The 54149-nt window shown below is 53.2% G+C and overlaps 5 protein-coding genes and 1 long non-coding RNA gene across 11 annotated transcripts in view; 4 read left to right on the top strand and 2 right to left on the bottom strand.

Moving 5' to 3' along the window:
• Positions 1 to 4465: 4465 nt before the first annotated feature.
• Positions 4466 to 6010, bottom strand: PROCR (protein C receptor). Its single transcript, XM_068692961.1, has 4 exons — positions 5850 to 6010; positions 5505 to 5741; positions 5114 to 5380; positions 4466 to 4996 (listed from the first exon to the last, which is right to left on the bottom strand). Exons 1-4 carry the CDS (start codon positions 5902 to 5904, stop codon positions 4884 to 4886), a joined length of 672 nt encoding a protein of 223 aa, XP_068549062.1. The 5' UTR covers positions 5905 to 6010; the 3' UTR covers positions 4466 to 4883.
• Positions 6011 to 7251: 1241 nt separating this feature from the next.
• PFKL (phosphofructokinase, liver type) lies at positions 7252 to 13484 on the top strand. Its single transcript, XM_068692954.1, has 22 exons — positions 7252 to 7413; positions 8350 to 8423; positions 8525 to 8602; positions 8714 to 8903; positions 9007 to 9172; positions 9269 to 9313; positions 9399 to 9507; positions 9635 to 9730; positions 9813 to 9905; positions 10283 to 10408; positions 10552 to 10616; positions 10718 to 10781; positions 10893 to 11039; positions 11131 to 11201; positions 11290 to 11377; positions 11526 to 11678; positions 11764 to 11928; positions 12072 to 12133; positions 12224 to 12335; positions 12414 to 12513; positions 12607 to 12712; positions 12811 to 13484. The coding sequence occupies exons 1-22, from the start codon at positions 7329 to 7331 to the stop codon at positions 12956 to 12958; spliced, it is 2343 nt and encodes a 780-aa protein (XP_068549055.1). The 5' UTR covers positions 7252 to 7328; the 3' UTR covers positions 12959 to 13484.
• Positions 13485 to 15302: 1818 nt separating this feature from the next.
• On the bottom strand, positions 15303 to 21169 carry CFAP410 (cilia and flagella associated protein 410). 3 transcript variants are annotated; one of them, XM_068692958.1, is made up of 7 exons: positions 21033 to 21169; positions 20278 to 20296; positions 19871 to 19917; positions 18953 to 19182; positions 18159 to 18330; positions 17478 to 17571; positions 15303 to 16364 (listed from the first exon to the last, which is right to left on the bottom strand). In XM_068692958.1, the coding sequence occupies exons 1-7, from the start codon at positions 21107 to 21109 to the stop codon at positions 16239 to 16241; spliced, it is 765 nt and encodes a 254-aa protein (XP_068549059.1). In that variant the 5' UTR covers positions 21110 to 21169; the 3' UTR covers positions 15303 to 16238. The 3 variants fall into 3 exon arrangements, with proteins under 3 accessions (XP_068549059.1, XP_068549061.1, XP_068549060.1); XM_068692960.1 differs by having other exon boundaries at positions 21053 to 21114; XM_068692959.1 differs by lacking the exon at positions 21033 to 21169 and adding an exon at positions 20438 to 20490.
• LOC137861482 (uncharacterized) lies at positions 20015 to 23192 on the top strand. Its single transcript, XR_011099620.1, has 3 exons — positions 20015 to 20269; positions 22262 to 22380; positions 22745 to 23192. It is a non-coding gene; the product is annotated as an uncharacterized lncRNA (long non-coding RNA).
• An 804-nt stretch (positions 23193 to 23996) lies between these two features.
• Positions 23997 to 44606, top strand: TRA2B (transformer 2 beta homolog). 4 transcript variants are annotated; one of them, XM_068691506.1, is made up of 10 exons: positions 23997 to 24170; positions 30844 to 30977; positions 32915 to 32980; positions 34885 to 35047; positions 35817 to 36005; positions 37448 to 37563; positions 38810 to 38893; positions 42492 to 42554; positions 43277 to 43350; positions 44206 to 44606. In XM_068691506.1, exons 1-10 carry the CDS (start codon positions 24135 to 24137, stop codon positions 44214 to 44216), a joined length of 936 nt encoding a protein of 311 aa, XP_068547607.1. In that variant the 5' UTR covers positions 23997 to 24134; the 3' UTR covers positions 44217 to 44606. The 4 variants fall into 4 exon arrangements, with proteins under 4 accessions (XP_068547607.1, XP_068547608.1, XP_068547609.1 ...); XM_068691508.1 differs by lacking the exon at positions 32915 to 32980 and adding an exon at positions 30310 to 30588 and having other exon boundaries at positions 24009 to 24170; XM_068691507.1 differs by lacking the exon at positions 32915 to 32980.
• A 7014-nt stretch (positions 44607 to 51620) lies between these two features.
• IGF2BP2 (insulin like growth factor 2 mRNA binding protein 2) overlaps positions 51621 to 54149 on the top strand; it is a 19965-nt gene continuing 17436 nt past the window's right edge. Inside the window, exons 1-2 of the mRNA XM_068692333.1 lie at positions 51621 to 51967; positions 52428 to 52488. Coding sequence (XP_068548434.1) covers positions 51778 to 51967; positions 52428 to 52488 — 251 coding nt within the window. The 5' untranslated portion in view covers positions 51621 to 51777. The remainder of the gene's footprint in view (positions 51968 to 52427; positions 52489 to 54149) is intronic.

The following is a 54149-nucleotide window of genomic DNA, read 5'->3' as shown; positions in this document are numbered from 1 at the left end:
GTGCCTGCGTCAGTCAGCCTCGTGCTGCTGTGCTGTGACGGGGAGGTAGGAGCGGAGTGAGTCAGCTGCTGCAGGACGGAGCTCTGCTCCTTTAGCCCGTGCTCCTGCCGCATCCCCTGAGCTGGGAAACGGACGGGATCTGCCTCTTCCACGTGGAAATGCTTGCCAGGGGAAAAGCAGCAGGAGGCACAAGGTTGCTTTTGGGGGTTTTCCTTTTGTTTTCAAGGTGGAGCAGCACAGGTCTGAGCTTGGTGGGGAGGTGGGGAGCAGTGGCCCAGCCATTGTGTGCCGCAGTGGTCCAGCCGCGTCCCACCCAGCCATTGAAGTCCAGCAGCAGGAGCTGACGCAGCGGAAGCAGCAGCACTGGGAAGGTTTCCTGTTGGATCCTTTGTGCGTTTGCTTTGGCAGAGCAAAACTGGGGCTTCGGGAACAGCCGGGAGAGGGGCGAGGTGAGCCCCAGGTTGCCAGACCCTTGGTTTCAGTGCTCATCTTCCTCGAAACCCTCACTCGAGCCTAAGGCATTCATCCTGGCTGGGGCTGCTAGAAGAGCATCAGCCCCTTGGGCCAGCTGTTTCCAGGTCTCTGTAGGCGGCTCCGTGCCCCGCTTCCCCACTCTGATTATGTTTTGAAACCTCTGACTGCACAGAAATGCACCTGATGGCCCTGCGCATGGGGCTGCTTCGTGCTGTCAGCCCTGCAAGGGTCCATTTGCTGACTGCTCCATGGCCCTTCCTACCCTACCAACATGCCCCACACTGCCAGCACAGCAATAAAGCCAAAAACCTTACAGCAAACTCGGCTTCTGCAGGAGATTTTTGGCTGCGACATGACCCTTCCTAGCCCTGCCCCCAGCAGCAGACAACATGCTTATTCCGAGCACAAGTACTTGTGCTTGCCGCTGCTTTTCCTTTCCAAGCTAGTTCTTTTCCTTCCTGTAGTCTTTTTTTTTCCTTTCTATTGTGGATCTGTGCTGCTCTGAGGGGCCCGTGCTGTGCTGAGCAGCAACAGGAGCTGCCAAGCCACAGTTTTACCAGGGCGAGAGCGAGACACAAGGCAGCAGCTGCGGGTCGGTGGCGTTGATGTCCCGTGCCCTCTGCTTTGGTGAAGCTTTGCCAGCACGGGTGAGTCCTGGCACGTGGGGACTCCGCTATCTCAGAGCCAAGAATTGCTGACCCGTCAGACACAGGCGCCTTGCTCCACTCCTTCAGCAGGATGCCTGACCTCGAAATGTGTTTCTAGAAGTTCTCGCCCCTTTGAGAAGGGCTTGTAAAATAAGCAAATGGCTACTGCCTGGCTGACACGGGATCCCGCTTCACAGTGATCATTTCTGATCATCTCCTGAAGGTCTTTCTTCCACGTCGCACGCTGCGCTGTCAGCACGTTGTTGCCCTCCTTTGGCTGGATCCCTGCTGCCTCTGGATGGGGTGAGGACCCCCCAGCCATGTCAGACCCCATTTTCCTGGCCATCACCTGGGAGGGGATGCTCCAGGTGAGGCCAGGAGCAGGTAACTGCATCTCTTCTCGCCAAGCAAGCGAGCACGTGCCTCTGGCCTGCTGTTTTCCATGAGATAACTGGGCAAAGGGTCCCTTCGGTTCTTTGTAGGACAAATAGCCCACACACAGTACTTGCATGGGGAGGGAGAGGCGGCTTCCCAGTAACTGCTGCATGACGTCTAAGCCTCGTCAGGGTCTGACCCTCTATGTTCTGGGCTTGCTGCCTGCAAAGCCACATCGCCTGTGCCGGAGCAGCTGTTGTGGTTTGGAGACCGCACGCAGGAGCAGCAGCGTTGGGTGCATGGATCCCAAGGAGCCGCCTGGCCCGAGGGGGGTGTTTCCAATGCCCTCAGCCCCACGGAGCTGCTGCTCCCCTATTTCTCCCCCCAACGAGCCGAACTGCTTGCCCGGAGCATTCCCGAGTCCGGGCAGGGGCTGAAAGCGTTCCCAAACAGCAGTTTGTCCTCCATGGAAACTTCTGGAAGCGCGGTGTCGGCTGGCCTGTTTTTTCCTAAGAGCTTGTTATTCTAAAGCACTTATCTGTTCCTAAACTCGAGTATATCTGAGAGACGGGCGGCGATAGGAGGGGAGTGACCGCTGCCAGGAGCGAATTGCTGTCCTGAAGGCGCAGACCTGCGGTGATCCCCGCGTGCAGCTGTTCAAACAGGGCTGGAGCCCTCAGGAAGGTGAAGCAACAGCTCCTTGCCCGCATCTCTTACACCATTTTAGGTGGTTTTTAGGTGATCGGCATCAGGCTGAGCTGCTCGCTGCCGTCGGGCAGGGGCTGGCTCGCTCAGACCGGAGCTTTCCCTGGCGTGGGGACAGCAGCAGGGATGTCAGCGCTGCTCGTGCTGCTCCTGCCCCAAAAACCTCCGCTTGCCCGCCTGCCACATCACCGCCTGCTGTTGACTGTGGCCGGGGTCCAGCTTTCCCCTCCTGTTTCCGCAGGCTGGGTCAGGCACACTGACCTGGGAGGCGAGAGGAAAGGGAAGAGGGCAGTGGTGGGTCCTGGGCGCCCCTGTGCCCTGCGGGGGGACGCGTCGGCTCTGCCCCTTATCACTGAAGCTTTCCGTGGGTGCTGCCCGCTCTCCCCTGGGACCCAAACTTCTTGGTAACCCAAACGAGGCAAAAATACGTTACCAAAAAAATAAATAATAAAACAACAAACCGGCAAACCACCCTCTCCCTGGGGGCACTGGCTAATAGCAAACATGCTCGCCCTGGTGCAAGAGCAGGGTTAAGAGGGATGGCTGAAAACTGGAAACTCCGCGCACGAAAGCAGCCGGGGCTGTCGCAGGGTGACCTTTGAGGACAGCTCAGAGCACGGAGCTCGCTGGGGCCGGAGCGACGCTGATGACACCAGCGCAGGCTCTGCGTGCGTGGGGGTGTTTATGAGGCTAAAGCCCTTCTTCCTGCCCCGCTGACGAGCAGAAGGTGCCGCAGCTTCAGCTGGGGCGAAGGGGACCTGAATTTGGGGATGGGGTGGGGAGAGGGACACGGTGTGCAGGGGGAATCCCCGCACCCCCCTGATAGACCCTGGGTCAAGGGGAGATGTGCACCCATGGGGTGAGCGTGGAGGCGAAGGGGAAACCTGCCCCTACCCCGTGGGCATCGCCTTATTCCCTGCAACACCACGTGGAGCTCGAGGCTGGGCGCCTTATCTCCACCCGAGCAGCGATAGCAGCCTGAGTGATGGAAACCACGCGGCACACAAAGCGAGAACCCTCGTGGGGAGGGGGGGACCAGCAGGGTTTGCTTTTAGTGTTTGCTTTCACAAGACACCGCACAAGGGGCTGGGGAAAGCCTCTGGGGGGCTGTGGGGAAAATAAATCAAGGAGCAAACTGCGCTCGCCCCTTGGATGCGTGCGGCGAAGCGCTGGCACCCGTCCCGCGAGGGGAGCACGGCCAGATTTTAGAAAGGACGGGCCCTGGATGCGGCCACCAGCTCCCAGAGCGATGGTAAATATTTAAGCAGTGTCTGGGAGCTGGCTGCAGCCAGCCCTTCCCCGCCTGTGACCCGGCATGCCACACGTCCCCGGCGTGCTGGTGCAGGGGCAAGCGGCGGTGACCCCGTGATGAGGCAGTTTGGGGGTGGAAAGAGGAATTTTGGGGCTGGGAGGGACGCGGATGCTGCTGCGATAACCTTTCCCTCCGCTCTGTGTCATGCGTTGGGCGTGGGTGCTGGTCACTGCCGGGGAGGTGGCTCTGGGACAGGGGGGTGCTGGCTTTGGGTGCCCGGGGACGGCCAGGAGCCATCCTGGGGACATGGACACGGCCCTCATACCCCGCTGGAGGCTGTTCTCCGAATGCTGACACTTGCCTGCTGTGGTGTCAGCACTTTGGAGGCTCGGGCCTCTCGTGCTCTGGCCGAGGAGCCCCCTGAAGGGTGGGGAGCAGCGGGGCGGCCGAGCACGCCGCTCGGGGTGGAGGGCGGCCAGGGCCACCTGGCAGCTCCAGCGGGTCAGATGAGGTTTTTGGAGCCCTCCTCCTTCAGCCCTTGCTGTGGACACCGCCGGGTCATCTCCCCATCCCGTTCCCGTTTCGTTTTCCATCTCCCCCTTTCCCTGCCTGACTCCCTGCTCCCGCGAGGGGCTTTGTGTTTGCAGCTCTGCTTTTACACAAGGATGTGCTTCACCAACAATCCTTTTCTTTATCCCCCCCAAAGCCCCTTCTATCCCCAGTCCCCATCCCTGGGCAGCCGGTGTCTGTAGGTGACAGCAGTGAAGGCTTCAGCCTGCCCAGGAAAACTGCCCGCGTCCCTCCAGTCCCCCTTGGCGTGCCAGAGGGAGATAAGTGAAAGAAAAACAAATTGAGCCGGCTGGCCCCGGGGAAAAATCCCTGCTGCAGTGAAAACAAAGCGGCGCGGGGATCACGACGAGTTCAGGCAGCGCAAGCCCCACGAGCCTCCCCCGAGGCCGAGCGAACTCAGGACGCACGGTCCGGCCCCAAAGCAAGGCGAGGTGGCACAGGGTGGTGGGCAGAAGGGGTTTTATTGCACCAAAACCGAAGCAGGGCTGTCGTGCGTGGAAGTGGATGGCCACCGGTGGGTCCTCGCCCAGGTGTGCCACCTTTCCTTCCCCCATTCCATCCCTACCGGAATGGGGACGCGTGATGGTTTGAGCGCCAGCCTTTGAACGCTTTCTTGGCTTTCTTCTCTGATTTTTCACCGCTCCCCTTCCCCGTTTTTTCCATCCCGGCCAAGCGTGGTGTTGCGTTAAGCCTCGGCACTCAGCGTGGGGACTGTCCCCAAGGCAGCGGAGGGACATCCCAGCCGGGGGACCCACCAGCGAAGGGCTTGTGGCACACAGGATCTGTTCCCTGCCTCCGTGGGGTGACGCTGGGTCGGTCCCCTGCCTCCGTGGGGTGACGTGGGACGGCCGTGGCCACCGCTAGCAGCTGCCACCCGTGCACAAGAAGATGCCCCCGGCCATGCCCAGCACCGCCAAGACCCCCACGCTCAGACCCAGCGCCAGCGGGGCGTGCGACCGGCTGCTCTGCTTGCCTGCAAGAGGGGAGAGGAGGTGACAAGGGCAGGTCACCCCGACCCCCTGCTCTCAAGGGACGAGCCCCCGGGAGCAGGGGACGATCCCCGGCCACCCCCATCGTCCCCGGCACGGACCTGTCTCGGGGCTCTGAGCCCGCAGGATGTCCACGCAGGTGGTGTTGAGGAAATACTGCAGGTCCCGGGTGGTCTGCGGGTACTTCATCAGCTCCCGCTGGGCGAAGGAGGCCACCGCGTCCTTGCCGGGCCAGCGGCGCTCCCAGGTGGCGGTGGGGACGTGGAAGGTGAGGAAGGCCGTCCCATTGAGGGTGATCTCGTAGAAGCTGCGGGCCGTGCCGTTGGGGAAGAGGCAGCAGCCCAGGCGGCAGCACAGGCTCTGCGTGTCTGCAGGGAGGCCGTGAGGACGGGCGGGGGACCAGAACCACCCTCAGCACCCCCAGCACCCCCAACACCTCCACGCACCGAGTCAGCACGGCCCCGTACGCACCCCCCTTGCCCCAGCACTCACAGTTGATGGGCCTCTCCTTGTTGAAGAGCCACACCAGCTCGCCGAAGTAGGTCAGGTAGTTGCCCACCGCCTCCTGCCGCTGCTCCCAGGCGGCCGGGGGCTCCAGCGGCAGCACCTGGGTGACGTTGTGGCCCTCCAGGAGGTGGCTGAGCCGCCCGCCCAGCGTGGCGTTGCCCCAGAAGTCGGAGCTGCCCTTGGACACCCGCGTCCACTGCAGCATGGTGAAGGCGAGCGGGGCTGCCGGGAGACATCGGGGTCACCACAGCCGGCGGTGGCAGCGTGACCCCAAGCCCACCGCTCGCCCACCAACCCGGCGGTGCCCCACATAGCCCCGAGCGGCCTTACCTGTGCCCTGCGCCCCGCAGCCCAGGGCCCCACAGAGCAGCAGCAGCAGCAGCATGACAAGACGGGACGGGACGGGACGGGACGGGAGGGATGGGATGTGTGGGGACGGGCGGCAGCGGGGGAATTTAGCGGGGCCGGGGAGGTGGAGCTGGAGCTGGAGGAGGAGGACGATGGTGGGAGTCCAGCCAAGGCGCTCCCATTTCCTTAGCCCGGGACAGCCGCACCCCTTCCCTGCCGGGCGCCACGGGGGGCCTGCGAGGGGGTTGGAGGGACTGGGAGGGACTGGGAGGGAATGGGGGGAACTGGGAAGGACTGGGGGGCACGGGTGCTTCTTGAAACAGCTGCAGAGTGGCCCGGTACGGGCATGGGGACTGCACGGCGGGCTGGTGTTGGCAAGGCACGGCTCGGCTCGGCTCGGCTCTGTACGGCTCGGTACGACACAGTATGGCCCGGCACAGCTCGGCACGGCTCGACACGGCTCGGCACGGCACAGTATGGCCCGGCTCGGCCCGGCACGGTTTGGCACGGCTCGGCTCGGCACGGCACGGCACGGCACGGTTTGGCATGGCTCGGCTCGGCTCGGCTCGGCACGGTTCGGCTCGGCACGGCTCGGCACGGTTTGGCACGGCTCGGCACAGCTCGGCTCGGCTCGGCACGGCACGGCTCGGCACGGCTTGGCTCGGCACGGTTTGGCTCGGCACGGCTCGGCTCGGCTCGGCACGGCACGGCACGGCACGGCTCGGCACGGCTCGGCACGGTTTGGCACGGCTCGGCTCGGCACGGCTCGGCTCGGCACGGCTCGGCTCGGCTCGGCACGGCACGGCTCGGCACGGTTTGGCTCGGCACGGCTCGGCACGGCTCGGCACGGTTTGGCACGGCTCGGCACGGCTCGGCACGGCTCGGCTCGGCTCGGCACGGCACGGCTCGGCACGGCTCGGCTCGGCACGGTTTGGCACGGCTCGGCACGGCTCGGCTCGGCACGGCTCGGCTCGGCACGGCTCGGCACGGTTTGGCACGGCTCGGCACGGCTCGGCTCGGCACGGCTCGGCACGGCACGGCTCGGCACGGCTCGGCTCGGCACGGCTCGGCTCGGCACGGCTCGGCACGGTTTGGCACGGTTTGGCACGGCTCGGCACGGCTCGGCTCGGCTCGGCTCGGCACGGCTCGGCACGGCTCGGTACGGCACAGTATGACACGGCACGGCTCGGTACGGCTCAGCACGGCTCGGTACGACATGGCTCGGTTTGGCACGGCTCGGCACGACACGGCCCGGTACGACACGGCCAGGTACGGCTCGGCTCAGCTCGGCTCAACCCAACCCGGCCCCCGACGCCGTGCCGAGCCGGGCCGGGCCGGACCGGGGGCGTGGCCACCGGGAGGAGGGGGCGTGGTCACCGGTAGGGGGCGTGGTCACCCGTGGGCGTGGCCTCGCGGGGGCGGGGCGGCGGCGGCGGCGGCGCCGGTGCCGGGAGCGCAGCGATGGCGGCGGCGGAGCTGGAGCGGCTGCGGATGGCGGGGGCCGGCATGGCCATCGCCGTGCTCACCAGCGGCGGCGACGCGCAAGGTGGGGAGGAAGGGAAGGGGGGAGAGGCCGGGGGCCGCTGCCGAGCCCCCCCCCGGCCGCGGGGATGCGGCGGGTGCGGAGTCCTCGGTGCCGCGGGGGCCTCTGGGACGCGCCACGGGGACACGGGACGTGGGGACACGGGGTGGGGGCACGGGGCGGGGGGGGCAAGGGATACGGGGACTTGGGACGTGGGGGACACGGGATTCGGGGACTTGGGACATGAGATATGGGGACATGGGACACAGGGTACAAGGGATATGGGGACATGGGACATGGGGGACATGGGATTTGGGGACATGGGACATGGGGGACAAGGGATTTGGGGACATGGGACATGGGGGACAAGTGGTATGGGGACATGGGGGATACAAGATATGGGGACATGGGACATGGGAGACACGGGATGTGGGGACTTGGGACATGGGGTACAACAGATATGGGGACATGGGACATGGGGGACAAGGGATATGGGGACATGGGACATGTGGGACATGGGATTTGGGGACTTGGGACATGATATATGGGGACATGGGACACAAGGTACAAGGGATATGGGGACATGGGACATGGGAGACACGGGATTTGGGGACATGGGACATGGGGGACACGGGATTTGGGGACATGGGACACAAGGTACAAGGGATATGGGAGACACGGGGACATGGGGGACACGGGGCATGGGATACAGAGGACACAGGATACAGGAGACGTGGGGACATGGGATATAGGGGCACAGGGTATGGGGGACACAGGATATGAGGACATGGGACACGTGGGATATGGCACACACAGAACATGGGAACACGAGGGACACAGGACACGTGGGGACAGCCATGCCCCAGCACGATGGAAGTGTCGGGGGTCCCCTCCTGGCTGGAGGGGGTCTCCCCGTGGAGCCCCCCCCGTGCCACTCGCTGTCACATCTCCTCTCGGCAGGCATGAACGCCGCCGTCCGCGCCGTCACCCGCATGGGCATCTACGTGGGAGCCAAGGTCTTCCTCATCTACGAGGTTTGTCCACCCCCTGCTCCCCCAAAAAGCCCCTCGGCCCTATTTCCATTCATTCACCCGTTCGTCCTGCGCTCGGGGACCTCACCTCTGCGTCCCCGCAGGGCTACGAGGGGCTGGTGGAAGGCGGTGACAACATCAAGCAAGCCACCTGGCTCAGCGTCTCCAACATCATCCAGCTGGTAAGCCTCGCCCGGCGCCCCTCACCCTAACCCTAAACCCACCAGAGGAGCCGGGGACCGTCACCCCCCCACCTCCCGTGTCCCCTGTGTCCCTCCCCACATCCCCGGCAGGGCGGCACGGTCATCGGCAGCGCCCGCTGCAAGGCTTTCACCACCCGGGAGGGCCGGCTGCGTGCCGCCCGCAACCTGGTGGAGCACGGCATCACCAACCTCTGCGTCATCGGCGGCGACGGCAGCCTGACGGGGGCCGATATTTTCCGCGCCGAGTGGGGCGGGCTGCTGGACGAGCTGCTGCGGGACGGTGCGTGGGGGCGAGGGGGGCGAATGTGGGGGTCCCCTGGAGACGGGAGGTGGGAAGGGGTCCGGAGCTCAAAGCCCGGTGTGGCGGGGAATCGGGGGAGCAGGGCAGATCAGCGAGGAGGTGGCGAAGGCGAACGGGCGGCTGAACATCGTGGGGCTGGTGGGCTCCATCGACAACGACTTCTGCGGCACCGACATGACCATCGGCACCGACTCGGCGCTGCACCGCATCATGGAGGTGATCGACGCCATCACCACCACGGCGCAGAGGTGAGCGGCACGGGCTGCCCCTCGGCCCCGGCACCCGTGGGCGCACGCCCAGCCTCCCTTCTCCTCCTCCTCTTCCTCCTTTTCCTCTCCTTGCAGCCACCAGCGGACGTTCGTGCTGGAGGTGATGGGCCGGCACTGCGGGTGAGGAGCACAGCGGGGGGCAGCGCCGCCACTGCTGCGTTTTGGGACCCTGGGGACACGCGGGTGCCAACGCCACTCCCCGCAGGTACCTGGCGCTGGTGTCCGGGCTGGCCTCGGGGGCCGACTGGCTCTTCATCCCCGAATCCCCTCCGGAGGACGGCTGGGAGGACATGATGTGCGAGAGGCTCGGGGAGGTGAGAGGGGACCCGTCCCCTGCGACCCCCACCGGGTACCTCAGGAATGGTGCTGGGTGCAGGGACGGACCCAAATAACGCTGATTTTGCCGACGTGTTTTTTTTTCCTTCCCCCTCCCCACGCCAGACGCGCAGCCGAGGGTCGCGGCTCAACATCATCATCATCGCCGAGGGCGCCATCGACCGCAACGGCAAGCCCATCACCTCCAACTACGTGAAGGACGTAAGGCCCCCCCCTGCACCTCCACCCGCCCCCCCGGCCGTGGCTAAATCCTGCCCGGCCTGACGGCCTCTCCGCTCCGCAGCTGGTGGTGCAGCGCCTGGGCTTTGACACTCGGGTCACCGTCCTGGGCCACGTGCAGCGCGGGGGGACGCCCTCAGCCTTCGACCGCGTGCTGGTTGGTCCCGGGCAGGGAGGGGGGCTGCTGCGGGAGGGGAAAAGGGCTTGGAAAAAGGCTGGGAGCATGGCAGAAGGGGGATTTGGGGGTACCCTGCCCCATCTCAAGGATGTGCCAGCTTGGATCGAGCTCACACAGTTCCCCCCAGGCGCAGCTGGGCAGAGTGATGGCCCCATTTGCCTTAATTTGCTGTGAAATCACCGCTTTTAAATAATTCAGTGGCTTTCCGATCATAAATAGGAAATGATCAGGCACGCCCCGTTGCTTGATTCCTAACCGCGCACACCCATAGCGAGGTGCAGGCATCGGCAAGGGTGGCCCCAGAGTGACGCCCCCATGGGTGTCCCCCCCACCCCCTGCCCCAAAACCCTTTTCAGAGCAGCAAGATGGGGATGGAGGCGGTGATGGCGCTGCTGGAGGCCACCCCGGACACCCCCGCCTGCGTGGTGAGCCTGTCGGGGAACCAGTCGGTGCGGCTGCCCCTGATGGAGTGCGTCCAGGTGGTGAGTACACGGTGGCACTGGGGGTCCCTGGGGGCGTGGAGCCGGTGGTGGCACCCATCCCCGGAAGGTTGGGGTGGGCGTTGGGGTCGTCCTGCTCCCATCACCCCAGGCACGGGCGTCACGGCGCTCATCTCTCCCCCAAGACGAAGGACGTGCAGAAGGCCATGGACGAGAAGAGGTTTGATGAGGCGATCCAGCTCCGCGGGAGGTGAGGAGCGGGGTGGTGGCCACCACAGGGGGCTGGGAGGTGTCCCCAGAGGGTCCTGCTGGGATGAGGGCTCTCCACTCGAGCCATCGTTGTCGTCGCAGGAGCTTTGAAAACAACTGGAACATCTACAAGATGCTGGCACACCAGAAGCCAGCGCAGGAGAAGGTAAGGGAGAGCGACGGGACGTCCCCTCCATCATCACCTCCTCTTTTGAGGGGGGCAGGCCCGTGCAGTGGCCAAGCTGCTGCCCCCATTGTGCCACCACCGTCCCCGCAGAGCCCCTTCAGCTTGGCCATCCTGAACGTGGGTGCCCCCGCCGCCGGCATGAACGCGGCCGTCCGCTCGGCCGTGCGCATCAGCATCTGCCAGGGCCACACCGTCTACGCGGTGAACGACGGCTTCGAGGGCTTGGCCAAGGGACAGGTCAGCGCGCCGGCTCCGAAAACCCCAAAGAGCTTGTGAGAGGGGTGGCCGTGCTGTCCCCAGCCCCAAAAACGGGCGCTGCTTCTTGCAGATCCGTGAGGTGGGCTGGCACGACGTGGCGGGCTGGCTGGGGCGCGGCGGCTCCATGCTGGGCACCAAGCGGTAAGTGGTGAGCGCCGGGGGGGCACCGCTGTCACCCGGCATCTCAAGGACCTCATGGTCCTCACCCCGCCGCCCTTCCCCTCCGCAGCACTCTGCCCAAGACCTGCATGGAAAAGATCGTGGAGAACGTGCGGAAATTCAACATCCAGGCTCTGCTGGTCATCGGGGGCTTCGAGGTGCGGGGAGAGCCTTTGGCACGGGCTGGGGAGGGCAGGGCTCCAAAAGCGCCCCGCGGTGTCACCGGAGGGAGGTGGCACCTCCTGCACCTCTGCGTGGGGACACCAAGGAGGGATGGGACCCTGCTGAGGGCTGTGCCCATGGCAGGCGTACGAGGGGGTGCTGCAGCTGGTGGAAGCCCGCGGGCAGTACGAGGAGCTGTGCATCATCATGTGCGTCATCCCCGCCACCATCAGCAACAACGTGCCCGGCACCGACTTCAGCCTGGGCTCGGACACGGCCGTCAACGCAGCCATGGAGGTGAGGGGCAGAGGCGAGGGGTCCCCCACTCGCCCCCAGCGGGCTTTACCCTTGTGACCCCGTCCCAAATTTTGTCCCGGTGCAGAGCTGCGACCGCATCAAGCAGTCAGCGTCGGGCACCAAGCGCCGCGTCTTCATTGTGGAGACCATGGGCGGCTACTGCGGGTACCTGTCCACCGTCACCGGCATCGCCGTGGGCGCCGACGCCGCCTACGTGTACGAAGACCCCTTCACCATCCACGACCTGAAGGTGAGCAGCCCCTGGGCTCCTGACAGCATCGCTGGGGTGAAAACATGGAAGGAAAACGGGGACGGGGCGGGCTCCGGAGGAGGTCTGGTGGGATCTGGGGGACGTGGGGGGGATGTAGGAGGTGCCGGTGGTTTGTCTCGCAGGCCAACGTGGAGCACTTGACTGACAAAATGAAGACGGACATCCAGAGAGGGCTGGTGCTGCGGTGAGTCGGGGGTCCCCCGGGGCGCAGGGGCACCTTGGGGACGCCAAGTGAAGGAGCGGCCCCCCCAACCCCTTCCCTCTGCTCCCCCAGCAACGAGAAGTGTCACGAGCACTACACCACCGAGTTCCTCTACAACCTCTACTCCTCCGAGGGCAAAGGGATCTTCGACTGCAGGATCAACGTCCTGGGCCACCTCCAGCAGGTACTGCGGGGTCAGGAGGGCCACCAGCACCGTGCCACGTGCCGCGGGGGCTTGACATCGGCGTTTCTTTGCACCCAGGGAGGGGCCCCGACCCCCTTTGACCGCAACTACGGGACCAAGCTGGGGGTGAAGGCCGTGCTGTGGATGTCGGAGAAGCTGCAGGAGGTCTACCGCAAGGGTGAGCCAAGGGTCGGGGGGACACCGGTGGCACGGGGCAGCTCGGCCGCTGTCCCCATGGCGAGGTGACCGCGGCCGGCCGCGTCCCCCCCAGGGCGCGTGTTTGCCAACTCGGCCGACTCCGCCTGCGTGATCGGGCTGAGGAAGAAGGTGGTGGCCTTCAGCCCCGTGACGGAGCTCAAGAAGGTCACGGATTTTGAGTAAGTCCCCGTCCCCCGTCCGTGGGGACCTTCCCGATGCTGGTGGCGAGGGCTGCCGTCCCCGGGGGCCGCTGGAGAGCCGTGTCCCCCCCTCGTAGGCACCGGCTGCCCCAGGAGCAGTGGTGGCTGAACCTGCGGCTGATGCTGAAGATGCTGGCCAACTACCAGATCAGCCTGACCGAGTACATCTCGGGGAAGATGGAGCACGTCACCCGGCGCACGCTCAGCATCGAGAAGGGCTTCTAGGGGCTGTCCCCGAGCGCAACGTCCCCAAACCCTGCCTGAAATCACTGGTCCAAGGGCTGGGCCCTGCGCAGAGCCGGGGCAAGGAGGCTTCCTGGAGCCCGGCCGCGCAGCCCAGCCCCGTAATCATCCTCTTCTAGTTTATTGCTGTTATTTAATGATGGGGTTATCCTGATTCCTTCTTCCGTGGCTTGACCGCCCCAACCAAGTGCTGCTTTTAGCTGAGCGCGCTCGGCGCGGGAGGGGAGCGGAGGAGCAGGCGCCGCTGTGCCGGAGCGGGCAGGGGATGGCCCTGGGGGCTTCCTCTGCCCGGTGGAGCCCCCGGCCCCATCCCCTGCGAGTCGTTTCGACGCAGAGGTCTCAGCAAGCCCCTGTCCCTGGCCACCTTGCATGATGCTTGGCTGCGACCACCACCACCGCGTGGCCCTGGGGCTGTTGCCCGTCATCTCACCGCCGCTCCGTGACCCCGCCGCACCTCGTGCCACCGCGGCGTCGCTCGCATCTAGAGATAAAACCTGCTGGAGCCAAAGCTGCCTCGACGGTGTGGTCACTGGGCGCCGTGTCCCCATGGGGTGGGCATTGGGATCAGGGGACAGTCCCATGCTGAGGCTGGTTTCTGGGGAGCGGGCGTGAGAAAGCTGAGCTGCAGGCGACGTGCCAGAGCTGGATTAACGCTGGGCTGGGAGGTTTCCATGGTGTGTGCATCCCAAGCAGGGGTCCTGGGAGAGCAGGACCACGGGCGGCCTCTCCCATGCGCGGGTCCTTCCAGCGGGTGCAAAGTCAACATCCCTCTGCGGGGCGACCTCGTGACCCGGGAGGAAAATCACTTCCCCCTTGGATTGGCTCCCACCTTCGAGGGAAGTTCAAAGCTGACTTCTCGGGGCGACACGCGTGGCTTTCACGCAGTTTCTCAGGGTGGCTGCCAAGCGCCACAGCCCTGGATCGCAGCACTGGGGCTCGACCGATGCCAGACATCAAATTTCCCAGGACTCGTCCCTCTTGGGGCCAGGTCGATGGGACATCAGCAGCACGGGGATGTGTCACGGTCCTGGGGTTTGGACACAGCGATGTTTTCTGTCCCGTGGAGTTGTCCCCAGTGGCGAGCCCCCTTTGATTTTAAGGGCAACGCTGTTTTCCCCTAGCTGGCCACGGTGCTTATTTTAAGCTCTGGACAAAGACGATGATTAGCGCATTGTCCCTGCCAGAGCTGAGCATGCAGAGAGACAGCAGAACTTGCTGATGAAGGAAACATCGCGGCTTTTCCCGGGCTGTACCTGCTCCGGGGACCCCAGGCACAGCTCCTACTGGGGCCAGGTCCCCCAGGGGACAGGGGGACGGCGGGCTCGGGAGCAGCAGGGGCACTTGGCGGCCGGAGCAGTGGCAGCAGCCAAGTATGACAAGCCCGGCACGTAGGCGGGGAGCTGTGCACGGGGACAGTGGCGCTGCTGGGGATTAGCAGCACAGCTTCTGTGAGCTGGGAGAGGAGGAGCTGCGGTGGAGCAGCCCCAGGCCATGGCAAACCCTCGCTCCATCAGCTCCATCAGCCCCCCAGCCCCCCTGGCAAACCATGATGCCTGCTCTGGCCACCCTCCTCCTGGCAAAACGGGGGGCACCAGGCCAGGGGGTGTCTACCAGGAGCGATTTCTGCCGCCGAGCAGGCTGTCGAGGCAGCCTGGGAGAAGATTTAACCTCGGCGCAAGGGCAAGATGCACACGAGATGACGGGTAAGTCTCTGGGGCCTTGGCTGTCAAGGGAAGTCTGGCGTATTATGAATCACACGAACTGGTTAAACGCAGCCGGGTTTAACACAGCAGGCAAGAACTAGGTCATCCGAGGAGCTGAAAGCATCAGCAGTCCTCACCCGGAGGACGAGCTGTGCCCCCTCACACCAAGGCCACATAGCAGTCCGTGTCCCCGAGGAGCGCTCCCTCCCACCAGCGTGACACAGCACGGGGGGCTCGGGGACCTGTGCTGACACCAGGAATAGAGGCACGAGAGGCCACCAAGGGCCACGTCCCCACCACCTGGGTGCTGCCCCGGCAGGCTTCGCACCTCTGCATGAAACACACTGAGCATTGCTCGGTCTCTTTTACTCCCTGCAGCCACTGTGCACTTGCTGCTGCGAGCAGCACCCTCAGAAAGCAGCTCGGCAGCAGGGAGTTACTCTGCTCTCGAGCAGCACTGCGGGCGCATGAAGCATTTCATGTCCAGTGGAGCGGGAGGGAGCAGGGGCCAGCAGCCGCCCTGCGGCTAACAATGCGAGCCGTGACCCAGAGATAACAGAGCAATGCCCAGAGTCAGTTGTTCTCACGATGGCTGCTGAGCCCCAGCCACAACTCAGGCGTCCTAGAGGGAAAATAGCTTTTATTTGGTATGTCACAACGTTTCAGTCAGTATTTAACAGCTCTGTAAAATTTTAGTAAACTCATCTTGCAGCTTACCACCGCCCTGGATACCTGTGCAATCAGATAATAGCGCCTGGCTTTTCTCCCAAACCACAAAATGCACAGGGGCATCTCGCTCCGAGGTTAAGTTTCCTTAAGCTGCTCTAATGCCTGCAGGGACACGCAGAGGTGAAACTACAGCTGAGCATTCAGGATGTGCTGCTTCACCCAGGCTGCGCCAAGGTTTTCTTTGGGCCACCTCATTGCCGAGTCAGATGCTGGATGTGCTAACAAGGGCCAGAAAAAGTCAGGAGTTTAAGATAAATGAAGAATTTGACATTGACCTTCACCATCTGCACCAGACAGCTCTTGACGATTTTTTTAGGCAGCTTCTTCCCAACAGATTCAAACAAATCTTTGTGGCAGAAGCTGCCTTCAGAGCCTGCTACACACAAAGCTGGTGCCGTGACCGGCTGCGTGTTGGCCCAACAGGGAACAACCTAAAAGCAGCGATCTTCCTGGCTGCCGGCGGGCTTTGCCAACGCCTTCAGTCACAGAGCACAGCAGCACCTCTGTCTGCAGCCCTGCTGGGTTTTGCTGACTGATCCCCCTGCGGCTCCCACTAAATGGCCCCAGCCACACGCGATGTGATTTAATGGAGCCTGCTATGCAAAGAGGAAAGCTCCCGAGAGCCGGATCCTGCCAGCGCGACGTGCACAGCCAGGGGCAATGTCAGGAGAGCTAAAGGGGCAGTTTCCTTGCAGCCAGCATCACCCCGTCCGCAGGGAAAAGCGCTGAGGCTTTGGCTGTAGCCAGGCATGTGTGGGCAGAGCGGTGCTGCTGGGCTGGGGCAGGCTCCCCGGCTCAGAGCGCTCCAGGGAGCTTTGCAACAGGCACCCTCACTCCTCCTGCAGCTCCTTCTTCCGAAAGGCCTGCAGCCTTCTCCCCACGGTCTGCTGGACGATCTCCAGACCCTCCGCGTCCAGTTCCTTCGTGAGAAGCAGGACGGCATTCAGCACGTTGTTCTGTCGGGACGAGACACACACTGCTTTATACAAGCACGTTAGCGCCAGCCCCGAGAACGGGGTACTTGATCTTCCAAGGGCTGCTCCTTCTAGGAACTCCACCACCACTGCTGCCAGCACTTTGCAACAGGCACCTGCACCTACGGGGACAAACCAACCCCCCCCTGAAGCCGAGAGGGGCAGAGGCTGCCTGGGAGGAGGCTGACAGGAACGCAGGACAGACTCGTCCACCCAGTCCTGCACCAGCTGCCCACACGCCTCTGCCTCCTGGGCACCCTCCAAGCTGGCTCCGGGAAGGAAAAGCACGTTCAGCTGAGCAGTCGCCCTCCCTCTCCAGTGTGAATGTGTGTAGAGTGGGAAAGGATGCGTCCCCACAGCTCTGAGGCAGAGAATCCCAACAGCAGCAGCTGGAGGGAACCTTTGAAGGTCCCCAGCCCAACCTCCAACCAAGGTGGGACCGCTGCCAGCACCGCGCAGCAGCTCTGTCAACCCACGTCTTGAAAACCTCCAGAGGGAGATTCCACAGCCTCCCCACGTACCTTGTAGGGAAAATGTTTTTCCTAATGTCCAACCTGAACATCCCCAGCTGCAGTCTGTGGCCAAGTCCCCTTGTTTAATGTTTTCTTTCCCAGAAAAAAAAAAAAAAAAAGGAAAAAAAAGAGGAAAAAGGCCAAGGCCTGCAGTACTCGTGGTACTGCAAAGGAAGCTTAAAGCATGAATGAATGAAACTGCGAGCAACAACCAGTGGAACGAGGCAGAACATGGTCCAGATCTGGCTCTGGCCTTCCCGTGCCAATTGAAGCGATGGCACCGAGCCCAGCACGCAGCAATTCCCGGCTGGGCAGCCAAGATCCACGAGGTTCATCTGGGGCTAAAGCACTGAGAGGGCTGAGGATCCACCTAAGCACTGGATTCGGCAGCCTCCTGTCCCCCAGCTGCCCAATTTGTGCGTGCTTTTAGCACAGCCCCAACGTAAGGACACGTGTGCTTATGTGCAGACAGACGGAGAGTACAAACCCCGCCAGGCTTCCTCCGCATTCGGTGGAAAAAAAAACAAAAACACTGCATGGCGTCTTAAGGATGAAAAGCACTTGGGTCTTTAAAGATACTCACTCTCTTCTTTCGGCTGCAGTCCGTCGCTCGAGGTGAAAAGGAGGAAAATTTGTCCCTGGGAACAGGCTTCATGCCGAGCTGCTCTCGAATTTTGCTGAAGAAAAAGGGAGGAAGAGCAAATGTTACCAGGACCAGATGGCAAAACCTGACTCTGCCAGGCCAGTCCCCTGCAATCACAGGCAGCCACGCAGGGAGTATCCAGCCGAAGGACTCAGAGCACGTCTATCCACACACCGCCACTGCCTGCGGAACGCAGCACCCCGAGCAAAACTCCCCCCTGGAGTAAAAGCCTCACGGTCAGAGGATGAGAACGGGCGTGCCGCCACCAGGAAGCTGCTCCCTCCTCATGCCTGAGGCTGGCTGGGACTGACCACATCGACACGTGCCACGGGCAGACGTGCGCCAGAGCACGCTGCAGAGGAGCTGAGCAGGACCGGACAGGAGCTCACCTACCAGCGAGGATCCCCGCGGCTGATAGCAAGCAGCCAGCTACAGAGGAGCCGGTTCTGCAGATGGAGAACCAGAGCCACAAGCGCCACTACCCCAGCACGGCTCCACCACGCTGACTGGAACAACAGGAACCCGCGCCAGCTGCCGGCCTGGCCGCAGAGTTATCGGGCTCGGCTGGCAGAGTCCTTTCACCCCACCCCGGAGCTCAGCCCGGGAGGCCCAGCAGCTCACTTTGTCTCCTCCAGGCCGAAGTTCAGCAGCTCGCTCTCGGTCTCCGTTGTGGATTCAGCAGCACTGGGCTCAGCGGACTCGGGGCAGCCGTTCCCCACGCTCCTCCTGGCCGGCGGGGCTGTGATCTCCTCCCCATCAAGCAGGGCCTGGGACAGTTCTTCCTCTGTCACGGCTGCAAAAGCCAAAACAACAGCCTAGAGCCTGCTGCAAGGAGCTCCAGCAGCCCAGGAAGACGGCAGCCGTGGCCAGGAATGTGCTGCTGCTGCAGAGCTGCGCCACGGGGGCTTCACCCAACAACTCTGCTTTGTACTAGCCTTTTGCTTTCAGCCTCCTCCTGCAGGAAAACCCACACAGGAGAACACTGGCGGCTGTCAGCAACCTCCCAAAAGGAGGAAGGTATCAGGGAGGGATGCAAAAGATGCTTCGCAGGCTCCAAAAGCCACCAAATTACTGCTAGCAGGTGGAAAAGCTCTTTTTCTGTAACCGCAGATCCAATTACAGAACCCATCTTTGGCCAGAGCAAAGGAGAGAGCTCCGGAAAAACCACTAATTAGCAGCGCAGTCTGGGCTATAATGAGCCTCTTGCAGTCCCACGAGTGCTAACTCCGGGGCTGCAGGGCACAGAAGGGAGAAAACAGCTCCGGAGCGATGGCTCCCGGAGAGCCTCCGCCTGGCTGAGCCTCGCCAGCACGGAAGGGCCAAAGGACAGGCAGCACGAGGAAGCAGCACGAGGAAGCAGCACGAGGAAGCAGCACGTCCCTGCTCTCCAGCTTCGCTCCCCTGCCAACACCCACCTTGGTTATCGAGCTTCTGCAGGCCGGGGAGGTTGCGCAGCACCGTCATCCTGTAGCGGTGGGGGTCCGGCCCGCAGCAGGGGTTTTCAGCCAGCCACAGCACCCTCAGGCGGGGCAGGTTTTTGAGGTAGAAGAGCTCGTTGAGGCTCCCGATGTTGTTCTTCCTCAGGTAGAGCTCGCTCAGGTTCTGGCACTGGTTGAGGGGCTCGAGGTCCGAGATGCCGTTCACGCTGCAGGGAGAGCAGGGGGTGAGCGGGCGGGGAGCCCTGGGGAGCCCACCTGCCCTGGGGAGCCCACCCGCCCTCACCACACGGCAGCTTTTCAGCCCCTTTTCCTGCACCAGCTTCTCTGAGAAGCCTCCCGGAGAAGCAAGGGCAGCGCTAAGGAGCTTCACAGGGAGCAGAAAGGCAGCATTTTGTCTCGGTAACCAGAGGAAAGAATTAAAAAAGCGGGCACTGCTCTCTGCTCAGTGACAGCTTTTGGTTCCCCCGGGTACCCATCACACCAACACCCTTTGCTCCAGCAGCTCCTCAGGCCAGGAGAAGCCACTGAAGGTTCCCAAGCCAAAAAATGTAAATTTGAAGACAGCAGAGGTTCTGCGCGACCCCCAGGACAGATGAAGGACGGGAGAAATGCGCTTTGTGAGATCCCAGAGGCATTTCAACCAGCCTTCTGCAAGCTGGCCCCACACGGAGGCCCTGAAAATCCCATAGAAACCCTGCAGTATGACTTGGGGAGCGAAATTCCTGAGACATTTGAACCGCCCTTGAAACAGGGACTGTTTTCTCAGGTAGCAAGGAGAGCCCGGCAGCTCAGGGACGCAGTCCCAGAGGCAATAAGGAACCAAAGGCCAGGACGCGGCCCCATGAGGCACGTGAGCTCCTCCGCCCTCCCCAAGGCCGGCGATTTGGCATTCACCTGAAGGAGATCACCTCGACGTTGGGCAAATCCCGGCAGATCGAGATCTGGGCAGGAAGAGAGAGAAGCAATAAGCGGCACTCCCAGGGAGAAGTAAACACACAGGCAGCGATTTGAACTGCACCCGAGCGAGATAAAAGCAGAAGGAATTCGGGTCTGCTTCAATCTGACCCAGGCACCGCCAGAGGGATTTGTTGGCAGAGCCAGCGCGGATCCAGCAGCTCCTCCACCCTCTGCCCCACCAGCACCCCGCTGCTCTCCGTGCTGGCTCCAGGACGGCTCCGTCCCTCTTACCGGGGCAGCCCTTTCCTACAGACAGGGTTTGTGTGCGTGCAGGCTGCTGTCTGCTATGTGGGCACAGGCGGGTGCCAGCCCCGAAGGATTTTGGCCAGCAGCGCGGTACTTACATCGGTGAGGTGGCTGCCCCTGCGGGAGGAGAGGGGTGTCACGGGAGGGCCGGGTGTCCCCGCACCGCCCCGGCATCAGCCCTCTGCCCACCATCCCCTCACCTGGGGGACAGTCCCAAGCCTGTGCTGTGCCCCCACCACGTCCCTGCTGTCCCCACACCCGGGGGACAGCCCCGGGCCTGCCCCGTGCCCGACCATGTCCCATCTGGGACCCTGAGGGGTGTGTGTCACCCACCAGCCTGGTCTGTCCCCAGCCCAGGCCTGACCGCAGCCCTGCCCGTCCCTATCCCCATCCCCTGCCCCGTTTCCAACCCCATCCCCTGCCTGTCCCCATCCCCATCCCTATCCCTGTCCCCATCCCCATCCCCTGTCCCTGTCCCCATCCCCATCCCTGTCCCCATCCCCTGCCCCATCCCCATCCCTATCCCCGTCCCCATCCCCTGTCCCTGTCCCCACCCCACCCCACCCACTACCCTGTCCCCATCCCCTGCCCTGTCCTCAGCCCTGCCCGACCCATCCCTGCCTGTCCCCATGCCTGTCCCTGTCCCCATCCCCTGTCCCCATGCCTGTCCCTGTCCCCATCCCCTATCTCCATCCCCTGTCCCCAACCCCTGTCTCCACCCCCATCCCCACCCCCTGCCTGTTCCCATCCCCGTCCCTGTCTCCACCCCCATCCCCTGCCGTGTCCCCAAGCCCTGTCCCCAAGCCCTTCCCATCTCCATCTGTCCCCGTCCCCGTCCCCGTCCCCCCCCCACCAGCAGTTCAGCCGCCGGACCCCATCGAGCGCGGCGGCCTTGGCGCGGGCCAGCACGGCCCCGCGGGTCAGCCTCATGGCCGCGCCGCGCCGCGTCACGGGGGCGGGGCCACGCGGCGAGGGGGCGGGGCTTCTGCACCAGGGGGCGGGGCTTCAACACCCGGGATGGGGCTTTTATACAAAGGGGGCGGGGCTTGAGCACATAGGGGGCGGGGCTTGTACATCAGGGGGCGGGGCTTATGCATCAGGGGGCGGGGCCTCTACGCACGGGGGCGGGGCTGCCGGCAGCAAGGAGGGGAATGAAACGGCAGGGCCTGGGGGAGAGGGAGAAGGGGAAAAAAGCAGAGAAAGCCCCAAAAAAGATGTCAGGGGAATTGGTGGCAGTGCTACGGTCACGTGTAAGGCTCCGGGTTTTGAAACGACGACCCAAGTGGTGAATCTGGGAGTTTTGTAAGTTATATTTTAAAGCGGGTGTGGAGAAAGGCTTTTTTCAACAGATAATAAAGGAAGGAAAAAGTGGAATTTCCCTTAATTCCTGATTTCAGGTGTGTTTGAGTGTGTAATAATACATCCAGCAGCACAGCTTCTTTTCAGGAATGATAGAACAAAAACTACTTGGTGCATCTCGTGTGTTTTATCTCTATTTTTTCACTTCCTGATTACCAAATTAGAGAATTACTTGCTAATGAAATTTGTACGCGCTGGCACAACACAAGAGAGCAATAGGCCTTGTCAGACATGTCCAAAATGTGCCATTTCAGACCTCTGAGCCAGAAGGACGACCCACCTGTGGCTGAGCAGCTGTGCATAGCTAACAGATAACCATGAGCAGCTGGAGTAGAGGAAAAATCCACTCCCACGAATAATGCAAGAGGAGGAAAAATAATTATTTTGACACGTAGAGCTTTGTGATGTGAAATGCAAGGTGGTGATGCTCATTCAGGGGTTGATAATAACTTTGGCACTAAGTGAGCAATAAGCAGTAATAACTAAGTGAAATGTGACTGATATTCCCAACCTACCACTATTTAAAGCAAAATTTGATGTGGGGAGTCAAATCTGACTTTTACAGATACACCTAGAGGGGTAAATTTGACACAGGGAGTAGGCTTTAGGCATTTATTTCCCATGGATGTCACCAGCTCAATCTCTTTCCTTTTTACTGAGGCAGCAAAATGTTTGCAATCCAAGTGAGGTGGAAATATTCCCCATATACTGATTTTTTCTCAGATAGCGTCCCCGGGAAGACGCATCAGAGACTGCACACATTCAAGTCCCATGTCAACGACATGCAGATTCCCCCTCGAATTCAGATGCTTTCAGCCAAAACCCTCCGCTGCGCATTTTGGGTGAGTATTACGGTTTCTAAACACAGCCCAGAATTTCTAGGTCATGCTCCTGAATGCCAAGCGGTTATGACAGCTCATGTCAGATGTTTCCCAGTACAGGATGTTCCTTCTTCCCTTTGTTACAAGCAGCACAGAGAGAAAACTGATAATTTTGGTGAGCTTTTCAGTGATTCTGTAAACTTCGGGGGTGCTTTCTGTGACCACAGCCCTCCAGGCCTGCTCATGTACGGCACTGGCTGTGCCGCAAGGCCAGACGACTGCAACGTATTGTGATAAAACCGTTAAGAAGCAGCGTTAAAAAAAAGCTCTGTGTTATCTTTAAACCAGTGAAAGCTGAGGAAATATCGCTCATCTTCCTCTTTAGAAGTTGATATATTCATCTTCACGTTCTGGGGCTGCGAGGGAGAGGGAAGGCAGCTGAGCAGCCTGCAGCTTGTCTCTTCTCATGAGTGTCAAAGGCAATAAAAAGGGAGCTGGGCCAAAAAACGAAAAACGGAGCTGAACAGCCCCTGGGCGCTTCAGGAGCCATCACCTGGAAATCTGCAGAGCTGGAGCTGCTCACTGCCCAGCAGAGCTTGCCGCTGGCCAAATCGCTGCCTTCGCTTTGCTGCCTAACATTTTACTGCTGGGGCCCCCAGCTGCCACCTTTTAAATCTGTGTGGTGAATAACCAGAGGGAAAAAAATAAAAAATGTGAAAGATACCAGGCCGTCCAGCTTTCTGCCTTGCTGCCTGTTTAATGGCAGGCTGCGTGCACAGCATCACCCCTACTCTCACTACACAGAGAACACATTTAAGTAAAAAAAATGAATTGTTTTTGTGCCAGGTGGAAGCAGTAGCAGAGGGGGATCTCGGCCTTCAGGGGAGGTGTGTGGAGCTACTGGTGCCATGGTAGGTGCCAACTGGGACCGACCCCCTTGTTCTAAACACCTCCACCACCACACAGCCCCTCTGCTTCCAACAGCACTTGGTAAGTCAGTGCAGTGGGGGCAGCGTTTTAAGCAGTGTCAGTTCCCTCAGTTGCCCGATTTTGGGCTCCCTGTTTGATAAACACGCAGGCAGAGCCGCGTTGCCCCTGTGGGGATGGATGGCGGTGCTTTACAACCTCTGAGGGGGGACGAGGGTTGTGTCTCCCCGCAGATGCACCACGCAGGGGTTTTATGACGGGTTTTGTGAAGGGATTTAGGAAGAAACGACTGAAAGGCTGAGCAAAGGGCTGTGCTGATGCTGTGCTGCCCTCGCGTGGGTCTTTCGGGAACATCCCAATCCCCCCAAACGAGCGCTGTTCAGCACCTCCTCCACAAAACCCAATGGGGCGATCACGGCCATTTTTTAACCCTTCCCGGAATAAGAACTCCGTCTGTGGAGGCGGCTTTGTTTTTAAGGCAGCGGGGGACCCCTGAGGGGGCTGGGAGGGGACACACGGGGGGGGTGCGGGCGGGAAGGGGGGGGGGGGGGACACCTCGCCTCAGGGCGGGCATGGAGGGGGCGGGGCCTATTGCCGGGGCGGGAACGGAGGGGGCGTGGCTAACTACAAGTGGGCGGGGCTTCAATAGAGGGGACGGGGCTTCTCATGGAGGGGGCGGGGCTTCCCCTCAGCGCGGCCGCCGGGGTGGGCGGGGCGTGGCGAGCGCGCGCGCGTCGCACGTCACTTCCTCTGCGGAGAGCGCTGGCGCCGGGGACGGTCGGGTCGGGTGGTGTCGGCGCGGCGGCGGCGGCCTTGGCGGCGGCGGTGGGGAGCGGCGCGGCGGGACCATGAGCGACAGCGGCGAGCAGAACTACGGCGAGCGGGTAATGCACGGAGCCGCCCCGCGCCGCCCCGAGGGCAGCACCATCCCCCCCCCGAGCCCCGCTCACAGCGCTCCGAGCCGCCTGGGCTGGGCTGGGCGGGGAGGGCCCCGCTGGGGGCCGGGGCCCGGCTGGGCCCGGCGGGGGGAAGATGGCGGCCGGTGAGGGGAGGGGGGGGGGGGAGGGGAAGGAGGGGGGGGGGGCGCGCGGCGGGGCCGCCCGGCGCCATCTTGGGCTGGTGACCGGGCGCGCCGAGAGGGACAAAATGGCCGAGGGCGGGCGGGCCCCGCCGCGCAGCCTCTGCCCCGCCGCCAGCGTGGCGGGGACGGGCTGGGGAGCGCGGAGCCGGAGGGATCCTGCGGGATCCTCGCCCTCCTGCCGGCTCCCTGCGGCGCTGCCCCCCCCCCCCAGCCCCACACACACACAGCCTGCTACATGGCCACCCTCCCGGCGCAGTCACAGCCCCGCGTCCCGGTGTCCGGGGCTCTCCTCACACGCAGGCGGCGCTGGGTGTGCAGCCTGCTCGGTGTGGCCTCGGGGAGCTGCCCGGCTGCTAATGCCGCAGGCGTGCTGAGCTTCACGTTGGTAGCCAAATCCGCCAAACCCATAGCTCTTCCTTCTTTAGGGAATTGGGCTCTGAATTATTATTATTTTTTTTTTTTCCTACCACAACACACAAGTGCACTGCAGGGGTCGTTCCTGGGTTTTGTCCTTCTCGGCATCAGCCTGTAGCTTTTTAGCTCGTCGCAGCATCAGAGGGAGGTGTGGAGGTGGCAGGAAGTTGGGAATCTGAACCTTGGCTAGGGCACGCAAAAATATTAAGTGCTGACTTACTAAAATATCAAATAACAATCCTGAGAGAAATCGCTATGCCTTGTAGTGTTGTTCTTCGGGGAACGTGGCACTTCTTATTCAGATGCACTCTGCTAGGCCTCAGGATGGGAGCGGTACTGCTTTGGGGAAGTTAGGCTAGAAAAATTTGGTCTCCTGGAAGCTGAACTTGCTAGGTGGAATTGAACACCAAAAGGCTGCCATTGAAGGATTACAGACCTGTTCTGCCCCAGTCAATCCCATTTGCACTGATACCACTTCTAAGAGCGACGTGAAGATCTGTTTTCAGTGCAGGGAGCATTCCTGCTCGCGTGCTCAAGATGGATTCCTGCATGTTAATTAAAAAAGTTGATCTAATTTATGTCGTGTGAGTCAGGCAGAAAACCTGCTTAAAATGCTAGCCTAACTTTGGTAAAGCTTCTCATGCTAACCCGCATTGTATTTGCAATTAGGATGAATGCAAATGTTAAAACCCTTATTGTAAAGTCTTTTAGAAACATTTTGTATGGGATAATAAGACAGCAGTTGTCCCATAGTCTTCTCTATTTTTATCTTCTGTGAATTTTATTTTTTTTAAATCATGGGTGGACAATTTTCATCATGAACAAGGCTTAAAATAAGCTGCATCTGCTTGTTTAGAAGAACGTTATTTCTCTGTAACTGAACTTTTGTGATTCATAAATAGGTAAGTTGTATACAGCATACTTGTGTTTGTAGAACTGCAAGGTAGGACCGTTTAGCTACAAGCCTCCTATTTCAGACCAATTGGGAGTGGCTTTTTGAATATTATTACCAGTGTTGTACATGCTTATTTTTTGCCTAGTTAAGGCTTATATTTTACTGAGTCAATGCCTTTCTACTTCAAGCTGGAAGCACTAAAGTCTGCTCTTTGCAGAGTAGGAACGCTGCTTGGGTAAATAATCTAGGATATGACTTTACAACTGTCTGTTAAGCTGTTCCAGGTCCGTGCTGCCAACAAGAATTGTGCTCCTGAAAGTGTGTTCCTGCTTTCTCCCTTGTACTGCTGTTTGTGTAGTCAGTCAGATCTGGGAACTGAATCAGCTGAATTTTTTTCTGATTCCATTTCCAGCTGCGTTGGTTTGCAGACTTGACTTGATGATGTAGCCACAAGTCCTAATGTCAGCATTATGGGGATGAAGAAGAAATACCAGGTGCCATCCCAAATAATGGGATGTCCCGTTTTGGAGGCAACTTAACCTTAAACTGACTTTATGGCATACGTTAAAAAACAAATCCCTGTCAAACTATTTTTCAACTTATGAATCATGGTGAGATTAAACTAGAAAATTTTTAAAAAATGAAGAAACCATAAATTTCCAATGCTGCCAATACTTCAGATAATGGATTTTTGACAGTGCACTGAAGGAAAAGGCCACTTTTTAAAGACAATTTTGTTTTCATTCATCACAATTGTGCTCACTGAGATGTGTGTAATTCAGGCATGGACAGGTTGGAAAGAAGGGTGGCTGAAGTCTTTTTTCGAGTATTTGCAAGCTGCAGCTAGCCAGTCTCATCCTGGGAATGCGTTAATAGTAGCAGTTGTTACTTGGTATCTGCCTGATCAGAAAGTATTTAATACGGTATTAATATTTTTTTTGGTCAGAAGCACTTGAATGTTACAAATACTCATTTTGTAGATCTACTTCAAGTACATGGTCAGTGTTTTTGGAAGTACAGCCTCTAGTACTAAATTGTGGCCTAAAGAAGCAACGTGGGCAGGTTTAGAACAGCCTGATTGATAGCTTGGTGCCACCAAAAGGGCAGGTCCTTCTCCCTGTGCCTCCTTTGTGAGCTGACACTGGGTCTCACCTCTTGGTGGCCGATTGAGCACCCTGAGCAGTCAGAAATCTGCTTGTTTTTCGCAGACGGGTTGTTCTGGCAGCTCAGCGTGCCCAGGCGCTCACCAGGTCAGGGTGGCAGGGAGCCGGGCTTGGCGCCGAGGGTCTGTTAGATCAGCTCTGTTTTCCAGAGCACCCTCCTGTCTTTTTTTTGCTGGAGCTTGGAAACCGTTCACTAAATCAAAACATTTAGGCATTGCTTAGAGTTTTTTGGGGGCAGATAATAGTTACTGAATGGCACATCCCTGGATTTACCTTGCATTAGTACTGCTTCTTGTTTATAAATCGGCTCTAACAGGGGCCTCGGCAGAACGCTGCTGTGCTTCTTGTTCTGCGGGCTGCTGCCAAAAGGGTTTGCTCTGCTTTCCATCTGCGACACGGATCCCCAGCCCCCAGCAGCGACCTGGTGATCGCGTGCTTCGCAGCAAGAGGCAGAAGCTGTTATTTTTTTTGTTGGATCAGCTGCTAGATTCAGTACTAGCAAGGTTGAACGAGTGTCAAGTTAGCCCCCTTGCACATGGGATGAATCTGGAGTCGCGTTAGGTAATGCACGATGGGGGGCTCTGCCTTTTGGAAGACAAGTGGGAATTGCTCAATCCCTATAAACTTAGCTTAAATCATAGTAATAATTGTGTTTGACTGTATTTTAAGTTGTGAAATAACTGAAATCTGTAACTTGCATTCCCATGAGGTTCAGTTGGATTGCAGAAGTACCCAAAAAAACTCAAATTCTTGGACCTCATTTGCATACCATACAGCTCCTCCTGCCTGTGGAAATCTTTATCTCCTGTCCCCAAAGTCATTCTGCTGTTGTGGCTTTCCATGCTTAGAGGTTACTGTAACCTGTCCTTACAAATGTGCTCAGAGGTATTAAAAACAGTCTGTAATGCTGCACGGAAGATATATTAATATGCCTAAAGTATGGGAAGAATAATTTGGAAACCACAACCCTGGACTTCAGGGCTTCCCCCTGAATTCCAGTGAGGCTTGATGACTGGGAAGAGCTGCAGTTGAAGATCGAGGGGTCTGGTGGTTGTTAAAATCCTGCACTTCAAAAAGTCAAGCTTAGAAACACCGGCTGGCTATTTAACGGTGAGCACCGGCTTTGATCCGCTTCCAGAAGTGTTTGCATATAGGTGGGACAGAAGTTTTTCATCTCTCTTCTTCCACATGTCATGACATGAAATTGTTTTGCCTTTTTTTAAAGCTTAAAATTCTCAAAGAGCAAAAAGTAGAAAAGGAAATCACGGTATTCAGAACCAAAGCAAATCGTAACTGCTCTGCGCTTCAAGCCAAACGGGGGAGAGGTTTGTGTGAACCCTCAGCGGGCATCAGTCTTAGTGGGGCACACACCAAGTGCAGGGTTTGCAGGCTCCTGGTGTAACAAAATTTGGATAGGTGAGGTTTGCTTGGGGGCAGGGTGGGGAGGGTAGCAGCTTTGAAACTTCAGGAGCTGTTACCAGTCTCAGTAATATCCAGAAAAGATTAGGTACAGCCTTTTGAGGATGTAAGCCTGTAAAATGTGACAGAAGGTAAGGATTTTGGAGAAGGATGGTCCAGAAACAAAATGCGAAGGCTGAAAAACAGGAACATTTCGTAAAGTTTGAAGTTGGTAGAGGGAAAATAAGCCAGCTGTTTAATTTTGTTTTAACACACAGGTGTCTTCAGGTTTTTCCTAAACTCCTTCCTCCGATGCTAGGCATCCGGTTTCCCCACACGTGCTAACATAACATAGCAAAGATTATCCTTTTTTTAAAAAAAAAAAAAACTATCAGCGATATGAAGACTTCAGTCATTTGCTTATGTGAATACCTCTTCACTATATTTCCTCAAAGCTTATTGACTTCTAAAAGCTCTGAAAAAGGTCCGCAGTGCGCTCATGGGCAAGGTGCTCCCTGCTGCTTCCCTCTCACAGCACCATGCGTTCCTCATGTCCTTCCCAGCCTTAGAGCTGCTGTCTTTGGGCATCGCTCCTTCTGCCTAGCTTCAATCTGCCAAGAGTTATCTCTAGTGAATGGAAGTAGTTTTCCTCTAAAGAACAGCAGCTTAGTGCTGGTTTTTACCCGTTCTTCAAACCTTGCTTTGTCTAACTCTAAGAATGCTAAAGGCTTCTTGTGGCTAACGTCATGCATTTGCTCAGAACTCAGCTCCAGGGATTTATTTTTTTTTTTCTTTTGAAGGTAGCAATGGATTTAGGGTAAACTCGTTATTTGTAACGTAGTTCTCGATGCTTGCACTGCCCTCTGCAGGGTTTGTAAGTGTGGTGGCTGTCGTTTAAAACACTTCCGTACACAGATTGATAACGAATGCGGCCTTGCCGACTTTGCTTTATTTCTGTTGCTCTCGGTATTAATTCAAAATCTGCTTCATCCTGCAAGTTCCTCCACCCCAACTGGTACCAGTGTGGTAGGCAACTGCCAATAGCTAAACGGGATCGTATGTCACATGGAAGTGGTTTAAGCACAATTAAATATCGGTTTAGCTAATGAATTTCTGAATGCTTAGTCTGAAATGCCTATAAAGTTGAGTGTTCAGATTTAAGAGATGTTACAGAGATTAAAAACAAGTGGTTTGGAAGAAATTCTGGTAGTCTGACATTGTTAGTCAAGCTCCTGCTTGGACTTGTCACAAAATTTGGAATTGTTCCAAATAGATTTTTGCCGCTGAATTTTAAATTTCCTCTGAGCTCTTGAAATAATACCTCCTAGGGTGTTCACGCCAAGCGTCTAAAGCCACGTGACTGAAGTTGAGCATTATTCTGCTTCACAAAAATAAAAGCTGAGAGCGCTGGCTAGGTTAGGTCACCCCCAGAATCGGTGGCAAGCACATAGCAGAGCAGAGGGGCTGCTGTTCCAGCGCAGCGTGCGAGCGCTTTGCACAGAAGTCTGGTTTCGCTCGGGAAAGCTCTCCCTTGGAAGCTCGAGCCCTGCGCCTGTAACCAGCCTTGCGCGGGCAGCGTAGCCGTGAGCATGCTCATCACAGCGGGCTGCCAGCCTGGAAGGCTGCCCCCAGCATAACACCGAGTGAAGTCGCGGGAAGACCGAGCGCGCTGTGCTTCCTGCCTTCCAGATCCTGGCAGCTCGAGGCGTCTCTGGCCGCAGCAGGGACTTAGCTTGGCTTACGGCACTTCTTGTTGATTTTGTCTTAAGTGTGTGGCTGGCAAAGTATTTGAGTTTCCGAATGCTAGAATCGATCAGTAGACCTTCAGTTGATCTGTTGTGCACTTGCTGTTAAATGTAGGCATAAATAGCGAATCCAGTTGCTTAGTGCTTAAAGTTAAACTGAATTGACTGAACCTGTTTATAAAATAGTAGGGAATTCGGTAGATTCAATTCTTGAACTGCATATATAGTAAAAGTCCGCAGAACATTTTTTTTTCTAGTTTCAGTTTTGGCACTAGATTTTATCCTGGAGTTTTTAAATATTCTTCATCCTGTTCTTTTTCTATTAAGGTTAATGTTGAAGAAGGAAAATGCGGAAGTCGCCATTTGACAAGTTTTATAAATGAGAATTATTTGAAGCTCAGGAATAAGTGAAGCTGAAATTTGAAAAAAAAGAAAGTGAATGCATGCTAATTATCAGACCAGAAGTCCCACTTGGTAGAATATTGAGCAATTTGTGTGAAGTGGGGAAGATGAAAGAAGTCAGAATTTGAAACGGAAGAATGAAGAAAAGGAATAAAAATGAAGTTAAGATAAGAAGTAATCTGGAATCTGAAAGCACTACGCTAAGTAATTACTAGTCTGTTTATGTGTCCCTGTATATTTTGCTAAACATGCATGCATTATCTGTTTAATAGCAAAAGTATATGCAGGGTAAAGAAGTGTCTACCAGGGAAAAACTTCTTAAAAATCTAGGCAGTTCTAATGCCAACTGCCCGGACACATAGATATGAATTTTTACCATTTATTTCACTGGAGCTTGTTTACAGACCTTAGGTCAACCAGAACTTGTATACAAATTAGGCTTTCAATATCTGCGTGCAGGAATCCCGTTCTGCTTCCAGAAGCGGAAGTGCTCATGGGTCTGGCAAGTCGGGGAGGCACACCCCTGCAAGATCTCGATCTAAGGAGGATTCAAGGCGTTCCAGGTCAAAATCTAGATCCAGGTCTGAATCCAGGTGAGTTTACTTTTTACCTCTTCCTCCTCTTGCAAGTCAGTTGTCTTTGGATTATTATGTCAGAGATGAACTGAAGTCCTCTGTAGCCCAGTTCTGTTTGCAGAGGTACCTGGTGATCTGTGCACGCGGAATGCAAAGGGGCATGTGTGGTTTCTGGATTTGAAAAGCTAAACTATTGAGCTAGATCTTTGCAGCTTTTTCTGAGAGGTATTCTGCTATGAAGGCTTGTATCTCTGCAGAAGTAGTGTGTAGGTGCCCTGCCTTTTAAGTTTATCTTAAAAAAGAAAAAAAAAAAGGCTAGCTTCTGAGCAGAAAGCGCTAGAGGCTCTAGATCTAGTTTTTCTGTGTGTTAAAATAAATTAGTATATCAGCATATTTTACACTTCAGGTCACCTTAAAGTGTTTTTTTCACTGGAAGCAATGATGCTTCCAGAGTAGTTCATGGTATATTCCACAAGAAAGACGCAGATAAGTATAATAAATGTGAACGTCAACTGACATGTCTTACCTTTTAAATATGTGTTAATTCAACTTGAAAACTAACAAGCTGAAAAACTTGAGACAGCTTCCTAAGTGCTCAGAAAAGTTGTGGAGAAAGTAGCTTAATTACTGTCATTGTTCCACAAGTGGATGCTATGAAAATGCCTTTCGGGCTGTCCTTACCTGTTAAACAGGCTGTACGCAGTGACAGGATTTCTCTTGAAACTGCTAACAGGCTTCTAACCGAGACATAAAATGTGCCGGGAGCCTAAAAATAAGATGATAAACGTCACTGCTAGCCACTTAGCGTTGGACTTAACAGGGGTGTTGTGTAAGGGGTACGTATTTAAAAAGAAATGAATGGAGAGGCAACGAAGCCTGTAAATGGCTGAATGACGTTATTTTTTCTGAAGAGTCTAGATAATGCAGTGCTGACTACGGAAATAAATGTGTAGGTGATACCTTTAGTCATTCGTAAGTGTTCAGAGAAGAAAAACAACCAAAAAAAGCTCGGGTTTCAGTGGTGGGGTTTCCAGCTGAGCTGCTCACAATACATTTTTGTGTATGAGCACTGAATTAGGCTTACCAAAGCCTGGGGGTAAGGGTGTGGGAAGGATGACATCTCTGGAAGACATCATGCAGTCACCCATGATAGAAAACAGTATTGAATGCTGTGTTTATCCCTGCTTGCAAGATCAAAATGATCAGTTTGAAAGGCTTTTGTGAGAAGGTAAACACTTTAGAATTTTGACAGCAGAGAAATGGGTTTGTTTTTTCTGTGTATTTCAGGCACAGTCACAAGTGTCAGATTATGCATTTGAGAATCCCTGCAGTGGGAGAACAAATGTCAGGTTAAATGAAGAAATGCTTGGAACTGAAAGCATCAGTAGACTCCTAGGACAGCCTAGGAAAGGTCTGGTCCAAACCCGTGTTCAAGACAGATTCAGCTGGGGGTTCAGGTGGTGTTCCCAGGGCTTTATCTAGTTGAGTTTTTAAAAGCTTTGAAGGTGGAGACCACACATGTTCCTTGGCCAGCCTTTTGCCTTTTAATGTGGCCAGCAAGTCAGGACAATCCAGCATGCCCTTCTGCACCCCAATCATAACCCCTTGGGCTTCCATGGTCTTTCCAGCACTGTGCTTCCCACTTGCCGAATAACCACAGTACTACCTAGGAGTGCAATCACACACAGACTGCAGTCTGAAGTGACCAGGCAAATCACTTGCTCTTGCAAGGACTCCTTTAAATAGTACCCGGGCATCTGGCACTTTGCTTTTCGATGAACAGCAGTAGATGCTTATGTCTACGATGGCTTCCTGAGCATTTAACAGCTGTCTGCAAATTCCTGCAGCTGGAAATACTGAAAGTATGTTGCAGAGTTAATTGATTCGTTAGCAGATTTGAGCGGAATTGTGTCAAGGCATGTGTTTCGAACCAATATACTTGATTCTATTTTCAGTGCCATCACTCATCTGGATGTGATCACGAGCAGGTCACCCAACTGGCTCTCACCAGAGATAACATTGTGAGATCTTTCATATTTCGTGGTAGCTTCCATCGCAAATATATTTCTGAGTCACCAGCTTCATAAATTAAACTTTGATTGACGATCAAATCTGTGTCGTGGCGTATTTATCAGTTGGGGTGTGGACATACTTGATTAAAAAGTCCAAATCTGTTCTTATTGAAGTTTTCATCCGCAATTTAGTGGAAACCCTGTGCAAGCTTGTTCTGTGTGTTCATAAAGTCTAAACAATTCTTTGCACCTAAGGCAGCAATATAAGCAGTTCCTATTTAACATAAGCCTTGCTCTCAGTGTTTTGTGTAGTTCAGGAGGGTCCAGCTTTTGTTTACTGTAACGGATGCATACTGTAACCTGGAACATCGGTTCTGTGTTTGTCTTCAGGTTTTCTTTATCAAAGGCTGAAATGTGGCTTTGTGCGTGTGTAGAGCTTCACTTACGTTCTTACTTCATTGTCTTTCTGTCTCAGGGAAGTTTTCTGTTTTTTTCCTTTTTTTTATTTTTTTTTTAACTTTGTTCCCCCAAATCACTTGTTCTTTCTACATACATAAGTGTTGTAAGGGGTCCAGATGAAGTCATTTCGCTGGGACATGCATATATGCTTCAGGTCGAGGAAGACAAAACTAGCTGGCTCGCTTCTGAAGAAATCAAAGGCATTTTTTTGAGGCTTGTAATGTACAGAGTGTACGTCCCGCAGTTTGGCTGTGTGGTGACACTTACCTGGTGACAAAGCCTGACAGTGGAAGAAGCTGTTAAATGCTCAGGAGAGTAAAAACTGGTTCACGTTGAGAGCAGCGTTCATGCTGGTGTAGTGGTTGGCTTACTGTGAAACACAATTCTGCAGCAGTGGCTTCTGGTCTCAGTCAGCTTCCACAAACAGGGGCAAGGCAATTAAGGTGTAAAGAAGAGTACGTAAATTAATATTTTATGACTAAGAGCCTTTGAATATTAAACTGTTTAGTGTACTTCTAAGCCTTGCAGCAGCTTTCTTTGTAGTTGCCTGACATGCAGATTAGTGACTGCAAACAGCAGACCACGCTCGGGTGTAATATTCCAGTGTAAGTGCCTGCCCAGCTTTTCAGCAAAGACTGCCCGTGCTGGGAGAGCTGAGGGAAGTAGAAGAAAATGCAGTGTTTGTGGCCTCGTCTCCACAGACCTGGTGCTGTCACTTCCAAACGCTTCCAAAGAGAAGTGGGCCAAAATTAGGGAGCAGTTGCACCTTTGCCTAAATACATTTGAAGGGTGAACATATAAACATTTATGAACAGCTGATGTTAAATAACTATTGAAATACCATAAGGTAAATAAGCCTTCTACCACTTAATTTCTTCAGCCCTCTTATGCGCTGTTTCAGATGTGTTTAGCAGATTCCTGTGCTTGTAAATATGCACTCACAAAAATATATTTGCTTTTCCATGTCACTGAAGGCAGTGTTATTCTGGAATAAGTAGAAGTGTGCACCTCTGCAATTGTGCATGTTTGATGTGAAGCCATATTTACTGTTTACTCCTGTTCCATTTTTCTGCTAAGTCTTCCAGAGAGAACTCTCTCAGCTATTTTAATTTTACTTAGACGCTACTGTAAATGCTGTGGATATTCAAAGCATGTACTGTTTCAAACCAAGATATCCTTGTTAGAAAGTTAGAAGCTGCTGAGGAATTAAAAGCTAATTGAAGTGGATGTTGAGGTTACTGTTTTGCAGTAGATAACGCTCTAGAGCATCTACAGTAGTCTTAATTGTGAAGATTGAGTGGTCAGGCCTTGAGATTAGTGACTAAATTGATTATATCTTAATTGTGTAGTGCCTACCCCAGGTTCTTAGAAAATGGCTGTTTAGACTTTGTGAGTAGCTGTTATTTTTGAAGGGTCCAGGGAAAAAAACACTACTTTTTATTTTTTTTCCTCAGATCTAGATCAAGGAGGAGTTCCCGTAGACACTACACAAGGTCACGCTCTCGTTCCCGCTCTCACAGGAGATCCAGAAGTAGGTCATACAGTCGGGATTATCGGCGACGACACAGTCACAGCCATTCCCCCATGTCTACTCGCAGGCGCCACATTGGAAACAGGGTACGTACCCTGCAGAGGAGGGGAGGAGGTGTAAACAGGCTTGAGTACGTCTTGAAGGCACTACATTCATTCCATAGGGTTTTCCACAAAATCGTTCTGCTTCCTGCACGGGTCTATTTAAAAGGTATTGGTGAGGTTAATTGGCATTTGTTTTTTTGGTAAACCTTGGATTTCCATAAGTTTGCCTAGGAACCAGTGCAGGCTACTATCAGGATACGTGCTGTAATAAATGAGCAGCTGTATGCAGTGAAGGGCAGAGGCAGAATTAGGAGGGAGGATCGTTTGACTTTACTTGAGAAAGGCTGGAAAACTAAAATATTTAGTTAAAAGCTGTCTTGACGTTCTCTTTATTAAGTGAGAGCATCCAATCCGGCTTGATTTTAGCTGCTGAGAGTCTCAGTTGACAGAAAGCAATGTACTTCATGCTAAAGTTAGGGGGCAAGTGATAACTAAAACGAAGATGTGATCCAGGCCCTTCTCTGTATCCGTAGTCAGTAGTCACCCACTCTCTCTGGAGAGAAGACTTCAAGTACAGTAACTTTGTGTGTTCTCACTATAGTTGGTACAGGAAAAATGCAAAGTATTTCTGTGAAAGGGTGCTTGTGTATCTGTAGGTTTTATTGTAATAGAAGTGTATACTAGCAAACTAATCCAACCTCAATCGAAGCAGTGTGTTGTTGCTGATATTTTCAGGGACTCAAGTTTGTAAAATATACCACATGTTGCAAATGCGAGCATTTTTATTCTGATCTCTCTCTCTCTCTTTTAGGCAAATCCTGACCCAAACTGTTGTCTTGGTGTATTTGGGTTGAGTCTGTACACCACGGAACGAGATCTGAGAGAAGTTTTCTCCAAGTATGGTCCAATTGCTGATGTTTCCATTGTGTACGATCAGCAGTCGCGGCGTTCGAGAGGATTTGCATTTGTGTACTTTGAAAACGTTGAAGATGCTAAGGAAGTAGGTTGGGGTGTGGGCTGTATGGCATGTTTGCTGGGATGTATGTTCTGTCCCAGGTTGTAGCCTAGGAAAGCTTTCTGTTCGACCTTTAAAGTGGCATAGGAACCTTTTGTGCTAATCCCTTTGGCTAGGTGAAATGATCATAATGCAAGCTAATGTCACAGTATCTTATCTTCCCTGTCTTCTCAGGGCCTAAAAAAAAAACTTCGCACCTCATAATAAATGTCAGTGTCTTGGTTCAAAAGATATCTTCTGTGTACCAGAGGAAACAGTGAAAGGGCATGAATTCTGGTCCCAGTGCAGGCTGAGTTGTTGTATAAGTCACAAAAGCAATCTTCAGCCTAGCATGGTGCAACTGTGCCAACAAGAAAAAGAAAATAGAAACACATGTTCTCTTCAAATTATGAGATGGAAGTTCTTTCCGAGCTCCACGTGACCCTCTGTTTAGTATTACTGCTCGGAGTGCACCAGACTGATATTGCACAGTTCTCAAACGCTCAGGTGCCCTGTAGGAGCTTTAGCATGCATCCTGCTGACTTGTAGAGCTTCAGAAGGAAAGTGGGGGAGTAGTTTTTTATGAAAATAAAAGGCCAGGCAAATATTTCTGTCATTCCTGGTCAAGTGACTGCCTGAAACCCTAAGGGACTGGGTGAATTGAAGTGGTGTCAATACCATATAATAGATTACCAAGTGTGCTTACAAGTGCTATGGAACGCACATGGGAAGGGGATGCAATTCTATTCTCAGGCCTGCCTTGGATGGCACTGTGTCTGTGGGCTGTGATCAGGTTTATCTTCTGCATGAGTTCTAATTCTTACCATCTGGGGTGTCTTTTTTTTTTTTTTTCCAAATTCAGCATAAGACTTCCATGGTAGGTTGAAGCTTTGAATGTGGGCTATGCTACTTGGCAGAAAAAGTGGATTCAGGCTTTTTACTTCGTGTTTGTTTATGGCTCAAATACTACTATATTCAAGGATATGGTAGACTTTGAGAATGTCTTGGGGGGGGGGGGGGGGGGGGGGGGGGGGGGAATTAAAAGAGCACCGATATACACCGATATATACTTAGACTTAACGTCTAAGTATATTCTATGTTTAGTGTTCCATGTTGGAGTAGTTAAAATTTCCCTACACAAGCACTTTCAAAGGCTCCTCTTAATCATGTTAGAAACAGTTAATGAAACAATTGGTAAATTATGTTCCTCTTAGGCATTTCACGCAATGTAAGTCACCTTTAAGTAATTACTGAGGCTTATATCCAGCTAGTTAGAATGTCTTAAGAGTTTATGTTCAGTATGTAAGTATGGGGCATATGTGAAATTTAGACTTGGGTCTTAGCTGAGCTCTTCTGAGGCCTTTCTAAATATTTCATGCAGTGGTTAGGAGCTTGTGTTGGTACTAAAGTTCATACCTACAGCTAATTGTATTTTTATCTCTGCTTAGGCAAAGGAACGTGCCAATGGAATGGAGCTGGATGGAAGAAGAATCCGGGTAGACTTCTCCATTACAAAAAGACCTCACACACCTACCCCTGGAATCTACATGGGAAGACCAACTTAGTAAGTTACCTCCTGATTTTTTTTCCTAAAAAAAAAAAATAACAACAGGTTATATTGTGTCCTGTGTTTTAAAATAAATAAAACCCACAGAACACCTCTTGTATATATCCCTTTGAGACCTGTTTCTGTGTGTTTTTCCTAGTTTATCAGGCTTTTACATTAATGTGCTATTCTGAAAGTTAGTGTCTACATGTAGTAGTTTGGTATGTGGGCACAAGAAGAACATACGTCCTTCTGGCTTGCATGCAGTGCAGTAAGTGGATGTTTCAGTACTGGGAGCTAAAATATGAAAATCATTGATGCCTAATCATATTTTTAACAAGTCTCTTTAGGAAGAGCTGTGCTAACACTGGTGTGGCTGTTTGGCAAAGCCTCAGAAAACTAGAAACTCAGCTGATAAAAGAGGTTCTTCAGATTTATTTAAAAAGGAAAAACTCACATGGACTGCTATCAGTAGTAATATGTATCTTTCTACTCTTTAGTTATAAGGTGTTTAATTTATATGGCACTTATCAGAGACTGATGCAGTGTCAGTCTGGATTGCAATAAGCAGAAACCTATGTTCATTAGTTATGCCAAAACATGAGTTATCTAAACATTTAAGTCTGCAGTAAGAATCTTTGTTAATTTCTGAACTATTTCAAGTTGTTTCTGATTAATGGATGTTCCCCTACGTGTTCTCAAATGCTAATGGCTTTGCAAGCTCTAGTTTTCAAGAGTACATCAACAAATACTATTGTGCAGCTTTGCAGTTTACCCTATCCAAAGTGTAAACATTTGATGAAGTTTCCAAGAATGTGAGTTGTTTTCCCAAGTGGTTTCCCAATTGTTTTCCCAAGACTCTCAGCGTATGGTATTGGTGGCAGTGTAGCTGATGTTGTATTGATGCTGTAAGCTTTTTTTTTTTTTTTTTTAAGAGAGAAGTTCTTCTAAAATAAGCTTTCTGAGAGTTAAAAGTGAATGAGGAGTTGCCACAGAATGGAATTCCTCTTGTGCCTCTGATATCCAAAGGTTAAGAGGTTTCAGACAAGGAGGAAAGTAGCAGTCTTAAATTCAAGCATTTTAAAAAGCAATCTTAGGTAGATCTGTCTCCATCTGCATAGGTGGGAAACACTCAGCCATCACTTAAACGGTGAGGACAGGAGGTAGTAATTTAAGCCAGTTAAAATGGTGTGTACTTGACTGGATGCACTGCGAACAGAGCTTTATATTTTATTAAATGTAATTTCTCTTCCATTACTTGTAGCGGCAGCTCTCGACGACGAGATTACTATGACAGAGGATATGATAGAGGATATGATGATCGTGACTATTACAGCAGATCATATAGGTGAGGCAATATTTGTAATTCTGGACTACTTTTTGAACTGTGCTTTCTCATCTATGTTTCTACCTTCACAAGTATGCCAATATGTTTTTAGGCTCATCTTAATTGTGGTTTCTTTGTACAAAATCTTTACCAAGGAGGCTACTTGGTGCAAAATAGATTAGTGGGAGATATACTTCGTGCTGTTTAGCAAGAGTTAATCCATAATGCTTTTTTCAATCATCAGTAAGTTCTAAAAAACAAAGTAACATTCTCTGTACTCTTTTTTCAAAAAGAATTCTTTGATTCCTCTATTACCATTAAAATGGTGGCAATATAGGTGCTTATTAATATTAGAGTTTGTGTTATAATGCCAAGTTACTTTCTGAGTGTAGTAGACAAAAAGTAGGAAGTGGTCACCAGGATCCCCTGTTACCAGTGGACATTTCAAGCACTGCCAAAAATGAGGAATCAGAAGTTGGAAAATGACCTGTTCTATACTAGACATTTTCATGAAAAAGTGTTTTGTTTTGTTTTTTAACATGGTCTTGTCAGGCTGTGTGTAGATGATCTGCTTGAGGGACTTGCGTATCTTACTTCTGTCTGTCTTCAGTCCAAACTTAAGTGTTCAACAGTAGCTAGCTTCACCAAAAGAGGTGTGAATGTTCAGGTGGCAACAGATTGTCAGATGGTTAGGGAAGTTAGTACAGAATCTGTTGAAAATGCAGTTGGTACTTCATTGATTTTGGAGACAGAGCTCACTTATCTTCAGCTTTCTCCATTTTGACTGCCAAATGAGCTTGCCCCATGTGAAATTCCCAGAATATGACTGGGATGCAATTAAGTCGGACAGCAAGATGACAATTCATTTTTTCTGTCTGTAATTGCCCAATGTTTAAGAACGTTGTGGAACCTTTGTTCAGTACGTGCAGCAGCACTGAGCTGTTTGGCTAGCTGTAATACGTCGGCACTGGGTGCGTTTGTGACCTGCCTGCTGCCAACAGTGCGTTGGAGATGTGTGCATTTGAATTGCGTTATCCTATTACACCTCAAAGATGATGAAAATGCTCAATTCTGTGATCCTCCTAGCATTCAGTGTGCTCTTCTGTTCCTTCCTACATGTATACGAAATATATTCTATATGCTTACAGTGGTATTTGTGTGGTGATCCTCAATCACTGAGGGCAGCTGTCTTTCTTACCCCCCTTCTACTCTCAGACACTTTCTTCTTACCTTTAGCCATTGCTTCTGTTTCTCACCTCCCTGCCTTGCTTGTCTGATCTAAAGCAGCGGCCTTGCTTCTTCAGGTGTTTCAGCCCTGCTGGAGGCAGGGAGAGGTGCTCCACCTCCTTACAGTGAATGCAGGAGACACAAGTGTTCTGCTCACAGCTCTGGGAACACAGGGTATTTTCTGCCTCTATCCATTTCCCTACTGTGTCAGCAGCTTTGAGTGTTTTAGAGAACTGTAGTAGGATAAATCTGACTAAGCATACACCAAGACTTAATGGTTTTGCCTTGCCAGCTGTTGCATGTAGGCTTCTGTGAAGTAGCTGTGACACAAAAGTGAATCTTTGACCAAACTTTGTTTATTTCAGGGCACTAGGTGCAAAAACTTGCCCAGGATAGTTACTGCTATAATGCCTAATTTCCTTGCTGGATTTCAATTCATTATTTTTAGGACATTGCGTGAAGCAGCTCCATAAAATGCTGGGGAACAGACAACATGTGTCTTAAAACATAGTCTGCTAAACAGTCCTTGAAATCTGCTGTTTGTTGCTTGTATGTTCTTGAAATGTAATTTGATTGAGGTTATAGTATGACAAAAGTCTTCTGCTACCAGGTGTTACCTTTTGTTATCCCTGATGGTGCATTGTGGCTCGGATCTTTGTAAAGCAGTATCAGAAGTTTGAATTACTTCACTTCTGGGTGTGTGCTAGTCAGCATAGTTGCAGAGACTGATAGTGAACGACTGATAGTGAGGAGGATGTGGATTAGGAGAGGAAAAGCACGCTAATAAGAAGTGATGTGAGAAGATGGGCTACTTCAGTTAGTGTACTAGTTTGTGTAGTGTATCAGAATTCACAGCTATGCTTTGGTTCAGCACTTTGAGGCAGTCATGCTGCAGGCAATGTTCTGACCTTCCTGTGTGCTCTCCAGTCCTGTGTCTGTCGCGTGAATTAGGGCTTTGGGGGAGAAATTCTCAGAGCATTTGACAGGTCCAGCAAGAATGATTTCCATTCCCTGAAAAAAAATCAGGGAATTTTTAAAAGCTTTCTGCAAAAACTTTGTCTTCTTGGATATTGATATTGCAGATATTGAAATCTAGCAGATAAAGATTGAAAGTAAGCCACAGATACACATGGCTACTTAACAAATGCCATGGTCTGTACCAGTTAAATACCTACTTCTTATCCTGCAAGTGTTGGTCGAAGGAGAGAGAAGAATAGAGTTGCATGTAAAAACATGTAGATACAGAGCTTAGTGCCGTGGTTTAATGGTGGACTTGGCAGTGCAAAGTTAAAGGTTGGAGCAGGTGATCTTAGAGGCCTTTTCCAACCTCAGTTAATTTATGATATGCCATGGGTGCTCCCTCGACAGGAAAGGGTCTAGAGGATATATAAACTTAACATCTGTTTTGTACTCTGCCCACAGAAAATCAATTGGTAACAATTACTTTGCATTTTCTTTCTTCCTCGCCTGCTGTGTAGAGAAGCCTTAAGGGCATTTTCAGGACAGAGTTCTCATACTAAAACTTTAATTTCCCCATAATTTTCCCCATGTTGCTGTGGGATGCTTAGTCTTGTCTGGAAAAGTGTCTGTAAACTGAAGAATAACCTAAGAAGTATGCACACTGGCTATCTACCAAATGGGGAGGGAGGACTTCTGGAGGAAAAAACACAAAGTAAAATAGACCTGCTGATCGGAAGTGTGGTGGTTTTTCTGTCTTAAAATTATAGCCTTTTTGAGCTGCTGTGAGCCATCTGTGGTGGTCATCCCTGCTCTGTAACGCAAGCTTGATGCAATCTCCTCCCAGTAATGCTTAGCTGTATCTAAATCTGTGGAGGTACTGGACTGGCCACTAAATACCATTCAATATTGCAATCTATTGTTTCAGTTCTGTGCAACTTCTGCTGCTGTTTTGAAGATGCCCTTGTTTAAGCATGATTAAGTGAAGTGTTAAAATAAAAGGGTGTCTGCTTTGCCCCTGCCTCAACTTTGAAATCAACTTGTGAACTGATCTCACTGTTTTAAAAAAATGAAATAAAAAATTGCTTGCTTGGAATGGGTAAGCATCTGAGAACAGGAGTGCTCTTAGAAGCAAAGGCTCTGTACCAATCTCAAACTGCTGCTCGTTGGAGAGTATGCCACTGTAAAATACAGCGCAATGGGCAGCTGAGTGCGAGTCCTCTCCTAACTGTTCCTTGCTACTGAATTCAGCCAGCTCCTCCCAGTGATGCAAAAATAAGTGTAATGAGGAAGTAATTTTGTCCAGTGTAGGTACCAAATGCTTTCTTGTCTTCACATCATTTTCCTGTATTTGACAATACTTTTGCTTGTATGGCAATATTTTTATTACTTCACTTTATACATTTTTAAAATTGATCTGCTTTTGTATTCGCAGAGGAGGTGGTGGTGGCGGCGGAGGAGGATGGAGAGCTGTTCAAGACAGGGATCAGTTTTACAGGTACAACAGGAAAGCTTTTGGTGTCTGATTAACAAAAGAGATACTCATATATGGTATTTTGGGGATGTTTGAATCCAGTCTGGGATAGCTATAAACATACTGCAGCAGGCGAGTGGCTGCTGAATGCTTGCCACTTTGCCGTGAGCAGTACAATTTATTTCAAAGTTTCCCTCATCAAGGGGTGAGGTTAGTATAGGGTCAGGCTGGTGCAGCTTTGCACTAGTTTGGTTTTCTTGAATGACAATTCAGGGGATTAGTGGAAACAAGCAAGGAAATGCAAAACTTTTGCCTGGATTGGAAGAGTATTGTAGAGTTGAGGGTGGGATTTGGGAGGTGGCAGCAGAGAGTGCTGTTCAGATCAACTCTTCATCTAGAACAAATAATTTAAAAGTTAAGGTGTGATTTGGCTTACTCTGCTTGTTTGGGATGCTTTTGGCTTGAAACACAACACTTGGACACAGTCAGATGCACAAGAGAGCATATTTCTTTTATTAGTCAAAAGTAGTATTAATCTGACTGCTTGCTCAAAAAAAAAAAGGGTAAGAAATTTCAAACGTTTGCTCTGTTATCCAGTATAAATGTCGATCAGCTCTTCATGGGCTCGTTAGCTTCCCCAACTACGCTCCCGATAGCAGGATTGAGAGATACCCACTAAAAGCTGCTGCCACTCATCTGCCACAGGCTTTAACGAAGGGATTGTTTCTGTTCCTTTTCTTCCACAGGAGGAGATCACCATCCCCATATTACAGTCGAGGGGGCTACAGATCTCGATCCAGATCTCGATCCTATTCACCTCGTGAGTAGTTACAGCTCTCATGTCAAAAGCAAATTTCCACTTTGCTTGAACTTCTTCCTTAGCTTTTCTATCCCCTAATACCTTCAGTGTGGTTGGCTTTTTTTGAACTACGGTTCCCTTTAAAGTTTCATTGAGCAACTGGCAACCTTGAGGGCAGAGCAAATATTTAGTTTGCAACAAAATAAACTAGGTAACACCACTTTTTCTTTTTTAAGAAAAAAAAAGTCTGAAGTAGCACTTTTTTCTTGGGAACCCAGTTACGACAGCACTTTGTAGCAGGTTGACAGTTTGGTTGAGTCTAGGACAGCGAAGCCAAATAGTCAACCCTTGCAGGTTCTGGTACTGGAACTAAAATTCCTGACAAGTTGCTGAAGAGAAGGCTAAATCGGTCTGGGACCTAAGCGGTGCTCGTCTCCCAATTGCTTATTTGCACAAAGGATAAAGCTGTGTTTTTGCAGAAAGTTAATAAAACACAATAGCATTCCTAGCATGTTCCCTTTGAAATGGATACACCCTGAATGACTAGGTTCTGTTCTCACCTTTACCATTTGTGTCCAGAGGAAAACAAGTGTAACTGCTTTTCCTGATACATGGGGAAACTGGCTTCAGCCCATTACAGTGTGTGTCGCACACTGAGACATCAGCCCTGTGCATATATGATGTGAACTGGGCTTTTTCTTCAGGAAGGGACTTCCTGACAGAAGAGTACTGACGTCGTATTTTATTGTAGACAAGTAAATCACTGGGCACTTGAATTTGCGCATTTGAGGCATATCTGTAAAGTTAGATATGGAACTTGTAAAATCCGTTGATGCTTGGAAGTCTAATTGTATATATTGTTTGTTTTTTTTTCAGGTCGCTATTAAAGCATGACATGTAGAGGAATTTCTAGCTACAGCCTTTGAGTTGAAATTGCAAGTTTGTGGACAATATTTTTATTGTCTCTTCTGTTTAAACAAGTGAACAGTGCCTAGTGAATAGGTGACTTTTACACCTTTTATGAAGACTACTTCTGTGATGTTAAATGCTGTTTCATTCTGCATATTTGTGTAGTTTGGTGCTTCGTTTCAAGTTGTGTTTTGAAAGGAGTATGTTTTGCATGTATTTTTTTAGTCTCAATTTTGACTCCTGAAAGGTTTCTATTGTAAAGACAAACTGTTCAGTTAGTTTTTTCTACTGATTCCAAGGTATTCTGAAGATCAAAACCTGTGTAAAATGCTTTCAAAAAGTGAAAAATAAAATAAAAAGAAGTTTGATTTTTTTTTTTCCTACTTACTTTTTCCAAGTCTAAGTTACGTATTGAAAGGGGACTGCTATACTTACTTGGTATTCCATAACCAAACCATAGCAAAAAAATCCAGAAGTGAAATTCACACTAAGTTTGTGTTGTTGGGTAATTGCTTTCTAGGTGTAATGCTTCAGGTCTGTAAATCCAGGGTGTAGGGAAGTCCATATGAAACTTGTACAGTAGCAGGGGGAAGAAACATTGTTCAGTCACACTGTAGATAGACATGGAGCATGACTTCTTGTAAACTCAATGCTGCTGACCTTTGATTGAGGTGGGTGAGCCGTGAGATTCTTTATCCCATGTACGATAGAGACAAGTAAGGAGCCCTCAGAAATGGGGGTGGTTGTCTTTGGAAGTAGATAACCATACATTTACAAAAGGCAATGTCATAACGTTTAGATTGCTTAGATTTCACTTCACCAACAATTGTCCTTTGAAGAAGTACATCTTTATCTGCATATGTGAGTAAAATGCTGGATGCAATATAACTCAAGTGCTGCTTTCCTACCATCTTTCTCCTTAAAATAGTCAAACGTACCCTTTTTGCTTACATGTATTCATGATCATCATGCACCTGCATGAAAATTACATTTGAGAGTTGAGAGCACTGTTGAACTAGAACTTCCCTCAGCCGGGTAGCGCAGGTGATCAGCTCTCACACTTGTCCTCGTTTGGATTCCTTTTAAGCGCTACTGAGCGAAGGCTTTCATATGGCTAACTTCCAGGAGGTCGCACCAGAGGAGGGATCCATGATCAGAAACTCTTCCCTGCAGAACACAAAACGTGGCTGTATGAACTGCTGTGCTGGCACTTGGTGAGCAAGAGAAGTGCCACCAAAGCCATTGCAGGTCAGGATTTAAGTGGTAAGATTTATTACTGTAAGCTTGTCATACTCCCCCAGAAACATGTAACCTGTGGGAGCTGCTCTAGTAGTCCTGTCGACCTAACACAAACCAAAGGCTTTAATTCAGCAGGTACGTGCATAGCATCTGAGCTATACCCCAGTTCTTCTAGGAACAACCAATTATTTGCTGTCCTGTGAAGGACAAGTTGAATTTCAGGTTCCTCATAGCTATTTAATGAAAAAGGCTATTTTTTTTCATTTTAAAAACTGGCACTGGATCACTCGTTTTGGTATTCAGCTATTAAGTTATTTGTTACATTTTAAAAAGTCTGGGCAAATACCATCTTACTGTGTAGTAAGTCTGTGCAGTTGGATCTGTGATCTAATGTTAATACTACATGGTAGAAAACGCATTGACCTTTCCGTGTTGGTTCAAAGTGAGCGTATTTCATGTGGATGCAGCAGTGTACTCATTTCTGGTTATATTCCATACTGATGTAGGAGAAAAACTTGCTTTTCCATTTTGCTCTCAGAAGGATAATTTGTCAAATTCTGTGTGATTGCATGAAGCAAGGCAACAGGCTGGAGGCTGAAGAAAGAAGCCCTACCTGCTGCAGCTTTGCAGAGGGCAGGAACGCTGACATCAATATGCTGGATGTTTGGTAAAGGGAAATTTCTGTAGATGCTTTTTTTTAAATCCATTTCAGTTTTTACTGTGGCTGTAAGAACTGACAACAGGCTTTTAGCAGTAATTACTTCTAACTGAAGTTAGCGGTAATAATCCCTTCCCTAACCCAGCTGACACCTCTGTTTAAGCTTCCCCTGGAGCATGTAGCAACATTCTAGGCTGGGAGCTCATGCGTGGTTGCTGACCCATTGCAACTTGAATCCCTGCACGAGGTCCCTGCTCGGTGTGGCTCTCAGGGCTGTGGTTACGGACACAGGAATGAGTTATCCCTGCAGAGGTGGAGTCACCGGGTGGTGCTGACCTTTGCAGAGCAGAGGGAGGCTGTTTGTTCTTTGGACCACATTTTGTTAGTCATGATCTTCTACTTCCTTTGACTCATTAAACAGGGGGGGTCGACAAAAGCAGAGTCAAGAACATGTGTCCTCCGGTAAGCTTCTTCATATTTTAGTAAAATGAGGATTTCACAATCTGTGGTGCAGTTCCTGGCAGCTGAACTCATCTGATGGCTCGTCGCTGCCCGAAGGGTGTCCTCCTGCTCCTAACCCCCACTCCTGTACCTGATAGTTCTGGGAAGACCTAAATCCCAGCGAGGAGGAGCAGCTGAACGCAGGGCTGGTCAGAGTGTGTTCTCCTGCACTGCCTTAGCCTTGCCATCCGAGAGCCTCCTCTCTGCTTCCTGCTGCTGAATCACTGGAGCTGCTCGTCAAGCCCAGAAACCAGCCCCATGCGAGATGCTCCCCAGCGAGCGTAATGCTGCCCTGGTAGGCAGGAGTGACAGATTGCTGTGGTATGCGATGCACTTCGGAAACACGCCTGAATCACTGCGGGATGTCCCCGTGCCCTGCCAGCGCTTCACACAGAAATTCACCGAGCGGGGAGAATCCTCAGCTTCAGGAGAAGCCGCCCGAGCGGTGGCGATGCCTCTGTGGACCAGAGAGACTGCAAGAAAGGATGGGAACGCCGTGTGGGACAGCCCTGGCCCCTGCCGCAGTGGGGGCTGTGAAATGTGGGCGTTTTTCTGCTTGATCTACTGAGAAAACTCCTCCAAGCCCTGCGCAGGTGCTGCCCGTGGCAATCAGAGCAACATCTGTCGGGTGGATGTGAGATGCTGTGCCCTGCGCTGACCCTCCTTCCTGCGGGACTGCGGCAAGCAGCAAACCTTAAAAGCACGTGGGAAACAACACACGGCAAGGGAAAGGCTACAGAAAGAGCTGATGCCTGGCTGCTGTTTTGCTGTGCTGGGAGCAAACGAAGAGCTGCAGAGGCAAGGTGTGAGTGGGGAAGGAGCTGTTACCAGCAGGTTTGGGATTCCTAAAAAGGGTCTAGGGTCCCCACATTTTAATGAGCACATCAATAGTTGGTGCTTCCATGCGCAGTTTCCTGTCACAACTACGTAATTTGGATTTAGGCAATTTATTTCGTTGCTCGTGTACTGGTTCCAACAAACTTAGCACAAAATACAGGTGGCCATGTGTATCGCTTCCCCTGACTGCTGGGTGTGCACCTCTGGGACCTGGCCTTTGCAGGGTAGACTTGGTCCTACACCAAGATCAGGTTGGGATAGTCACCAAAAGGCTTAGCCTCTTGGGAAAGAGCTGTTAGTGCATCGCCACCGGCAGTCCATCATTCCACTGTGAAAACCTTGAGTGCCAGGACTCGGCTGTGCTCAGCCCCTGCTCAGCAGGAATGCCCGGAGAGGCTGCACTCAAACCCTCGTAGTCCACCTCTGGGATCTCCCCATGCTGTTTCATTCCAGCCTGGAAAGTAACTGGGTGGGTTTTCACTCATGTTGAAGCAAGTCAAGCAAGAATATTCCACCAGTTCTCTTTTTTTCCAACCAAATTCGGAATTTTCTCAAAGTGGGACTAATTGTGCTGTCTGCGAAGACCAACCCCATTTCCATAGCAGCTGCCTGGTTTTCTGCTAGGAGGCTTCTGAAAGCCAAGGGACGGTTATCAACATGATTTTAGAGTTCAGTTCCTGGTCTGTTCCCAGCACAGTGTTACCATTGCAGTCATCATCGCTGTCGTGATCCTCAGCCTTGTGTAGCTCCGCTAAAAATACACCAAGATTTGGGAGGAATGAGGAGAGAAGGGGATGTTTGTATGGGGATTTCTGAAAATCCATCCTTTGTTAGAAACTTGGGCAGGAGCAGCAGCGTTTATCCCATAAAATCGAAGCTGAATTTCTCAAACTCTCCTTGGCTGTGCTGGATTCCCTCTGCCTTGGGTCTGTGGGTCCTCCACACATGATTCAGCTGTTTATTTTGGGATAAAAAACCTGGAATAAACCGTCTCCGACCCCGCAGCTCCTTGGGCAGGCTGCAGCCTCCCTGCTGCACGTTCTGACACCTGAGGTCACCGCTGTGACTTGGCCAGAAGGAAAAAATCAGTCACTTTGCAAGGGAACTGAATCATTTTGGGAGCTGGAGGGGTTCTTTGGGTGTTATTTGGGGCTTTTTGTTTGGCGCTGCTTCTCTGGTGGGCACGGCTTTTGGCCAGATGTTTGTCCCACCTGCTCCCAAAAGCTCCAGCCAAGGAATGTCCCCGGCTCCTTCTGTCCTGTGCCCAATCAACAAAAGCTCTTTTTCCCCAAAAAGTTTCCAGCTTTTTTCAAAGGAAAACAGGGCCGTTATCTTCTCCAGCCTAAACAAACCCTCCCTTGGCGTTCCCTTGCTCTCACCTGTTTTTTTCTCCATTTATCTGTCTCGCGGCTGCCTCCTGGACTTGTTACGCATCCGACATCTTTTCGGAGAGGTGTGACCTTGTGGCACACCCCACCTGCCCTTGGGAGAAAACCTGGGTCCTGCAGCACCTTCAGGACCATCGACCCTCAGCCCTGCCCCGTGCACTTGGTGCCTCTCTAACAATTCTCTATCAGTGCTCTTAAATCCTCCCCCCAGAGCACGTCCTCCTCTTGGCCGTCACATTGATCGGGACCGAGCCGTCATTTTAAATTCTTGCAAGGTTAACAAAACTCTGGGAAAGCGAGGAGGGCTGTAGGGACGGCTGTAGGGACGGGAAGGCATCCGAAGAAAGGCGTCGAGTTCCTTCTGCAGAGCCAAAGCCGTGGGCAGGGGGATGAGCTCACGCGGGAGCTCCGTGCGCTAAGTATTTGGGCAGGAGGAGCTGAAAACGCGCCTTCAGCTTTTCTTTGCCAGTTTGACGAAGGTGCTGGGCAGGGACAGCCCCATCCCTTGGGATGGGAAATGGGTCCCTCAGTGTCACCGAGCCCTGCTGCATCGGCTTCAGCAGAAAGGGAGCAGAGAGGGACACACCGGGCCCTAAAAGCACCCCAAAAAAACAAACAAACCCAGCTCCTGATGCTGAGCCCAGCAGGAGCTGCGCTGGGAGCAAAGAAGAAGAAATCGGAGGAGAAGGGATTCTTCTCGCTTTGCATCATCGCAGTCCAACCACATCTATTTTTGCAGTACGCATGGCATCAGGCACCCGTCACTGCTATTCCTACTCCATCCAGCGCATCGGCACCTCCGCATGACACGGGAGCGGCGGCGGCGAGAGCGGCAGGCGGGTTTCGGCGCTGTTCGCCCAGCTGAAAATCCCGGGAATCCCATCGCCGCCCTTCACCCGGCAAAGGACAGCTGGCACCGGGGCACCGCGCTCCTCTCCAAGGACACTTGTCCCCTCCCGCCAGGCCAGCGTCGCTCGCGCACCTTATTTTAGGCTCCGCTTGCAGCCCTGACGCCCTTCCACGAGGATCTGGCTTTGTCGTCTGGAGGAGAGACAGGGAGAGAAGTCAGCTAACCCGGATGGCCGGGGCAGGTAGCAGCACCAGCTCTCGGTCCCTCATTCCCTTGGGGCCACCCTTCCACGTGTCCCAAAGCCCCGGGCTGAGAGCAGGCGAAACTCACTGCCGGGATGCCGGCCGTGAAGGCGCTGGGCTCGCACAGGGCGAAGGCAAAGCAGAGCTCGGCCAGGGAGGGGCCGTGCCATTGCGTTTTCCAAAGCAGCACACTGAACACAGGCTTCCCTTTCCTCTTCCCCTCTGTTCTTTCTCTTTTTCTCTTTCCCTTCCCTTCTGCTCTTTTCCTTTTTATTTTCTCCCTTTTTTTCTTCCATTTTTTTCTTTCCTTCTTCCCACTCCCTTCCCTGTCTTCTTTTTTCTTTTTTTTCCTCTTCCCCTTTTTCCCTTCATTTCCATTTTTTCCCTTTTCCTATTTTTCCTTTTTCTCCTTTTTTTCTTTTCCTTTTAATCCATTTTCCTTTTCCTCTTCCTTCTTTGCCTTTTCATTTTTTTCTCCCTTTTCCTTTTGTCTTCAGCTTTTCCTCTTCTCCTTTTTCCCCTTTTCCTTTTTTTCTTTTAACCAATTTTCCTGTTTTTTCCCCTTTTCTTTTTTCCCCTCTTCCTTTTTTCTTTCATTTTCCTTTTTCTCTTCCATTTTTCTTTCCCTCTTTCCCTTTCCTTTTCTTGCTTTCATTTCCTGTTCTCTCCCTTTTCCTTTTACATTTTTCTCATTTTCCCCTTTCTTCCTTTTCCCTTTCCCTTTTTTCTTCCTTTTCCTCTTTCCCTTTCCTTCTTTCGTTTCCTGTTCTCTCCCTCTTTCCTTTCCCTTTTTTCTCTTCCCATTTCTTCCTTTCTCTTTCCCTTTCTTCTTCCTTTTACTCTATTTCTCACTTCTGTTTCCTGTTCTTTCCCTCTTCCCTTTCCCTTTTTCCTTCTTTTCCCTTGTCTTCCTTTTAGTTACCTTTTTTCTTCCTTTCCCTCTTTCCCATTTTTCGTTTCCTGTTCTCTCCGTTTTCCCTTTCCTTTTTTCTTCTTTTCTTCCTTTTCATTTCCCTCTTTCCCTTTCCTGCTTTTGTTTTCCATTTTCCTTTCCTTTCCTTTCCTTTCCTTTCCTTTCCTTTCCTTTCCTTTCCTTTCCTTTCCTTTCCTTTCCTCTTTTCCCCTTTCTTCCTTTCCCTTTTTCCTTCCTTTCCCTTCTTTCCTTTCCCTTTTTTTTTCCCTTTCCCCTCTTTTTCCCTTTCCCCTTTTTTTCCCTTTCCCTTTCCCCTTTTTTTTCCCTTTCCCCTTTTTTTCCTTTCCCCCTTTTTTTTCCCTTTCCCCTTTTTTTCCCTTCCCCTTTTTTTCCCTTCCCATCCTTCCCCCGCTCTCTCCCTCTTTCCTCTCCCTTCTTTTTTCTTTTCCCTTTTCTTTCCCCTTCTCTTTTCCCTTTCTTCCTTTTCCCTTTCTTCTTTTCCCCTTTCTTCCTTTCCCTTTTTCCCTCCTTTCTCTGCTCCCCTTCCCTCCTCTCTCCCTTCCTTCCCCCTTCCTTCCTTCCCCCTTCCCCCTTCCTCCCCTCTCCCTTCCCTTTGTTCCCCCCTCGCCTCCGCGACGCCCCGGGCCCCCTCCTCCCTCGGGGGCTCCCTCCACGTGCGGGGCCGGGGCCGAGCCCCTGGCGGCGGCGGGCGGCGGGCGGCGTGCGGAGGGCGGGGGCGGCCGTGCCGGGCTGGGCTGTGCGGGGCTCGGGGCGGCTCCTCCCGCTGCCCGGCGGCGGGGCGCTGTTGCAGGCGGCTGCGGGCCGGGCCGGGCGGGTGGCGCAGCGCCGTGCCCGTCTCGCTGCGCTTCTCGCTCTCCGGCCGCGGGGCGGGAGGAGCCGCGGGGCTCCCCATGAAGCGGCGGAGGATGAACAAGCTCTACATCGGCAACCTCAGCCCCGCCGCCACCGCCGACGACCTCAAGCGGCTCTTCGGGGACAGGAAGCTGCCCCTGGCCGGCCAGGTCCTGCTCAAGTCCGGCTACGCCTTCGTGGATTTCCCGGACCAGAACTGGGCCATCCGGGCCATCGAGACCCTCTCGGGTGAGCGGAGCCGCGGTCCCCCCCGGCTCCCCCCGCCGGGCCCCCCCCCGGCCGCCCCGCTCCCCCCCGGCCCGGCGGGCTCCGGCCCCGGCTGATTTTTCGCTGATTTTTTTCTCCGATTTTATTGAGGGGCAGCCGAGAGCCGGGCGACCCCCCCGGCCGCCCCCCCGGCACCCCCTCGCCCCCGGGCACCTTATTACGAGGTGCCCTGCCCCAACTCGCCGGGGGCGCCGAGCGGGGGGCGGCCGAAGGGGCGGCTGGGGGGGGGCAGCGCGGAGCCGGGCGGCGGCGGGAGAGGAGGGGGGGGGGGAGCTCCTGCGGGGCTCGGGGGGGCGAGGGGAGACTTGGACGAAGGGGATGAAGGCCTGGGGGGGGTCGTCCCGGGGAGAAACGGGGGTTTTGGGGGGGGGGGGGGGGGCGGCGCCGAGCCCCGCCGCCTCTGAGCCCGCTGTCCCCGCAGGTAAAGCGGAGCTGCACGGCAAAGTGCTGGAGGTGGATTACTCCGTGCCCAAAAAGCTCAGGTGAGGCGTGGGATGGAGGGTGGGAGGGGGGGTGGGGGGGGACACGAAATGGGGGGGGCGCACGCCCCACGCACACGCGTGGGGGGGGGCAGCGGCGGCAGCGCCGGGTTTTACTTTCGCTACGCTCCGCCGCCGAGCTGGGAGCTGGGGGGGGGGGACGGGGACAGCGCCGCCACCGCCCCTGGGGGCTGGGGGACAGGGGGGGGCGTGGGACCCCCACGCGTGTTTTGCCTGGACTCAACCCCAACCCCTCGTCCGGGGGGAGCCCGGGGCTGGGGGCACCCCGGGGCTGCTCCCCACCAGCCCCGGCCGGGATCGGCTTCCTGCCGGGAAGTACCAGCCCCGGCACCCCGAGCAGCGGCACGGGGAGCGATAGCAGCGATAGCAGCGATAACAGCAGCGATAGCAGCGATATCAGAAGCGATAGCAGTGATACAGGCGACAGGCACAGCCCCGAGCACCCTCCCCAGGATTCGCACCGGGAGAAGTTGCGCGCTGCGGGCGGTCGCGTCCCCTCCGTCCAGCGATCCGGGTCCCTCCGTGTGTTTTTAAAAATTATTTTACCCCTCTGTTTTTTTTTTTTTCTTTATTTTTTCCCCCTATTTTTCATCCTTATGTCCGCATCTTTCCCCCCGCCTCCCAAAAAACCCGCTCCCGGGGCGCTTTTCCTCCTCCCTTCAGGTGGGCGCCACCGGTGCCGCTTTATAAAGAGCGGGGAACACCCCGACCCGCAGCGTTGCCCCCCAGCACCTCGTGGCAGCAGGGCCGGTGGTCCCAAATTCGGAGTTTTGGGGCTACGGTTGGTGCCGGAGACGTAATTTTGCAACGCGGTACCGGGGGGGGGACACACACAAACACGGCGCGTTGTGTAATGGGGGCTCGGTGGGGAGCAGCTCGTGCCTGGCATCACGTGTGCCGCGGTGGGCTGCGGGCTCTGACAGCGGGATTCCTTCGGCGGGGAGCACGCGCGCTTTTTACCTCCCAACCAAGCAGGCGAAGCCTCCCCCTCCGCCTCCCCGCCGCGAGGTTTTGGAGCTCAATCTCCTCCGGCAGCCTCGTGCCGCTCCGGCGGCCGCTTCTGGAGAGCAGCAGAGGCAGAAAGAGGGGTTTGGAGGGTGTCAGACCTTCCCGATGGCCGATGGAAAACAGGGGTTCGCCCTTACCCCTGCTCCCCGTTGGGCTGCTGTGCTCGTAATTTCCCTGCCGAGGACAAAAAGGCATTTAAACAGCCCAGAAATAAATGCTCATTTCTTTGGCCGTAGACTGTTTTCAGCTCTCTCCAAGTTTTCTAACCCAGCCTGGCTCCCCAGCTCGTCGGCACCTCGTTTCGGGTCTCTTTTGCTCTCATCCCAAAACCCAAAACTCCAGCCTCAACGTTAGCACCCGCGGCCGGCAGGGCCGTGCCGTCGCCTCGGCAGATTAAAGGTTTGATTTTTCTAACGCGATTTTTGGCGTGGAGCAGAGGCTCACGTGGTTGTGTTGTAGTTTTCCCCTGCCCCGGGATTAATCTGCAGTGAATTATTTTTATTGCCTTATACATATAGATATCCAAAAAAATATATATTTTGTTTGTTTGTTTTCTGCGTGTACGTGCTCAGCACAAAACACTGGTGCACAGTGGATGCTCGGTGTTTGCTGCACGGCGGTGCGGTTTGAGTGCA

Source organism: Anas acuta, chromosome 9, assembly GCF_963932015.1.
Source record: "Anas acuta chromosome 9, bAnaAcu1.1, whole genome shotgun sequence".
Classification (NCBI taxonomy): Eukaryota; Metazoa; Chordata; class Aves; order Anseriformes; family Anatidae; genus Anas; species Anas acuta.
Note: the sequence above shows the minus strand (reverse complement) of the source record. Positions and strands in the feature narration are given on the sequence as shown.

What these genes read in the sequence shown, in the direction of transcription:
- TRA2B (XM_068691506.1), top strand. Translation starts at nt 24,135, where the DNA reads ATGAGCGACAGCGGCGAGCAGAACTACGGCGAGCGG. An exon ending in CTCTCACCAGAGATAACATT is followed by an intron (nt 32,981 to 34,884) that starts GTGAGATCTTTC and finishes TTTTTTCCTCAG; the next exon opens with ATCTAGATCAAGGAGGAGTT. An exon ending in TACATGGGAAGACCAACTTA is followed by an intron (nt 37,564 to 38,809) that starts GTAAGTTACCTC and finishes CATTACTTGTAG; the next exon opens with CGGCAGCTCTCGACGACGAG.
- PFKL (XM_068692954.1), top strand. Translation starts at nt 7,329, where the DNA reads ATGGCGGCGGCGGAGCTGGAGCGGCTGCGGATGGCGGGGGCCGGCATG. An exon ending in GGACGAGCTGCTGCGGGACG is followed by an intron (nt 8,904 to 9,006) that starts GTGCGTGGGGGC and finishes TCGGGGGAGCAG; the next exon opens with GGCAGATCAGCGAGGAGGTG. An exon ending in CAGAGAGGGCTGGTGCTGCG is followed by an intron (nt 12,134 to 12,223) that starts GTGAGTCGGGGG and finishes CTGCTCCCCCAG; the next exon opens with CAACGAGAAGTGTCACGAGC.
- PROCR (XM_068692961.1), bottom strand. Translation starts at nt 5,904, where the DNA reads ATGCTGCTGCTGCTGCTGCTCTGTGGGGCCCTGGGCTGCGGGGCGCAG. An exon ending in CTGCGGGGCGCAGGGCACAG is followed by an intron (nt 5,742 to 5,849) that starts GTAAGGCCGCTC and finishes GTCTCCCGGCAG; the next exon opens with CCCCGCTCGCCTTCACCATG. An exon ending in GGCTCAGAGCCCCGAGACAG is followed by an intron (nt 4,997 to 5,113) that starts GTCCGTGCCGGG and finishes CCCCTCTTGCAG; the next exon opens with GCAAGCAGAGCAGCCGGTCG.
- CFAP410 (XM_068692958.1), bottom strand. Translation starts at nt 21,109, where the DNA reads ATGAGGCTGACCCGCGGGGCCGTGCTGGCCCGCGCCAAGGCCGCCGCG. An exon ending in GCAGAAGCTCGATAACCAAG is followed by an intron (nt 18,331 to 18,952) that starts GTGGGTGTTGGC and finishes TGGCTTTTGCAG; the next exon opens with CCGTGACAGAGGAAGAACTG. An exon ending in TTCGGCCTGGAGGAGACAAA is followed by an intron (nt 17,572 to 18,158) that starts GTGAGCTGCTGG and finishes CTTTTTCTTCAG; the next exon opens with CAAAATTCGAGAGCAGCTCG.